Source organism: Podarcis raffonei, chromosome 12 (genome assembly GCF_027172205.1).
Source record: "Podarcis raffonei isolate rPodRaf1 chromosome 12, rPodRaf1.pri, whole genome shotgun sequence".
Lineage (NCBI taxonomy): Eukaryota > Metazoa > Chordata > Lepidosauria > Squamata > Lacertidae > Podarcis > Podarcis raffonei.
This window is the reverse complement of record NC_070613.1, coordinates 54,631,143-54,703,231: the sequence shown is the minus strand read 5'-3', so window position 1 is coordinate 54,703,231 and position 72,089 is coordinate 54,631,143. Positions and strand designations below refer to the sequence as shown.

Genomic DNA, 72,089 nt, shown 5'->3' with positions numbered 1-72,089 from the left:
ACATGACCCGGAAAGCTGTCTGTGGACAAACACTGGCTCCTTCGGCCTGAAAGCGAGTCGAGTGCTGCAACCCCATAGTCGCCTTTGACTGGACTTAACTGTCCATGGGTCCTTTACCTTTACAGTCTCCTTCTCTGCCAGCTGGATGGCTGACTCCAGAAGGCAGCATGGGGGTGACCTCTGTTCCACTTCATGGCCTTTAGCTTGTGAGGTGCCATGGGGCTCCATCTTGTCCCTCGGGCTCTTAACATCTGGATTATATATGAAGCCACTGGTGGAAAAAGAAATCAGAAGGTTTGGGTGTCAGTGTCATTACATAGCTCTGCCTCTCTTTTCCACAGAGACCGTGGAACTTTTGACCTCACCGGTGGCAAGCACGGGACACGGGTGGTGCTGTGGGTTAAACCACAGAGCCTAGGGCTTGCTGATCAGAAGGTCGGTGGTTCGAATCCCCACTACGAAGTGAGCTTCCATTGCTCGGTCCCTGCTCCTGCCCACCTAGCAGTTCGAAAGCATGTCAAAGTGCAAGTAGATAAATAGGAACCACTCCAGTGGGAAGGTAAACAGCGTTTCTGTGCGCTGCTCTGGTTCGCCAGAGGCAGCTTAGTCATGCTGGCCACATGACCCGGAAGCTGGCCACATGACCCGGCCAATAAAGTGAGATGAGCACCACAACCCCAGAGTCATCCATGACTGGACCTAATGGTCAGGGGTCCCTTTACCTTTACCTAGTGGCAAGCACAGCACGTGTCAGGGACACGCCCAGCAGAGAGGACTCTCCAGAGAAAGAGGAATTGGCTGCACGTGAGTCGCCAAGAAGTTGGAGGTGGAGCAAGCGATTACAGCAGAGGTGGCCAGCAGGAGGCAGAGAAGGACATGCCGTATATCTGGTCTTGCGGGGGAGGGGGGCCAGAAGCCATTCTGTTTCTTGTGCAGGAGAAGCGCTAAACCTGACAGCCCGTTTCAAAAGCATTTGATATTGCCCCTTGTCAATAAAGTTAGTCCTCCATTCTGCATTTCGGTTCCTGGATTTATTCTGAACTCCGTGCAAGGCATGAAGAGCTACTCATGCAGAGCTCGTGAGAGGATCTTCAACTGTAAGTGCTGCTTGGGGTGCTCAGTCCTCGAGGCATGGCTTGTATTTGCACTGATGTGAAGAACAGCGTAAGCCAAGTGTTGCCCTAAGGATACTGCTGTAGTGGAAGCAGCAAAGCAGCAACATGCTAAAGCTTTCAGTAGACTTGTAAAAAGAAAAGTCTATCTTCCCCCTCACATCGAAAGCATGTTTCTGGAATAAGTCCAAAATAATCCAAAACCCAGTCTCAAAATCAATTTACAGTGGTACCTCGGGTTAAGGACTTAATTTGTTCCGGAGGTCCGTTCTTAACCTGAAACTGTTCTTAACCTGAGGTACCACTTTAGCTAATGAGGCCTCCTGCTGCACCACCGCTACACAATTTCTGTTCTCATCCTGAAGCAAAGTTCTTAACCCGAGGTTACTATTTCTGGGTTAGCGGCGTCTGTAACCTGAAGCGTCTGTTAACCGAGGTACCACTGTACTGACAAAATGCTACAGCTTTGTCCCCTTTAATCATCTGAACCAGCAGTCTTCAGTCTTTTCAGAATTGGTACCCACCTGTAACCCAAACATGCATTTGAAGACACATTTCTTAATTATTTTTCACTATGTATTGTAGGGTGGTAGTGTTGCTGTTGCAATCCACCTTAGATCAGGCTGCAGCCCAACTGTGGATCCACCAGTTGAAGACTAATGATTTAAATCATAAAAAGCATAACACTTTGATTCACATCTTCATCCTTCTTAAATTGTGGCGTCCGGAACTGAACACAGTATTCCAAATGTGTTCTGACTAAGGCAGTGTTATATCCTCTAGTTCTGTATTGTTATGATTTATTATATGGCGTGACCCACCCTGGGACTGGCAGCAATAAATAGTAGGATATAAATATTTGAAACAAATTTAAAAGAAATAAAGATGCAAATATAAAATCCGCAGCTTCCTCAAGTACGTAGAAATGCAATCATATTTCTGAAGGATGCATATTCACCTGGCATATTGGTTTTTTTAAAATTTATTGTTTAGCAGCTCATTTAGACAGAGTTTAGATCTGTAAGATTAAGTACAATGTTTAAGAAGGATACCACATTATTTGTACATTTTCACCAGTCTGGCAAATATAATGGAAAATCAGCAGTAGAGTTTCTCTTTGTGGTAATTAGATCGTTATGAAATATGGGTGGGGGGTGGGGAGCTTGGATGATGCAATGAGTCATTCAATATTTCTTCTACATAAACTGTGTAACCAAACAAAATGGAATGCTGAAAATGTCCACATTGACTTCATTATAAGTAATTTATGGGAAATAGTCAAGTTCAAGTAAATATTGGGTGCTTCCTTCATCCTTACCAGAAATATTGAATCACCTAATTCTTACTTGTCAAAGGTACACACACTTTTAAAAACAGAATTACAGTGGTACCTCGAGTTACAGACGCTTCAGGTTACATACGCTTCAGGTTACAGACTCCGCTAACCCAGAAATAGTAACCTCGGGTTAAGAACTTTACTTCAGGATGAGAACAGAAATTGTGCTCTGGCGGCGCGGCAGCAGCAAGAGGCCCCATTAGCTAAAGTGGTGCTCCAGGTTAAGAACAGTTTCAGGTTAAGAACGGACCTCCGGAACGAATTTAGTACTTAACCTGAGGTACAACTGTACATGGTTAGGCAGGTTTTTAGAAAATAAACACAATAACTTAAATGTGGTCCACATGCCAATCAAGTCAGCTGTGTGAATGCTGTAGGATTTAGTCTCTTGGTTTTGTTCCCAACGCTTATTCATTTTAATCACAGAGGAAACAGGATGGTGAAATCAGTAGCATGAGGCCATCAGATGATGTCCTGGCTGTATACATTCTTACAAACCTAGCCTAGCAAGCAGCTAGCTGGGTTAAGGTTTCAGACTCCTTATTTTCTTTGTATACATTTGATTTGGACAAGGGATCAAATTTCACACTGGTACATTTTTCTCATATGAGCTACTCCAAGAGCCTGGTTTAAAATTAGCCCCGCCACACTTTACTGATGTGGCGTAGCTAGCAGAAACAATTATTTATTTAGGAATTTCTTTCCTTGATTTAGCAATTCCAAATTCACAAGAAGCTCCAGGGTCTGCAACAGTGGTGTGACAGCCAACAATTTTTGCAGTGCTTACATGATACAGGGTGTCTTTCTGTTATTAAAAACACTGGTTGACCTTTATAAACTGGTCATGAGCAAACCCACAAAAGAGAACAGGCCCAATCGAAAACACAATCTTGCAGAAGGGAAAAAAGCTGGAATTATCTACTGCTAGAATTACTCTGGAGTGAATATGTCAAATATTCTGAACAGCTGTTTTATATATAATTGACAGAGAAGCGGAAGTCCATCGTTTCTCTTTTATTTCGCTCTTTTTCTTCTTTCTCAAATTTCTTTTCTCTTTTTTGGATTGGTTTTTCTTTACGATTGCCAGTTTTCATCTTTGATTAGTCTGGATTTTATTGTACAATATGTTGAAAACTGTTAATAAAATTGATTTTCTTTTAAGAAGAAGGCTGACCGGGGAGGGCCCTGGGTGAGAGACAGGCAAACGTCAATCTCCCAGGGTGAGAGGATGGAAGGAGAAAGGAAAGTTCTCAGGAGGGCAACCAAAATGGTCAAAGGCCTGGAAACGATGCCTTATGAGGAACGGCTAAGGGAGCTGGGCATGTTTAGCCTGGAGAAGAGGAGGTTAAGGGGTGATATGATAGCCATGTTCAAATATATAAAAGGATGTCACATAGAGGAGGGAGAAAGGTTGTTTTCTGCTGCTCCAGAGAAGCAGACACGGAGCAATGGATCCAAACTACAAGAAAGAAGATTCCACCTAAACATTAGGAAGAACTTCCTGACAGTAAGAGCTGTTCGACAGTGGAATTTGCTGCCAAGGAGTGTGGTGGAGTCTCCTTCTTTGGAGGTCTTTAAGCAGAGGCTTGACAACCATATGTCAGGAGTGCTCTGATGGTGTTTCCTGCTTGGCAGGGGGTTGGACTCGATGGCCCTTGTGGTCTCTTCCAACTCTATCATTCTATGATTCTATGATTCTAGGTGAGAGCTGGGAGGAGCTAATGTCCTTTCTGGTTGCTAAGGTCTAAGGATTACTTTTAACTTCATACTTGAAATATACTCAGAGTTTAGTGTTGATTTCATGCTCTATCTCAGCTCATGGTAAACAGTGAGTACCGTAAATGCTTTCCCCCCAAACCTCTGGCTATATATACATCATTTACACAATGGGTCCCGTGTGATTGGCTGATTCAACTCCCCTCCTGGAGCCTGATTGGCCTGTTCCTGCAGGCCAATCAGGTTGCTGATTCACTTCCTCCTGGAGCCGGATTGGGTGGCTCCTGCAGGCCAATCAGGTTGCTGATTCACTTCCTCCTCAAGCCGGATTGGGCGGCTCCTGCAGACCAAACAGGTTGTTGCCTTCTAGGATCCTGCCTGACTATTGTTCTAGGATCCAAGCTCAGTACATAACAATACTTTGCTTATTCAATTTGGATTTTATGCAGTATGAAAAAAAATCTTTATAGATATATATAAGAGAATAAACCAAGTCCATCTAAATTAAGGCAATAATCTTACATGCACTTACTTAAAAATACAGTGGTACCTCGGGTTAAGAACTTAATTTGTTCTTGAGGTCCGTTCTTAACCTGAAACTGTTCTTAACCTGAGGTACCACTTTAGCTAATGGGACCTCTTGCCGTCGCACAATTTCTGTTCTCATCCTGAAGCAAAGTTCTTAACTCGAGGTACTATTTCTGGGTTAGCAGAGTCTGTAACCTGAAGCATCTGTAACCTGAAGCGTCTGTAAGCCGAGGTACAACAGCATTTACCATTAAGTTCAGTGGGGCTTCTGAATCTATAGAATCAGTTGCAGCATGCCATCTTTAAAGCCATGCAGGCTTCCCACATGATGCTTTGCATACTTTGGTTCAAACTACACATAATGTTTGTCAAACGTTTCCACACACACAGGGGCTTAACCTGCCTGCTTTATTTTGGATGGAAAACTGTTGTGCACTCCTGATCTCTAACATGCTCCTTGTCCAGATAGGGGCCATACACAGATTTTCTGCTGAAAATGGCTTTTTCCTGACTTTTAATATTATTATTACCCCAAAAGTACAGCAGATTTTGGATCAAGGCCCTCTGACTGCTTTTTCTCCTAAGGCACCCAGATGTATAATGTGTGTTTAAATATATGATGTCTGATGTAGTTTCGCCCTTAAAGGCTAATTGGATTCCCATAGGGTTACCGCCTTCGGTGGGTTGGAGCCAGTGATGCTACAGCTGTATCAACAATTTAACCACTGTGCTTAAAACCAAACTTGACGGAAATCAAACAGAAAGAAAGAGTCACAAAATGGCAAGAATGTGGCTAAAATGTAGGTTCTGGCATTTGTTGATGCTTGTCACTTGAAAATTAAAAACCGGATGAGCACATTGGGGAAGTATGCAAAGACCCAAAAGCTTTACCAAATGAATTTTTTGAAAAAAGATAAATAACGTGTAGACTCAGAAACGCTTTCCCTCATTGTGGCATTTCCACACTTAACTGCCCCTGCTCACCATACACGATCCATCGTGGTGAGAAAGTGGACTGGCCTTTAGCAAAGACACCCATTGCCCTGATTTCTGCGCACAGGAAAAGCATGATTCGTGCACTCGACGAGTAGCAAATTCAAGGGGGGGGGGAGATTCTGTGTGCTTTGGTGCCAGATCTGGCAATGTGAAATGCTGCTCCTCTCTGGACATGCCATGGGGATACCACAAGCAACAGTGATGATGATGATGATGATAATAACAATTTTTATTTATATCCTGCCCTCCCCAGCCAAAGACGGGCTCAGAGCGGATAACATCGAATGTATAATACATTAACATAAAATCAGACAACCAATTAAAATACATCCTCAAATCAGATCAGGATCAGAATAAAATCCAATCGGATGGCAACCCGCAGATTAGGGTTGGGGACCTTCAGTGCTCACCAGGCCCAACTGTTTGTGCTGAACTTATATGGGCCTGAGAGAAAAATTGGGAGGCCACTTTCATGCAAGTTCTTATGAAAGGGGAGAGGGAGTCAGACCGAACCCCGACCAAAGGCCTGGCAGAACAGCTCCGTCTTGCAGGCCCTGCAGAAAGATGTCAAGTCCCGCAGGGCCCTAGTCTCTTGTGACAGAGCCTTCCACCAGATGACTTGTGGCATTTGCTTTGTGTTTGTACGTTGACTAAATAATGAGATTCTTCTTCGCTCTAATGAGGATATTTATGGCTTCCTTTAAATTCCTCTTGTCTTTTTTCCCCAGAGACTGAAGAGATAAGCTTCTCTGGAATGACCCTTGGAAAATGGCCGACTCTTCCCCAAAAAGACATAGGACTGAGGGCTACGCAGGGTTTGAATTTCTTCCCCAAAGCTTCCTAGAAATGCTGTGTGTGTCACAAATTATATTCATCTCTCTGTCCTGAGCACGAGGCAGACCTTCATCAAGATTGAACTATCTTTTGCCTAATTTTTTTTTATAAAAAGCATGATTATCTTTAAAAAGAACACTTTTAGTATCTCTAGATAATCTCTAGATAACACTTTAGAGTATAATCCTATACGTCTACTCAGAAGTAAGTCCCAGTGAGTTAAATGTGACCTACTCCCAAGTTAGTGCATTCAGTACAGACACACACACACCTATTTACACAGGGTTACATAACATACATGCCTGTGAAAACATGTATACAGTGGTACCTCGGTTTAAGGACAGTCGGGTTTAAGAACGATTCGGTTTACAAACTCCGCAAAACCGGAAATAGTGTCCCAGTTTGCAAACTTTACCTCAGTCTAAGAACGGAATCTGAACGGTGGAAGGGCACCAGTGGCAGGAGGCCTCATTAGGAAAAGCGCGCCTCGGTTTAAGAACAGTTTCGGTTTAAGAACGGACTTATGGAATGGATTAAGTTAGTAAACCGAGGTACCACTGTATTTTGTAAACCATTGAAAAAACCTGCAAACACCCAGTTTGGCCCCCATTCCACCCTTTTTGTGATGCTTTTGTGATGTTTTCAGGTTTTTTCCAGATTCCGCGCGATGCACGTATGCATGATAACACACATATTGAATATATGGAATATGCATAAATTGGGGGTGTTGCCTGTACTGTATTAGGATTCCTTTATTTATTTAAATTTATAAGCTGTCTTTTGGGACAACGATCCCATCCATTTTGGGACATGGAGGCAAATATGCATCTTCACCTGCTCTCTTGGTCTACTAACTACCTGGTAGCAGCACAACAGCTCCCCTCTACTATCTTGGGAATGGGCACAGTACATCATTCCTGTCCACTTGTTGCTCCTGTTGTCCAGCAGTATTAGGACTTCATATTTGGACCCAGGCCTTAAATGAAAGTTCTATATTAACAGAGTTCACCTTTCCGGCACTGGCAGGTCCTCAAACGATCAGGTCCTTGTGCAAATGCTTCCTTGCTCATCCATTTTGGTGGCTCCTCTCGTCAAGCTTTGCTAAGTGAAAGATGGAGCACAAAACATCTCACGTTGCACAAGGAAAATAGCGGGTGGGATCATAATCAAAACAGAATGTTTAAATCAAGTACGCATAAGAACCAAGAGCAAGTCCCTTTTTATTTATTTAGAGAATTAGCTTCTTGGGTGCAGAATTTGCTGTCTTAGAGCATCGGAATCCAGATCCACATACCACAGGGTGTGTAGCACATTTGAAGTTGGGTCATAAAAGTCAGGTCTTATCTCAAACCAGCAAATATGCCGTTAATCTTTATCCCCGTAGATTCTCTCTCTCCCAGAGTGCATCTTTGTGGGGTGTGATTTGCCACCAGTACCCTTAAAAGGTCATTTATTTGGAGCAGAGAGGTAAAGTTGACATTATTTCCTTGTAGGATAAGGTGTGATGTCAAGAATCCCCGGCTATTGTTGATTCTTTTCATGGGGGAAAAATGCCTTGGGGAACACAATTGGGTTGGGTTGATTCCCAGCTATCTATTTCTATGTCTACTCTAGAGATGGTCATGTAACAGTTGCATCTGAATGGCAAGGCTTCCATAGCCCTGTGCCCAGAAACCACAAAGATCAGCAGATTGCCAACTCATGCAAAGTACTGAGCACGAAACTTTGCAGGGACCATCAGTTAGCTTATTGGCAATGTTTACAAAATCCCTGTTAACTCAGCTACATCTTTATCTGCCCCTTGCTATGGTAACACATACATAAGTAATCCAAATCTGCGTTCTCACTTGTCCTTTATTTTTGGTGATATGAAAGAAGCTCCCCTACCTGCTACAGTGAAAGAAAAGTGCTCAAATGAGCATTCAGGCCCTTATCCTCTCAGGTTCATAAGAAGATCTTGTGTGTTTCCAGAATGTAGAGAAAGACCCATACAGGGAAGAATATGCTGTTTCTCTTCTGTTGGCTGGACTTCAGTTGCAAGACCCGTGTAAAATGCATCCTTAATTATATTGATTTCAGTCTACTGGTTAAAAACCTAGAGTTTAAACTTCCCACTGCTCTGGGTGACAGTATGAGAAAATAGAGAAATCAGACAGGTAAGTGCGATGCTTTTTCACACTCCATGCTTTTAAATCAAGGTTTTTTGTTTCATGTTCCAGTGCTGGACATTTCTTGGATAACTGAAACTATTCTCTTATCACTGACATTGTCAAGCCAGTGTTTAATTTGGCCAAGAAGAAAACATCCCCTTGGAATGTCCCCCCCACACTTTTTTTTTATTTTGTACTGTTAACGAAAGCTGTTTTTCAGCTTCTGTAGTATCCCTTTTGCAATCAGCATGCTGCACAGTGACAACAAAATACTGTTATAAAAGCCCAGCGCCTGCCCCTCTCTCTGCCAAGCGGTGGCAAGAGCCCGTGGGGTCCCAGGCACAAACACCTGGTCTGTGTCCCTTTGGAGAATGGAAGACACGGCGGAGACTGTCGTGCTTTAAGAAATATGGTTTATTCACCTATTTACACCTTCAGTTTGCATGGAGGGGGTCCAGAACTTATCGTGTGGTCATTCCAAGAGGAAGCAGCATACGCTGCCTGCAGGCAGCACACTCCAAAGATGGATCTCTCCCCTTCCTTCTCCTTCCTCCCAGAAACCCCTTGCCTTTCCCCAGAGCAGTTACTCTAGCAGCTTTCCAAATCTCCAGCCCCAGGTCACACCTGGGGCAAGAAGTTCTCTTGTCAGTGGCTCCTTATTGTTCCCTTAATGGCCCTAGCTTGGCCAGGCAACCCAAGAATTCCTTTGCAGCTTCTATTTCTCCCTTCATGCCACAAATAGCCAAAATCTTAGCATTTATTAATTTTAAGGTAAAGGACCCCTGACCGCTAAGTCCAGTCGCAAATGGCTCTGGGGCTGTGGCGCTCATCTCGCTTTACTGGCCGAGGGAGCCGATATTTGTCCACAGACAGTTTTTCCAGGTCATGTGGCCAGCATGACTAAGCCGCTTCTGGCGAAACCAGAGCAGCGCACGGATACGCCGTTTACTTTCCCGCCGGAGCGGTACCTATTTATCTACTTGAACTTTGACGTGCTTTCGAACTGCTAGGTTGGCAGGAGCAGGGACCGAGCAACGGGAGCGCACCCCATTGCAGGGATTTGAACCGCCAACCTTTTGATCGGCAAGCCCAAAGCTCAGTGATTTACACCACAGCACCACCCACATCCCTTTACATCCCTCGTTGTATTCCTGCAATAGGGCCAAACAGAAGTATATGGCTTTATAGCCACAATGATCTTTACTTACAAATTGTTGGAGAAATTCCATGCTAGTCATACCTTAGATGTTTGAGGTTACTGAGATGCTGATCCATAGTACAAGGGATGCGGGTGGCAATGTGGTCTAAACCACTGAGCCTCTTGGGCTTGCCAATCAGAAGGTTGGCAGTTTGAATCCCTGTGATGGTGGTGAGTTCCTGTTACCCTGTCCCAGCTCCTGCCAACCTAGCAGTTCGAAAGCATGCCAGTGCAAGTAGATAAACAGGTACCACTGTGACAGGAAGGTACAATAAATGGCGTTTCCATGTGCTCTGGTTTTGGTCACGTTGTGCCAGAAGCAGTTCAGTTATGCTGGTCACATGACCCAGAAAGCTGTCTGTGGACAAACGCCGGCTCCCTTGGACTGAAAAGCGAGATGAGCACTGCAACTCCATAGTCGCCTTTGACTGGACTTAACAGTCCAGGGTTCCTTTACCTTTTTATCTTGATCCATAGTCTCTAACTGCCCCCCAAATGCCAGGCCATCACGAAAACCTGCAGGCCATCAGTTTCTCACTTTGTCACATAAAGTACACTTTACCCTATGCACACTTTACCCTACTACGTGCATTCTTGTACTACGTGCATCAGTGTGGTGTAGTGGTCAAGAGCGGTAGTCTCGTAATCTGGGGAACCGGGTTCGCGTCTCCGCGTCTCCGCTCCTCCACATGCAGCTGCTGGGTGACCTTGGGCCAGTCACACTTCTTTGAAGTCTCTCAGCCCCACTCACCTCACAGAGTGTTTGTTGTGGGGGAGAAAGGGAAAGGAGAATGTTAGCCGCTTTGAGACTCCTTAAAGGGAGTGAAAGGCGGGATATCAAATCCAAACTCTTCTTCTTCTTCATATTACTTGGACGGAAAACTTCATTGCAAAATTCAGAGAAGAGAGAATTTCAACGGACGACTGTGTTTTGGTGTATTCATTGTTTTGGAAAGTGCGTTCTCCAGGCTCAACCCCATGGACCTGGGAGCAAGCCTCATTCATTTCAATAGGATTTCCTTCTGAATATACATTGTTAGGCTTGTACAGCACCTCTATTTTTTTTCCTCCTTGCTTCTCATTAATGGGAACAGTATCTGTTGAGCTGCAAGGATGCAAACTGCTAACATGCCAGCCATCTCTCCACACCCTTATTAATTTATTTACAGTGCTTAGATTTCAACATACATAATACACAGGCATGCCTATCCCAGGCTTCAGGCATCTGACAAATAGTTAAAAATCCAGTCCAACAAAACCACTAATAGCCTCTATAAATCACCTTGTCAAGTTCAGTTCTTCTGTCCCCTCCCAGTTGCTAAATATTACCTGCCTTTGATAGTTAGACAGGGCTCCTTTTCAGGTGGGAATGTTGGAAACTGTTCTCTGCAACTCCTAGATGTTTGGTTCTAATGTTTGGAACTGTAGTTCAATAGCAAAACAGTGTAAAATATAGAACACACAGATAATGCTTCATTCTCTCCCTGCTCTTAGTAACTCGAACCACTCTCTGTATATTCTTGACTCCACGCACTACAACAAATAATGTTATTAAGGAATAATTAACAGCTGATCAGATGTCAGTTTGTGCTCCTTGAGTTGGTGGCTGTGGAATGCCCTACATGATTTTATACACATATAATGATTTTAACCAGTTGCCATTGTCTGATTTATTGAATCCACGCTTATCTGATTCTTACGTTGCTTTTATTGTGTTGTTTCTTATGTTATTGTTATATTTATCGCCCACTTTTTATTACGTATTTTATTTTACTTTTTTGGCTATCTTGGCTATGGGGGTATAAACTGGAGTATAATTTTAATAACTAAAATGAATGATACATAGTATTTTGCTGGTGGATGTTAATACAGTCATACTTCATGTTACATACGGTTCAGGTTACGTGTTTTTGTGTTATGGACTGCGGGAAACCCAGAAATACCGGAACGGGTTACTTCCGGGATTTGCCACTCGCGCATGCGCAGAAGCGCTAAATCATGCTTTGTGCCTGTGCAGAAACACCGAATTGCGCATGTGCCTGTGCAGATGCGACACCTCATGATGCAAACGCTGCGGGTTGTGGGCGTGCCTCCATGACAGATTACATCCGCAACCTGAGGTTCCACTGTATATCACTTCCCCAATCTTTGGATACACTTTCTTTGATACAGTGTGGCTCTGTTAGAATAGCAATAGGTATGCAATTGTTATGGGTAAGGTAAAGGTAAAGGGACCCCTGACCATTAGGTCCAGTTGTGGCCGACTCTGGGATTGCGGCACTCATCTCGCTTTACTGGCCGAGGGAGCCGGCGTACAGCTTCCGGGTCATGTGGCCAGCATGACTAAGCCGCTTCTGGCGAACCAGAGCAGCTCACGGAAACGCCGTTTACCTTCCTGCCAGAGCGGTACCTATTTTATCTACTTGCACTTTTGACGTGCTTTCGAACTGCTAGGTTGGCAGGAGCAGGGACCGAGCAACAGGAGCTCACCCTGTCGCGGGGATTCGAACTGCCGACCTTCTGATCGGCAAGTCCTAGGCTCTGTGGTTTAACCTTATTGTTGTGGGTGGTTTAGGTCAAATCCAAACTAGACTGTAATCCTAAGTCCACATGTCTCCTGGGAATAAGGTCCACTGAATTTGACAGGGCTTACTTTTGAGTATAAATAATTAGGATTCCAGCCTAAATTAGTTGCACCTAGATCCCACTGAAAGCAATATGACATAATAATAATAATAATAATAATAATAATAATAATAATAATAATAATAATAATAATTTATTATTTATACCCCGCCCATCTGGCTGGGCCTCCCCAGCCACTCTGGGTGGCTTCCATAAAAACCAAAAATACAGTAAAATATCACACGTTAAAAACAGTGGTTTAAGCAGTGGTTAAGAAAGAAAAAAGGGGGGGAGGTGTCTGTGCTCACCATAAAGTTGTTAAGCTCCCCACATGACCTAGAACCAAAGCTGTCAACTTACAGATTTGAAAATAGGGGACCAGCAGCCTTGAAAATAAGGGACCAGCAGCCAAAATAAGGGACCTGCAGCCTCACCTGTTCCAGGCACTCCAGTCTTCCTGTCCTCCTGCAGTCTGGTCAAACTCATGCTGGTAGCTTCGAGAACACTGTCCAACCAACTTTGTAACCAGAGGTTCAACTGAATAGAATCTGAAGTTCATGCACCCACAAGGCCTATGCAGCCTCAACTTAAGATGGCTCCCTGGCCTGGCTTTGCACTGCAAAGTTTGCAGCAGCACGTGCAACAAAATGGTGTCCAGCATTCAAAACCCCCCTCGGCTTGCATTAACTAGCCACACACAAGGCATGCAAGCTCCACCACCCAGTCGTTCTTAGACTCCTTATTGGGTGAGCAACACAGCCAAGCAACACAGTTGGAGCCTCCTTCCTCCCTGGCCGGCAGGCAGGGAGGGAGAGGAGCTGCTTCCTTTGAAATTTAAGGGACATCATTTAAGGGACATTTAAGGGACAGCAGCGGGATATGGCCCTGGAATAAGGGACTGTCCCTTCAAATAAGGGACACTTGACAGCTATGCCTAGAACTCTGATCAAGGGGAAGGTGGGGATGGACAGAGGGGCCTGAAGTAGGGAAACTAACCCCTGAATAGGGCTGTAGCAACTGAGCCAAGGTCAAGACTCAAGAGCAAGCTTTGCATCAGAGAGAGGACTTGAGCACAGATTCCTCCAGTCTTATACTGATGCTCTAACCACTACACTGCACTGGCTTAGAAGTCTCCTTCTGCCAACCAACTTCTATGCCATCACTGTTATCTATATTTGCCAGCAAGACTGCAGCCTTATAGGAGCGATCATGACTTGAGTTTTTCCCCTGGTCTGTCATCTACTTACTGTATTAATTACAGCGTGGCTGATTTTGTCTGAATTGCTGTTTTGCCCTTAGGAGGTGAAAGCACAGGCGTACTTCTGCTTTTAATTTTAGGGTGTAATAAATTCTTAAAAAGCTGGTTACAAGACACTTTCATGGTTTACAATATTCCATCCAATTAGTCATGTTGAGAGTAGCAATTTCCTTTAAAAAGAATGATAAAACCAATGCCGAAAACAAGAATGTTTTCTTGAAGCTGCCATATATATTTTTACTTCTTTAAAAGGCAACCACTTTGAAGAGAAAATAAATTCAGCTCAGAAAGATGCCCAGCAATGGATTCTCTAACATGTGCTTATGCATATATTACAGAGAAAATTATGATAGTTCTCTCAACACAAGATTGGCTTTTTAAAAAAATGCTGGCCTAGCTTTGTTTGTTTGCAAGTGTAGATGTTCTAAATCAGTTTTCTGATTATATTAAGGGCATATTTGCTTTCCTGAATCTGATGTTTTTATTTTTCTCTTCTCCCTTCTTGTGTAACACTAAACTCCTTTTGTTCTCTTCCTTCTCAGCTTAATGCATATTTCATTCTCCTTTTTTGAATTCTCTCTGCCTTTGTTCAGCTGGATTGAAAATGCTGATGGTGGTTAGCCTTTTTTTTTATGTGTATAGTTTGAGCTGTTTGGGGGGGGGGGGAAAGAGAGACCAAAGAGAGACCAAAGTAGAGGAAACCCACAAGTAAAGTTGGACAGAATATGGTTATAAAATAAAACAGGAACAGAAAAATAGCCAAAGTAATTAACACATAGTAAGATACAATAGGGACGCAGGTGGCGCTGTGGGTTAAATCACAGAGCCTAGGACTTGCCGATCAGAAGGTCGGCGGTTCGAATCCCTGCAACGGGGTGAGCTCCCGTTGCTCGGTCCCTGCTCCTGCCAACCTAGCAGTTCAAAAGCACGTCAAAGTGCAAGTAGATAAATAGGTACTGCTCCGGCGGGAAGGTAAACGGCTTTTTCTGTGCGCTGCTCTGGTTCGCCAGAAGCGGCTTAGTCATGCTGGCCACATGACTGTACACTGGCTCCCTCGGCCAATAAAGTGAGATGAGCGCCGCAACCCCAGAGTCGGTCACGACTGGACCTAATGGTCAGGGGTCCCTTTACCTTTACCTTTAAGATACAATAGTAGGAGTTATTGAAAAGGAGCACAGCTGAAGACAAGACACGGAAGACCCATGCTTTGATTAAAGATGGCAAATTCCAAAATCCTCATAAAAAGCAAAGCAATGCATTTGTAGATTTTAGCCAGTAGATGTTGTGACTGTATAGTCTGTTATATTCAATACCCTGAAACCGACTTCTCTCACACATTCTAGCTGAGGGGTTGTTGTTTTTTTAAATGCTATTTATAATACCTGTTTTCCACTATCAGGAAAAGTAAGGTTGCTTGTATGTTGTGTCTACAGCCTAGAAATTTAGACAAAAGTTTGTGTCCATGATATTGAGTGTCATGGTGTCTGAGAAACTGGAAGGTCCCATCACTCATCACCTGTAGGCCAAATTGAGACGCATGCTAAGTCAAATTTGGTTTGTGGGTTAGAAGTTCATCAGCCCTGCTCTAGCCTCAGAAGCCCAGGGTTGGCAGGCTTAGGTGTGGGCAGATGCCCTCTGTACCTTCGTATCTGTTCCTTCCACACAGGAATTACTGTTACTCTCCCTTTTAGCTTTCTGTTGTTTCCCTGAGCAATTAATCTGTCTGCCTTCCTTCAGCCACCGATGCCTGTGCAGGATTCAGAAAACCATATATCCTGCAGATGGTCTGCTTTGCCCAAGTTTATGTACCACAATTCTTAAAGCAGCTGGGTACCAGGTGAGAACGAGACATCCCATTTAAGCAGATTTGCTTAAAGTCGCTTGGAGATTCATGCACACACTGGACAAAACAGCTTCATTGTGAATTTTTCCTTTTTATGAACGCATTAAATCCAGATGATCACTCATGGAGAAACTTCCTAGCAGCGAAAGCAATGGAAAATAGTTGTATGGAAGCGTTGACCATTCTTGTCACAATAATAAATGAACAACAACCCCAGTTTGTGAACTGTATCATCCTGTTTGTCTCCATTCCTCACTTACAGGCTTCTTTAATTTTATTGTTTTGGCTACTTGCCATTCAAAAAAAGTTGAGTGCAGCACAATCCTATGCATGTTTACTCTGAAGTATAGCCCGCTGTGTGCAATGAGGCTAATTCACTAGCAAGCATGTCTAGAATTGCAGCCTTTTTCTTCTGTTTGGTTGCTACATACAGATGTCTGCAACACACGCCACCGGAAGAGTTCCTTTGTGAACTAAGCGCATTTTCTGGCAGCTGGCAATTTATCTTCGCTTGTGTTGTGTCAGTGGTGAGTTTTCAGTCAACCAGACTCCGAGATCTTATCCTTCCAGCCTCGTCTATTTAGTGCATGCAACCTCATCAGACAGAGGCAAGTTTGAATTGTAAATCTCCTGCAGTAAAGATGGAGGCTGCTTGCCCACTGTCAATAAAATAAAATAAGTCAGCGATCAGGTTGGTGGCACATTTTGTCTGCTTGTAGGACTGCACCACAACACGGACCCTCTGTCACAGTTTGGGGTTGAGCTTGGGCTTATCTTCAGCTTCTCCTAAGCCTTGAAAGGAGCTAAAGATAAACCCTCTCCACATCTGCCACTTCGTTGCAGTTTGAGATAAAGGGCTTGAAGGTCATCAACTGGTCTGTTGTTCAGCAACGACCATGGAGGATTTCTGTAAAGGAATGAAACATAAATACTAGGCATGTTGTGGTTAGACATCCAATCGCAACGCTGTTAGACCTATCTCAGAGCTGCTTCCTGCGGAGCAAATGGAACATAATGCCATATTTCAAACGGTGAAAATCCAGACAGAAAAATTGTTGGGCTTTTTCGGGCAAAGAAGTTTTAAGGAAAATTGCCAAAACCGACACGGGTTGCCATATGTCCGGATTTCCCAGGACATTTAAAAAAGCTATTTCCACCTGGTCATTGCTTCTGACTGCAGTATTCTGGATATGGCTGAGAAATTTGGACCCATAGCAACCCTAACATAGCTGAGGGGGGACGGGACTATCTGGTTTTTTTGCCCCGGGTGAAGCCTCCAGAAGGACGCATTGAGGCTCCCAGCATATTCTGATGAAGGGGTGAGCTTTGTTCCACATGTTAAATTTCTGAAATAAATTTCTGAAATATTAGGCAGGGTAGGGGGCAAGCCTTGCGGGGAGCTGCTTCCCCACCCTCCTCAAATATCATGCAGTTAACTATGTTCAGAACTGGGGCTTCTGGGCTACACTGACACAAAACCTCTTGTTTCTAGGGACTCAGAACTAGTAATTCTCTGGGGGACAGGGCCCAGCGCTCCCAGGCTGCAGCTCTGCAGATGGCCACCTTCACCCAGCCAAGGCTTCAGGGAACTGGAAGCAATAACCTGAAAAGCTTGCCCTGGTTTGCTCCTTCTTAGGGTTGGGATGAGGAGAGGGAGCAAGGAGGAAAAAAGGAAGGAAGGAAGAAAGAAAGAGGTTTCTCCAGCCAAGCCAGCAATATCTTCCCTGTAGAAGCCGCAGTGGGCATTTGGTGTTTGTGTGAGTGAGAGATGTTGTGCGGATGCCTGGTGATCGTCTTCCAAAGCAACTGCTCTATTCCGAACTTAAAAATGGAAAGCGTAATGCTGGTGGTCAACAAAAGAGGCTTACAGACTGTAATGTAGTATAAACACTGACAATTGGGAAACACTGGCCTGCGAGCACTCCAGTTGGAGAACAGCCTTTACCAAAGGTGTGATGGGCTTTGAAGACACTCGAACTCAGGACGCAAGGGAGAAACATGCTAAGAGGAAGGTACGCTTGAGAAATCTATACTGTGATCAGCTCCCGCCCAGGAACCAATGTCCCCACTGTGGAAGGAAGTGTGGATCCAGAACTGGCCTCCACAGTCACTTACGGACTCACTGTTAAAATCGTGTTCATGGAAGACAATCTTACTCGGCTACGAGGGATCGCCGAAGAAGAAGAAGAAGAAGAAGAAGAAGAAGAAAAGGGGAGAGAGAGAGAGAGAGAGAGAGAGAGAGAGAGGAGCAGTTTACATTGAAATATGGGACCATCCTGTATTGTACAGAGTGGGTGGCAACCCTATGGGGCAGGCAGGAAGAATATCTTCATGTGTTGAAGGACTGGATGAGATCAGGTCTCATACTTGTACAGTGGTACCTCGGGTTAAGAACTTAATTCATTCCGGAGGTCCATTCTTAACCTGAAACTGTTCTTAACCTGAAGCGCCACTTTAGCTAACGGGGCCTCCTGCTGCCGCCGCACCGCCGGAGCATGATTTCTGTTCTCATCCTGAAGCAAAGTTCTTAACCTGAGGTACTATTTCTGGGTTAGCAGAGTCTGTAACCTGAAGCATATGTAACCTGAAATGTATGTAACCCAAGGTACCACTGTATTCTATGCATTTTTTTCCAGAAAAAAAGAGGTGCCAGACCTCACCATGAACTTCTTTCCACTTGTTCTCTTAGAATGACAATGGCATCCACCTGAGAGGTGCCAGAGCTGTGCTCCTGTGAGCTCCAGCTGAAGAAAAAAAAAAGCCTTGCATGTAATCCATACAAATTATTTAGTCAAGGAGCACCCAAGGCTGTCATCTATGTTGGCATATCATTTGCTAAATGGAGGCAGCCAAAGGATATTAACTCAAGGGTAATAGGCAGAAATGTGCTTGTGATCATTAAAGTGGGGCACACTGTGTAAACAAATGTCACAGCCAGACTTGTTACAGTGCAGGAACAATTTGGTCTCGAGTGAACGAAATGGGAGAAAAATGATGATAGGAAGCCCTTACAGGGCTCTGGGGAAGGATGAGAAAGCAGAGCAGGAAATGTTTATGCAGATAAAGGAAGCCTGCGAAAGCAGCCAGGGCAGGGATTGCAGGAATTTCAGTCTGCTTGTCATCAAGTGGAATGGCAATTAAGAAACCTTAATAAGCAAGACGTACTACTTTCTTTACTGCACGGTCCAAAAGTAGGCATAGTTTGAAACGCTAAACTTACGAGGGTCCACGTTTGCCTCCCAAACACTTCAAAATAGCTCAGCTCTGAAATAGACGGTTTGTTGACCTCTTGGGGTCATACTCCATGGCTGATCTGTTTTCTCAGGCTTTGTGGAAATAGCTGAGGGGGTTGGTTTGCTCTAAGAGGATGAGAGATTTCAGGGCTAACTTGGTTGTTTCTCAGCTAGGGGGAAAGGGATGGGGACAAGAAAGATTAGTTGTGGGACTGGAGTACTGTTTTATTTATGGCAAGCTGTACTTTATATTATGGGGTGGCAGAAATGTCATAAATACATTGTATTTATTTTTCAGCAACAAATTAGGGAACATTTGTTTCTCTTTTTGTCCATCACTGACAATGAGCATCCCAGTGGCTGGCCCTTTTTTCAATTTGGTCTCAGAAACTGTATTCTGTAGATACTTAGCCATTTTCTCTTTGCCGCTTGTCTCCTGACAACACGTGCAAAAGCGAATCATTTCCCAAGATAAAAAAATGGAGCGATCTTTGTTTGTCGTGTAAGAACAGTGCTAATTTCTGTCCTTGGGAGTCTTGAACTGAATTAAGCAAGCGTTGATTGTGTCAAGACGGCAATGATGCAGATACTTTTCATAAGTGCCATGGCAGAAGCAAAATGTACGCATTTAATTGCTGTTCTGTCTAGTTCTGCAGGGACTTCTCTAACCCAAAACCTGTGCTTTTGTACCTACAGCTGCATGTAGAAATAGTGACAACACAGGGTGTGGTTTTTTTCTTCCCTTTTTCTCTTTTGGCAATCATAGAATTCTCTTTCAAATATACAGGGCTCATCCTTAAACTGGAGGATTTGAAGATGCCCGTGTCTCTATTTTTTATCCTTCCATGGGACATCCACATGACATCCTGTCATGGACTGGCAGGGCCTTCTTAAGCATGGCACCCCCACTTCCCCAGAGTTTTTTAGGGAGGACAGCGCTGCCGATGGGGCTGGAGGAGGCCGGCAGTGGCTGGAGGGTGGCTCCTCCGGCGGGAAAGAAGAGGAGGCTGGACGTGGCTCCCGGCTCAGCTGGCCGCTTCATGCCGCGGTGGCCACGGCAGACGGAGGCTCTGGGCATGGCGCTGCTTTGGCATGGCATGGTGAAGGTGGGCAAGGGCAGCAAGCTGATGCTGGGAGGCACCGCGTCTAGCCTCTGCCTCTTCCCTGGCACCCTCCAGAACTTGGGTCCCCGGCGCCCCATGCCACTAGCCTCTATGGGTAAGATGCCCCTGTGGACTGGTTGGACCCAGAGGAATGGTGGGAGGAACCAGCTGGGAGAACCACCCAGGGAGTATTAGTGGGACAGCAGTGAGCAGTCAGAGGGAGACGGCAGAGCAGACTGGGGAGAGGAGGTGTCGGAAGCTGAGGAGGTAACAGGGTTTAGTGAGCTGGGAGAGTCTGTGGCAGAGAGCAGTGCAGAATCAGAGGCAGCAGCTGAAGCAGGAGAATGGGATGAGGGAGGCCAAGATATGAGTCACAGGTGATGAGTTCCTCTCTCCCCTTGTCTCCCAGATACAGAAGAGGCATGAAAAGCCCTGGAGAGGACGGAACTTAGACAGCTGTGAGGAGGTGAGGACCTTTAGTTTCTGCAACTAATTTTCATGTAGGTAGACAACCAGGAATGAGCTCCTCTGCTCATTAGACCTGACACTCAAGCAAGAAGGTGATCATGTTTTTGCTAATAAAGAGTTAACTCCATCTGACTGGCAGGCTCTTGTGACACATCCCTTACATCCTGAACTTTCCTGATTCACAGATAATCCAATGAGGGAAGAAAGGCCAATATGTGTGGGTGGCCTTTTTAACGTGTGTGGTGATATTTCATGCTTTCTTTTTTAGTCCCATTTGTTGTTTTCCGGCACTAAGTTGCTTGCTAAATATGTACCAGGAGGAAAGTCCCCATTTTCCTGCTTGACCACTGTTTACACTTCTCTTAAATATTTGACAACAAATTCTTCTTGTCCTAGCCAAGGCCTGTTGCACGGAAATTGCTATTACATGGATCCCAGCTCTGGAGCAGACCAAAAAACCACTCACCTACATTCTTCTACAGCTTGGTAGCTATTTCTTTAAGCAAGGGGTGCAGAGCCCCTTGCAGTTGATGAGCTGGAGCCAAAAGGTTTGAGGATACACAAAAGGATTTTGACAGGAAGGAATTGCAACATAGCTTCTGAATATTGAAGGGAAAACCAAACAATATAAACTAGGGTTGCCACATTTCAAAATGTAAAAACCAGGACACCCCGAAAATTGTTCCTGTGCTTTTTAAAGACAAAAATACCAAAAAAGTGATTTTTCAATTGACTTGCCTAAGATTCAGGATAAAGCGCCAGAAATCAATTCCACCTTTGAAATCCTGAGAATGTCTAGATGTATGGCAGCCCTATGATATGTAATTGTGCCCAAGTTTTATGGGGCCGCTTTCAATGTCCCCTGCCTGTTTGGTTTTTAGTGGTCCAGGTTTGGCCAGCCAACTCAGTTGAAAGCAATAAACCAATTTCTGAACTGAAAGGAACCTTAAAAACTGAACCTTATACATATGCATTAGGCCCATACATTGAAAAGTGGGTTATACTTACAACCAACTATACCAGAGATGGCGAACTTGTTGCCCTCCAGCTGGTGTAGGAAAACTGTCCCATCAGCTCAAGCCAGCATGGTCAAAGGTCAGGAATAATGGAAATTGTGGTCTTTTAGACGTTGCTGGATTCCAGGTCACCCAATATTTCCCTAGGGAATTGTAGTGCAACATCTGGAGAAAAATAGGCATATGACACTGGATCGCTCTGGATCTCGGAGACGTCTCAATAACAAAATGTCTTTAGTCTAATATCCTCTTAACTCAGCCTTGTTGCTTCTTCTGGATGCAAATTCCACTGTCCACTTGATGAGAAAGTGGTAGTGTTTTCCCTCCCTCAAACCATGTAATCTCACTGCATATTCTTTAAAAGGAATTGTTGTTGTTGTTTAGTCGTTTAGTCGTGTCCGACTCTTTGTGACCCTATGGACCAGAGCACGCCAGGCACTTCTGTCTTCCACTGCCTCCCGCAGTTTGGTCAGACTCATGTTTGTAGCTTCGAGAACACTGTCCAACCATCTCGTCCTCTGTCGTCCCCTTCTCCTTGTGCTCTCAATCTTTCCCAACATCAGGGTCTTTTCCAGGGAGTCTTCTCTTCTCATGAGGTGGCCAAAGTATTGGAGCCTCGGCTTCAGGATCTGTCCTTCCAGTGAGCACTCTATCCAAGAGCTCTGATTGCACTAAATAATGATCTTAGGGCCAGTTGCAAGAAATAGCAAGCAGGGAGTAGGAAGGAATGAGATAGGTTTTAGGTTATGTTATGCCTTTAAATAGGTTATGTTATATTCTGGATTATGTTATGTTTTATAGATTATGTCTGAATAGGATGAGAATGTTGGAGATACGTGCAAATGTGTATGTGAACCCGGTCTTTGGGTGGGTGTTTGATTTTCGTTGTTGTGTATACTGTGTATATATGGACAATGACAATAAATTTATCTCATCTCATCTCAGGGCTGATTTCCTTCAGAATGGATTGGTTTGATCTTCTTGCAGTCCATGGGACTCTCAAGAGTCTCCTCCAGCACCATAATTCAAAAGCATCAATTCTTCAGCGACCAGCTTCTTTATGGTCCAGCTCTCACTTCCATACATTACTACTGGGAAAACCATAGCTTTAACTATACGGACCTTTGTTGGCAAGGTGATGTTTTTGCTTTTTAAGATGGAATAAAGGAATAATAGCAATGAATGCTGACTGTAGAGTTCTCTCTTTCTCTCTTTGCTTCCTACGTCTAATCCTTTACTGTACAGGTTGCAAATCAGAGAGTCAACCTGTCTCCCATCCAAAGACATTTTATCATCACGCCAAGTTATCTTTAAAAAAAGAAGAAGGGAGGCATGTCTGTTTGTATTTAATACATATGAATGCTGCCCTCGTGGCCTGCCCTTCTAACCACAGCTCTTTATTTATCTACAGACTAGATGGAAAATAAGACAAATTCACATTTTTCTCCGGTATAACCCTGACAGTCTGCCTCATTCCCAATCTCCGGTGGGACTTCATGTTGAAAGAAGAGAGTCATTTTGGCAGCAAAGCCTATTCAGTGTTAAGTCTATGTACCAAATATAACACACTTTTTGTTCGTCCATTGCTTGTGCGTTGCTTAGTTTTTTTTAACTGACTGAGAAGATGCTCTCAGTTGGGATTTTAAAAGGTGTGTGGATGCCTTTGGGGCAAGTTGTCTTTTGGCACAACCCTCCAGTCCTCATTGCCAACTGCAACAAAGCCTAAAAATGAACGACAAGGCCCTGTGGTTCCTTCAAAGATGAATCCACCATTATGGCATAGTATCAGCTTTCATAGACAAGAGGCCAGGGTGGGGGTAAAGCAGGAAGCACTACAATCAGGTGTCACACAACACCACAAGTCCATTTTCCCTTGTCATTCAAATGACTTTATGGGACTGTGCCTCCTCCTACCTCATTGGGGCAAGACTTACTGCAAAGGGTTGCTGTTAAGTTGTGGGTGAACATATCAGATGACACAGTGATTCTTCAAACAGCTCGTTTATTCACAGGCCAGAACAGAACTGAACTGAAGGGTTCAGCCAGCCTGCTTATATAGAGCTCCACTACAACGTAACAGCAACCACTTTCTGTGACTATCCACTCACTGAACGTCACTTTCAATCCCTTATTTGCATATGTGGACCTGAGAGAAAACTATCTACAGTATCCCCCTGCTGGCCCAGGGTGAGAACTTCAGTACATAACAGTTGCTATGATCTGAGCTGTTTGGCTTTCGCTGACATCGGGTGACTTATTGTTTTATTGCTGACCTGCGCCTCAATCCAGCTCCTGACACCCAGTGAGCTTCATGGCTGAGTGGGGATTCGAACCCTGCTCTCCCAGGTCCTAGTTCAGCACTCAAACCATTGCACCACACTGGCTTCCCCTTGCTAGCTGTCCCTTGCCCTGAAGTTCTCCTCCATCAAATTGGCTTTGGCCCGACCAGTGCTTCAGAGATAGAATCACAGAGGTGTAGAATTGGAAGGGACCCCAAGGTTCATCCAGTCCAACCCCCCGTTCTCCCGTTCCAGCTTTGGTTCCTGTGTTCCTGCATCCTGCAGTCCCTGACCTCCATTGGACTTGCTCCTGGCTGTGGACTCGCCAGTTGGGCTGCCACCAGCGCCACCGCCCATGCCCCGGTCCCGGTCCCGGCGTGTCAGTCCTGGACTCTTGCCACCCACTCCCTGGATCGTGACACCCGACAACGTAGGAATCTCAGCTGAAGCATCCATGACAGATGACCTCCATATTTTCTTTTAATTGTCAAATAATTCTGTGTACATTGTGGCAGCCTTTGGCTATGTGCAATAAAACTGACTGAGACAGATAACCTCCAAAGACCTCCAAAGAAGGAGAGTCCATAACCTCCTGTGGGAGACAAATAGCTCTTACTGTCAGAAAAGTTTTCCATAATCTCCTTTCTTGTAACTTGAAGCCATTGGTTCAAGTCCTACCCTCCAGAGCAGGAGAAAACAAGCTTCCTCTATCTCCCCTGTGACAGTTCTTTAGATATTTGAAGATGGCTAACACATCTCCTCTCAGTCTCCTCTAAACACACCCAGCTCCTTCAAGCGTTCCTCACAAGGCTTGGTTTCCAGACATCTATAGAACCACACTGTTAGCTTCCTTACATATTATGTTTATCTTCTAGGTTTTTTATTGTGTAGTGCTGAATTCTTTTATTCAGCCTAGGACCCTCATACCTACAGGACCTTAAGGCCCATAAATAGCAACACCCTAAAAATCCCGGGCCCTAAGGAAGTCAGATTAGCCTCAACCAGAGCCTTTTCAACACTGGCTCCGCTCTGTCTCATGAGACCAGGGCCCTGCGGGATCTGATTTCTTTCCGCAGAGCCTGTAAGACAGAGTTGTTCCGCCTGGCCTTTGGCTTGGAATCAACTTGATCCCCTCCCTCTCTTTCTTTTTTCCTTTCTCCTTCTGTGATGGAACTCCTATTTGGGGACTTCCCTGGCTTTTTTCTGGCCCACGTAGGACCAGTCTGGATAGTTGGCCTTGGTGAAGATTTGACGTTTTCATCCCCCCAAAGTTTTTGATTTGAGTTTCTACTGAAATGAGGCTGCATTTTAATGTTGTATTTTAATCTTGTTTTTAAGTTGTATTTTAATCAATTGTTTTTATACCTGGTGTTAGCTGCCCTGAGCCCGGCCGGTCTTGGCTGGGGAGGGCGGGGTATAAATAAAATTAATATTATTATTTATTCCTATTAACATTTCAATCCCACTTCATCTTTCAAGTAGTTTGAAGTGCATGGCTTTTCCTTAAAATTACCCTGAGAGGTGGGAGAGGCTGAGAGAATGAATTAGCCAATGGCACCAAGTCTACTCTTTAAGTTGTAGTCCAGCACTCTATAAAATCTAAGGTCCAGAAATTACTACTTATAATGCTGTGGTCCAGTGAGTAAAGACACAACTGAGAGTGGTGGAACAGGGTTCAGGAAGTCAGAGAAATCAAATCAAATCAAATCAAAATGTTTATTCGGCTTTACGCCCATCATGAAACACATCACAACAAAACAAATCAAATAAAACAGCGGACTCGTACAAACCACAAGTAGTATAACACAGTTCACAACTCACAAGGACAGATATTAGCCGTTCATAAAAAAAAAAGTTTAAGATTAAGATTAAAAATTTTAGGCACTACACTAAAATCAATATCTGATGTCATTATAGAAAATTCTTATAACTATCAATAATCAGCTAACATTCCATTCCGTCTCTTGTACGAGAGGACGGCTGTTAGGAATTTAGCAACCTGTAGGGTAATATAAGGATCCACATCTTGAAGAACCCAGGCAAGCTGTAGGTCTACTGGTTTGTCAGCCATAGGCTGGATTATGGAGTTTAGTATACTAGCACGGGCTGAACTGTACAAAGGGCAGATAAACATAACATGATGTAGAGATTCAGATGTTTTCATTTCACAAGCACACATTGAAGGGACTTGGCCCTTAGTGAATCTATGTCTCAGCACGTTTGTTGGAAAGACATTGAACCTAGCTCTAATGAAGGCATATCGGTGAGACGCGGCCATAAGCAAAGTTAAGTAGGACGGAGCGCGGTAGATAGGGGTTATGCCGAAATTTAACGGCGAGCAGGCTCCACCACCAGCTACGAAATTTTGGTATAGCTCCACATCATCCAGCCTTTGATTTATACACCTTTTTGCCACATTTAGATCCAGTTTGAGCAATTCAGTGGGCGAGATCTCATAGGACAGCAATTTGGCATGGATTTTTCCTGACCACAAATTTGTGAAGTCATCTCGCCACATGCATTGAATGAGATAGTGGTTCAGGAGTTTATGCCATAGGGATATCCATAGGGAAGTCAGAGAAACATACTGACATAAAGTCGTAAAACCCACCGCCAGCCCCCCACCCTGATTTCAACCCAGGCACGGGGAGCATCTGGTGAACTCAGAGTCCCTAGGGCTTGCATATATCCACCATCCTGTTCTATATGCAAGCCCTGGTCAGCTCAGTCTGTGCATGTAGACAACATGCAGGGTGGCAAAGAACACACAGGCACAGCAAATACAAGGTCCTGTTTTCCAGAAACTACTGTATTATATTTGGTAACAGAGCAGGGAGAGAGATTGGGTGGGATACAGATCAGTTCTTCTCCATTGCCAGACCTCTAGTTTGGGTGGCTACACATGGATGGATAAAACATTGGCTGCTATTTTTAAGTCACTGGAAATTCTTTCTTCCCCACATCCTGGCAGCACATATTTGAAGGGTGTTTATTCTTCAACAACGCACAGCAACAGCACCATCTAGTGACCTTGCCTCTGGTGTGCATTTAAAGATCGCACATGCAATTCTCCTTGCCTGGTGTCATCAGACTAAGGCTCAAGTTATTTACTAGGTCACCTGAATGCTGCTTCTTGTGTGTCATCATTGAAGGCATCACACAGGTCACAATTAACTGGACTGTCTTGGGAACAAAACAGGCTCATGAAAACAGCAATCCATGTGCATTTAGACTAGGCAGGTTGCAATATAGCTTTATTGCCTCCCCTTCTCGCAGCAGGAGACAGGCAGGGCCAAGAGAGAGACTTGCGCAGGGCTTCTTCCTTGAGCAAGAAATTGAACCCGGGTGCCTCTGGCCCTAAGCCAGCACACCAGCCTGGGGAATACATTGGCTCAATAGCTGGTCTTAAACTGAGGTAAGCTTGGACTACTGCAATGCAATCTATGTGGGGCTACCTTTGAAGGTGACTCGGAAACTACAACTAATCCAGAATGCGGCAGCTAGACTGGTGACTGGGAGCGGCTGCCAAGACCACATAACACAGGTCCTGAAAGACCTACATTGGCTCCCAGTACATTTTCAAGCACAATTCCAAGTGTTGGTGCTGACTTTTAAAGCCCTAGACTGCCTCGGCCCAGTATACCTGAAGGAGCGTCTCCACCCCCATCGTTCAGCCCGGACACTGAGGTCCAGCTCCGAGGGCCTTCTGGCGGTTCCCTCACTGCAAGAAGCAAAGCTACAGGGAACCAGGCAGAGGGCCTTCTCGGTGGTGGGGCCTGCCCTGTGGAACACCCTCCCATATGATGCCAAGGAAATAAACAACTATCTGATTTTTAGAAGGAAGCCCTGTATTGGGAAATTTTAAATATGTGATTTTTTATATTTTTTATGTTCTGTAAACCACCCAGAGTAGCTGGGGAAACCCTGCCAGATGGGCAGGGTAGAAATAATAAAATTATTAATTAGTACAACGCGGGTGGCGCCTAGGACTCGCTGATCGTATGGTTGGCGGTTCGAATCCCCGCGGCGGGGTGAGCTCCCGTCGTTCGGTCCCAGCTCCTGCCCACCTAGCAGTTCGAAAGCACGTCAAAGTGCAAGTAGATAAATAGGTACCGCTTTATAGCGGGAAGGTAAACGGCGTTTCCGTGTGCTGCGCTGGTGCCGGCTCGCCAGAGCAGCTTCGTCACGCTGGCCACGTGACCCAGAAGTGTCTCCGGACAGCGCTGGCCCCCGGCCTCTTAAGTGAGATGGGTGCGCAATCCCAGAGTTGGACACGACTGGCCCGTATGGGCAGGGGTACCTTTACCTTTTACCTTTACACACAGCCCATCTGTCATGGATGCTTTAGTTGAGATTCCTGCACTGCAGGGGGTTGGACCAGATGACACTTGGGTCGCTTACAGCTCTATGATTCTATGATAATAATGGTAAACAGAAAATGGAAGCTGCAAATAAGACCACAAACAACATAGGGAGAGCTCTTTTAGGCTTCCATGGTGGTAATAAGGGGGGATAATTTTTTATCCCAGAAGGTGGCATTCAGTGATACTGAACCTCTAAACTCCATAGACTCAGCTCTATAACGGCTCCTTGCCACTGACACCTTCACCCCTCCTATTTCACGACTCTGGCCGATTCTCTTTTGGAGACATGTCACCGGTTGTTCATCACCGCATCTTGTGGCAGTGAGTTCCGTGAACGAATCACGGGTGAGGGAGAGATCAGTAATCCAAGGCATCCTTTCCAAAAGTGTTGGGCACGAGGTGGTGGGGAAACGATTGGGTTGCTTTTGTTTATTATTATGCATTTTGTGTTTTTATGTTGTGACCACCCTGAGACCTGCGGGTATAGGGCGGCATACAAATTTAATAATGATAAAAGTCAAACCATATAACGCGCGCCCACAAGGCCACCGGAACTGTGCACCACCTCAATATGCAGATATTATATTTTATCCATCATTTTAAATCCAGGCGCGTGTGCCAAGAGATCGATGCGTGTCTTTCCTCGGTGCCCGCCCCCCGGCCTAGGCGTTTCCCGAAAGCTCTCCCGGAGACGCAGCTCCTTCCCTTCTTCCCAGCGCCGCGAAGCTTCCCCGGCCGGATTTCTGCCCTGGAAAGGCCACAGCGGAGGGCGCCCCCCAAACAAAGCTTTATTTTTTTGGGGGGGGTTTGTCGGCCTGTCTGCCTCCCTCTTGCTCTCCCCTTCTTCCCCGCCTCCTCGCACACGCTCAGTCTGTTCCGGCCGCCGCCTCGCAGCGCCCCCGCGCAAGGAGGAGCCGCCGCGCCGCGCAAGAGCGCTCTCCCGGCGGCGAGGGGCGGTTGGTGGTTGTTTTCGCGGCCTCCATTTTAGGCGTCGCTGCAAGGCCCCGGGCGGCGGGGAGGGAGGCTCCCCGGGCGACGTGGAGGCCCCGGCGGCGGCGGGCCTTGTTGTGACGCCGCGCTCCCGCGTCTCCCCGGCGAGGCTTGGGCCGGGTCTGGGCGGCGACGGAGATGGGCGCACGGGGCCTCTTGGCCGGCACTCGCGCACCGCTCGGGCGCCGCTCGTCCTCCTGAGCCTCGCTTCTCGCCTGCCCGCCTGCCTGCCTCCCTCGTCGCCGCCCGGGCCGCTCGCCCCGATGGAGACCCCCGCGGCGGGGCCGCCCCCCGTCACGCTCATCATCAAAGCCCCCAACCAGAAGTACACCGACCAGACCATCCGCTGCTTCCTCGACTGGACCGTGGGCAGGCTCAAGGGACACCTCTCCAAGGTGTACCCCAGCAAGCCGGTGAGACCCCCAACCACCAGACCTCCCCAAAAAAACCCCCCCACCCCACCCCACCCCATGAGCACAAACAACACTCTTTCCCCCCAGGCGGCTCCTCCTTTCCGTGTCCAAGTTGCCGGCCTTTCCAAATACTGTTTTCCAGCCCTGCGTGCCCAAGCTGCGTTTTTACGCAGAGGGAAAGGAGAGCTCCGGTCTCGATTAATGACCGACTCCGGGTGAGAGCGGCTTGGACATGGAACCTCTCCCTCCTCGCCTTTGTTTTCTGGAGCTGCTGTTTTTCCCCAAGCAGAAGCTCGAAGCTGTGGAAGGCTTTTGTCTCCCTCCCCACGTCGCCTTGTGTGCGTGGAAAGGCATCCGTGGCTGGGTTTCTCTGTTAGGGGCATAGTAAAGGAGGAGGAGGAAAAGGGGAAAGCCCAGGGGGTGCCCTGCTGGACAGCACAGCCGCTTGTCGTCTGTCCCTAAGTTGTAATTCTGCTTTTCTAGACACAGTGGGAGAGACACTGTCTCCTGGGCGTTGGCACCCTGGCCAGCAAACCGGGCCTTCTCCTCCTCTCTTGCAGTGCTGAAAAACTCCACTACTCCAAAATACGCTTCAGTAAGCTAGCGAGATTGCCTTCCTTGGCCTGGCATCCCGTACACAGCCACTAGTTGCTGGCCCTTCTCTGAATTTTTCTGAGACCAAATGGTCACCCTCCATCAGGTGGCACTCAAGCGTCCTCTGCCCCTGCCTGTCCTTTTTCTTCAGTACCGAAGTTACAGGTTTTTCAGTTATTCCTGAAAGTTCCTGCCTTGATTTGGCATCTTCCGGAGCAGCAATGCTCTCCGCACGCTTCCCTTCCCACCATCTTTCCTATAGAAACATACTTCAGCAAACAATACATACAGCGAAGGTCGCTTTGCCTATTGTTTAGCTGTATTTTAAAGAAGCTTTAAGCTGGACCCCTAAAAATGTAAAGCGGTGAATGCAATAAATCTATCTTTGTGTATGTGTATTGTATAGGCTTTCTCAGCAGGAAGCTGAGATTGGTTGCACCTCTAGCTGAATGTATACAGTGGTGCCTCGCAAGACGAAATTAATCCGTTCTGTGAGTCTCTTCGTCTTGCGAAGCACGGCTATTAGCGGCTATTAGCGGCTATTAACAGCTTAGCGGCTTTAAGAAAAAGGAAACAAACTCGCAAGACGTTTCGTCTTGCGAAGCAAGCCCATAGGGAAATTCGTCTTGCGGAACGACTCAAAAAACGGAAAACCCTTTCGTCTAGCGAGTTTTTCGTCTTGCGAGGCATTCGTCTTGCGGGGCACCACTGTAGTTAGGTTTTTCCTTACATAATGCACAAACTGTACAAAATGGCCCAGAAATGCCTGCATATTCGTGTCCTTACACTTTTGGTTAACTGGGCAAGAGATTAGCCAAGACTGGTGATCTCCCTCTGAGTGTTACGTACTGTGATGCATCCTGCTTCTTGGGGGAAAATGAAGGGCAAACTTTGAAGATTCCAAGGACACCTTGAAAAATAAGACAAAAGCAGGAAAAGTATGCTAAAGGGGAGGGGGAAACGAAAGCTTTTTAGAACCCCAGGGATTCCTATTGGCCAAAGTCCAGGCAAATTATCCATATTCTGGCTTCATTCATTGACTAAAAGCACTGACAGATAGATAGGAGCAGACAGGCCATCTCCTTTCATAGAAATTTCTTCAAAGGCTGTCTGCACATTTTGCTTCATAACTTTCTTTCAAGATGGGCCGGAGTCTGACTTAAAAAATAAAATGAAATGAAAGCTCTGAATCTGTTTGCCAGGTATCTCAGCAGTAGGTCTTCATCTAATGTAAGTGTGCATGGCATGGCAACCTTCATTTTCTTATACAGGATCTACCCACTCTTTGCACCAGGACCTGTTAATCTGTGCAATTGCAGGCAATATTTCCTTCCTGTTTCTTATGACATAGGGCGAGCTTTTCAGGGACCTGCAGTGGAAGGAGCATTTGTGTAACTGGATCCTAACCTTGATGTGCATTATGGAAGAATAAATCCATGTAAAACAACTTATATATCCCTCTTTCAGAAATACTCCGTGATACAAGGTTCACTGCTATGCTGCTCTGTCATCATCTTTTTGGGTGGAAATCGGGATGTTTTCAGTCTAATTGATTTCAGTCTATTGACTTCATTTTATAGCAAAAGTATCAACAGATGCAGTCATAGAAAAGCTCATATTCATAGAAAGCGTTCATAACTGCTACATCTGTTAGAAGTACTGCTGTGGAAGCATACTGTATTTTTCCATGTATAACATGCCCCCATGTATAACACAATTCCTATTTTGGGGGAATCCAAATAAAGAAATCCCCCATATGCGCTATAGGTGTATAAGACGACCCCCAATTTAAAACTTGAAAAAATATAGTCTTATACATGGAAAAATACGTGTATTTTTTTTCAACTGTGTGGGAATACTGTAGGACACAACTTCCCTTTGTAACCTCACTGTGTTAGTGATCTCAATCTTAGCCACAAATTTCGCACTCAAGGGAAGCTGCAGTTATATTTATATTTAAAATGTTGCTCCAGGTACTTACCTTTAAATTTAGCAACAACCAACACTTTAAAATGACAACATTTTAACCAAAGTACATTTGTTATTGTTCCCTGACCTCAGAGGTTTTATTGGTGATGCGTTTGATAAAGGGAAGGAGAAGCTATTTTGAGAAGTATAGGACATTAAGTATTCACATGCATTTGACTTTAAAGATTAGTTTGAGGAAATGTGCTATGACTAAAGGTGAAAGTGTGCTTAGTTCTGTATAACATGTGGAAACTGGAATTCTAAAAACAAGTTATGTGCATCTCAAATGTTAACCATCAGCATCAAGAATTTAAGACAAGTCTTCTTCATATATGATTGTTTCCATCTCTAAATCAGTACGGTTGGGGGGGAAAATAAGAATTCTTCATTTGTCCCATCTCTTAGTCTACGAAGGATCAGAGACTGGTGTATTCTGGCAGGTTGCTTCCTGATCACCTTCAGCTGAAAGATATTCTCAGAAAAGTAAGCGTTCCTTTCACAACTTGCATACAATCGCTACTTGTAAAAATAAATGCTGTACAAAATCCTGTTAAACTGCGTAGTGACTACTGCTGTGGGCGAGAGATGCAATTCAAATATTGCACAATTGCATGTAGGAAAGCGGATGCAACATGATTTGATTAGCTAACCACATAAGCAAAATAATTACTGCAGTATATATTTTAGTTTATTACACTGATATTAGTCGCTGGCTACTGAGATTGCAGGTAAAGGACGCAATGTCCTAACTGGTATACAGGTATTCATGCTGAGGATTTAAAGGTAAGATCTTGCTGTCCCACTGTCTTTGCAATATTTCTGGATACGTGTCTTGAAGTTCAACGTGCACATGACACATCATTCTTACTAATAAGATTTATATCTTCCAAAGCAGTCCCAATTTAAATGCTGTCATTCTGCAGATGTGAAATGAATATGCTAAAGCTACTTTTCCAGCTTCTATCTGATACAATATGAAAATACTGAAAGGTGTCAGCATAGAGATGCTCAGATTTGTGCAGGTAGCAATTAGTACACACTCTCTAGATGAAAAAGTCAAAATATTGTGGATAAATAAGTGAAAATCTCCAAGGTGACTCATTGCTCAAAAAGGAAGTGTGAGCGTGTGTTGAGGCCCATAATAATGACTAGGTAGGAAAAACTAGCTTGATACTTAAGTGGATTTACTTTTACTTAAAATTCCAAGAGGATGCAAGAAAATCTTGACCTCCCCTTTTTGCATTAAATCCCTTCTGATTTAACTCTTAATTGAAAAAAAACCGGAACATATTGCAAGACGCAGGTGTGACTTCCTAGAATAAAATTCAAGCTCTTTTTATTTGCTTTCTTATGAATCCGAGTAATTTGCTGTAGTATCTGATGACTGTGATTCAGGTGCTTGCACACCCGCAGGCTCTCTGTTGGCACCTTGGGCACAGCTATGAGCACATGAGGCAATTTTCATTTCCATAGCTGATCCACAGTGGAGTCCTTGTTTATGAACCAGGAGTTACTTAACGATACGAATAATATTTCACATTTATGCAGGACGCTTTGAGTTTTCAAAGCATTTCACATACATTAGTCGTCCATACAATATCTGCGTAAGAAAGGTACGCCAGTAACTTTCTCCAGGTATAACCTCTGGTTCACATGTGGTGGACATGCAAGAAAATTAAGGAATTTTGGAATGTAATTATGATGAGCTTAAAAAAAACCCGATTAAGGTATCTTTTACAAAAAAGCCGGAGGCTTTTATCCTAGGGATACTTGGCCCAGACATGCCAAAAATTGCGAGAGAAATAGTCTTGTACGCCATTGTAGCAGCAAGAATACTAATCACAATGAATTGGAAAGGAGAGAAAATCCCAAGAAAGCTGGAGTGGCAAAGTAAATGGATGGAGTTTGCCAGATGGGCAAAAATGACAGAAAAACTGAGAGGCAACACTGAACAAATATTTATTTGGAAATGGGATGTGTATAAAAATTATCTTAAAGATTACTGTAATAATATGAAGTCAGTGACAGGACCTGAATGACTATGATGGGCAATTACAAGAGAATATATTATTGATGATTAAAAGGAAAATGGAGATTAAATAAAATAAGCCATAAATACATGATGGGGTGGTGGGAAATTGTTGGGAAGGCAAGAAGAATGTACAGTGAGCAAATATTGTTATTTTCTTTTTGTAATTTTGTTTTGACCACATATACATTTGTTTGTTATGACCTTTTAACCTTAATAAAGCATTAAAAAATGGGGGGGACCCCAAAACCCTCTGGTTCATTATAATAGTTTGTAATAAATCAGTATGGGACACGGGTGGCACTGTGGTCTAAACCACAGATCCTACGGCTTGCTGATCAGAAGGTCGGCAGTTCAAATCCCCACAATGGGGTGAGCTCCCGTTGCTCAGTCCCTGCTCCTGCCCACCTAGCAGTTTGAAAGCACGTCAAAGTGCAAGTAGATAAATAGGTACCGCTCTGGCGGGAAGGTAAAGCGGCGTTTCTGTGCGCCGCTCTGGTTCGCCAGAAGCAGCTTAGTCATGCTGGCCACATGACCCGGAAGCTGTACGCCGGCTCCCTCGGCCAATAAAGCGAGATGAGTGCTGCAACCCCAGAGTTGTCCGCAACTGGACCTAACGGTCAGGGGCCCCTTTACCTTTAATAAATCAGTGCCTATAGGAGAAAAATACATTTGTCTCTTATAGACAGTGTGTTCAAACTGTTGTTTCTGAATCACTAGCCTTCCTTGGAAACTAGCAGTTTTCTCGATGAGAAGATTGGTAATAGGATCTTCTGCTAAAATTCAGGGGAGCGTTGACCATGTTCTATGCGCACTCTCAATTTGTGGTTAATAAGTTTTCACAATTTTCGTGCGCTGTTGTACTCTGGAGCACATTTCTCCTGAAATGTACCAGGAGTCTGTTGCACACGTTCAGAAGTTTGATCACAGACTAATCAATATTGATTGAGGTCGGGGATTCCCTGTGGATAGAAGGTTTGATTTCCACTGCAGGATGAGTTGCCATAAGCTTTGTGACTTGCAACGGTTTGCTCTCTGGGAGCTTTTTAGCTGGAATTCCTGTGGGATAGACACACGTGCCATTCTCTAAATGCAGGTTTTGATTCTGACAGAACAGCTCGGATGAGTAATTGCTTTGGCCGTTGATTTTGAAAATGTAACTTATCTATAGTTTGATAAATAAGCTTTTCTTTGGTGAAATGATTCACCCGTCTGTCACCAGAGGAAGGGCTGATTTGGGGTGGGGGGAAAGTTCATCAATCTTAATTAGAAAATTGGATTTTGAAGGGAAAGACTAGCTATGCTAAAAAGTGCAACTCTGGTTCTCCTCTTTTGTGTACATTTTTAAGAACAAAAATCTTAGTATAAGACGGGTCGGCAACCTAAGGCCCATGGGCCACAAGCAGCCCATGGGAGTCATTTAACAGGCCCATGGACCCCCACTGCCCACTCGGTTGGCTCCCATGCGCCGTGCTAAACTGCCACAGAGCAAAGCAGGGACCGCCTTCTGTGACGCTGGCCGGCTTCCCATTGGCTGCAGGAAGCTCCTGCAGCCAAAGGGAAGCTACGACGCCTCCTCCATGCCGGAAAGAGCGCCAGAAATAGCGTTTGCGCATGCATGCATGCGCACGCACACACACTCTGGCCCACTGCGGTGTCTGCGGGACCATGAACCAGCCCAAGCCACAAAAACTTTGCTGATCCCTGGTATGAGACTTCTCTAATATATATTTTTCCAATAAATATTCTGAAATATATTTTATTCTTCAAGTAACAGTGTAACGTATTTACTTGCCTCTGAACCTTTCAGCTGTAATGTGTATATACCAATTTTGTATTTAAAAATCGCCTAATTTTTCTGCTAAAACTGCTCACTTTTTTATTTTAGCAAGATGAGTATCATATGGTTCATCTAGTATGTTCTTCACGGACACCCCCAAATTCTCCAAAGCCTGATACCCTTAGGGAAAACAATGGATCGTCAGCACCTAGCAACAGCTCGGTAAGTTGGCTTTGTGTAAGGTGCAATCATTAAAGCTCCGTCAACAATGCTCTTTTACTGTAATAAATCCTGACAGGAATATGATGACAGCATGGCCATGTTTCAGCTTGCAGCTGTTTCAATTTTTTTTTTAAGTATCAAAGTGCTTGACTTTGTTCCCAAGAGGAAACAGGTCCTTGGGTGTATAATGGAACTGCAAAATCCCTAGATTAATCAAATTGTTGAAAAACTTGCTGTTTTTCATGCTGCTGTGTTTGGGGATCCTAGGTGTACTGACATTGTTGTGTCTACTCCCCTCCCCCCAAATAATTAGTGTGTAATTGTGATATTTTCACTCAGAGTAGGAGTACAGACCCACTTTGCAGAATGCTGTTTCTTTTCCCCCTGCAAGTCATCGTGCTCTTTCCCCCTTAATAGCAAGAACTGCTTTACACATGATGTTTTTCCCACGTGAGGAAAATTTTCATTTTTAAAAAAATATGTTACCCCTTACTAAGGAAGCAGGCTAGGATTTTTATTTACTCAAAAGTCTTAAAGGAAAACAGCAACAAGAATTCACAGAGAATAATTGCGAACCTAACGGTTCAGGGAAAGTGTAAGTAAAGTGTTTTGACTTCAGGTGTGAGAGGTATGCAATGTGAAATACTCGTTTTTGCAAAGTTTGGGGGACCAAACTATTCAGCATGAAACAGAATCCTTTCTACATCTGATGGAAATTATCGTTTGCATTTTTTTTACAAAAAGAGTTCAGAACATTCAGGATCGACGACTCCTTCGCCATCTCAAGAATCTTCACATACAGCTGGCTCGGATGGTGTAAGACATCGCAACCTGGCACAGAGCAATCCTGTTCAGAGCCACCCGTTCCCTTATATAATGCAAGGGTAAGTAAAATGCTGAAGGGCTTTTTGCAAGAGCTTTGTTCAAGCATTCTGACTCCAGCTACAGAAGCCGAGGCTGTTGAACAGATTCTTGGGCTGCAGTATTGTATACGGGGGTTTGAGAGAGCCGTTGCTGTTACTGATATTATTGTTGTATCTTTAGTTTTAGATCTTATGATTTAGATGGAAATTGTTTCCATTATGTTGTGTGCTTTTTGATGTGTTTTATGTATTCTTTATGACTTCCGTTATGTTTGTAATTATGTAAGTTTTGTCATGTTGTCATGTGAGCATAGTTTCAAGTACGGAAAAGCGGCATACAGATAAAATGATGATGTGATGATTCATTTCTTGCAAGGTACTGTAATAACAGGGACGCGGGTGGTGCTGTGGGTTAAACTACAGAGCCTAGGACTTGCCGGCCAGAAGGTCAGCGGTTCGAATCCCCGCGACGGGGTGAGCTCCCGTTGCTCGGTCCCTGCTCCTGCCAACCTAGCAGTTCGAAAGCATGTCAAAGTGCAAGTAGATAAATAGGTACTGCTCCGGCGGGAAGGTAAACAGCGTTCCGTGCCCTGCTCTGGTTCGCCAGAAGCGGCTTAGTCATGCTGACCACATGACCTGGAAGCTGTACGCTGGCTCCCTCAGCCAATAAAGCGAGATGAGCGCTGCAACCCCCGAGTCGGCCACAACTGGACCTAATGGTCAGGGGCCCCTTTACATTTACCTTTACTGTAATAACAATACTGTATTGCAATATTACGTTTGGCTGAAATGTTAAAAGTCCTGTGGACTCTAACCAGGTTGGAGAAAAAGGCAGCGGATTTCTCCTTGCAAATCAAACAAGCTTCCATTTATTGTATTTGTTTAGTGGATTTATTTCATAAAATTTATACGCCGCTCGATGGTAGAAAGAAATCCCAGAGCAGTTTACAAAACAGGTAATCAGTATATCTAAGGGCTCTTAAAAAATTTCTGTGCATGAATAACTTGCACGTTCCCACCACCAAGTGTAGAATGATTAACTTTTAAGTTTGCTAATCATGCTCTTCGTCATTGCTGTGTTGAGCAATTTTCTAAGCATCTGGTGCTTTCATCAGCATCTGATAGGCCTTTCCTTCAAGAATTATCTCTTGCATAGCAGTTTATGGAATACATCTGCAAGTGCCGTACATCAAAAGAAGATGCCTTCAGTGATTGTTTCTCACTTGTTCTGTTCTAGACTAACTAAAGTGAAGGACAAAAAAATGTGCTCACTTCTCAGAGAGGGAAACTGGTCAGGGTCACAACTGAGGTTATTCACTTTACCCAGCTTCCATCGTTCATTAAAATAATAACTCGATGCAACTCTTTTCGTTCCTGGATCATTTTTACTTCCAAAGAGTTAAAAATCAATTTGGGGGAGGGATTAGTGGGTGACACATTGTTTTTTGAGAAAAAAAATAGTGTTGAAGATAGTTGGCAGCTGTATCTGCAGATGCAGTTATATTTACTGTGGCCTCCTAGCTCATGCTAACATTTCTCCATGTGATTATGAAACTTATTTGTGAACGCTTGGAGAAACTAAATAGGTTTCGCTTTCATGTGTGAACTGCAGGATTGATAAAAAAAGCAGACTGTCTCAAAAATAAGCTGGCTTGAAATGAAATCTGAATTTGATACAGGTGTGTTAAAATATAGAGACATACTTTAAACCAGATCCTTTCTATCAGTTGTGTTTAGGCTGTTGTCCTGTTCCCAGTTACCTGGAAGTAAGCCATATTAAACTCCATGGAAATCACTTCTGAGTCGCTATATAAGATTGCACTGTTATCCTGCTTTTTTGTTTAAACGAAAGTTCAGAAATACCCAAACACTCTAAATATGGAAAAATGGGTTCATTTACTTCTGTACAAATTATGACTATTTAGACCACCAGTCAGATGAACCTACTTTTGATCTCATTGGAGGGACTTTTCTATCTAGTAACGGCCAGTTGCTTCTGGAAAATTCTAGGCATATAGGCCTCATATAGGTGATTGTGCCCTTGCAGAGGGAACCAAATAAAAACCTTTCATTTCATAATGACTTTCCTGTCTTTCAAAAGGCTACAAACCTCTGCAGCCTAGAGGTTTGAGCTTATGCAACTCTGGTTGCAAACCAGTATGTTTTATCTTGTTCTGAAACAAGATGCAAAACTGATTGCTTGATTAAAATCTATCTACTCTGGTGAACTCTACCTGTAGTGTATTAAATTCCAAAATTCACACATAAATGTGTAATGAAACCCACAAAATCTACTCTTTTGCACTCTTGTTGCCTAATACTGATAGCTTGTTTCACTTCCTTAAATGGTTTTGTTAGGAAACAGTCAAAGTATTCTTCGCAAGGAAAAATATTTTAAGTAGAGGCACATGTGGCATAATGGAGACCAATCAGATTATTCTCCCAACAATTTTATATTGTATTGTACATCAGAACTTCTAGTATTCTCCCTATTTCTCCCATCTCCTTAGTCTTAGTCTTGAAAGTATATTGTGAATTAGCAAGGTCTCCTGTGGCATCTTGCAGCCAATTTTCTTTCTAAGATAGGAATTGTTGTCTGATGCAATACAGTTGCATCAACTGCTAACACTGTAAATACTTGTTGCCCTTAAAGATAAGATGGGGCATTTCTGTTCTTTAAGATTCTCTTTAATGCACGTGAGCGGGTGACGGTTTTATATCATGCCAGTTTCTTCTAAAATCACTTTAGTACTTGACCCTGCTAACTGAACACTCTGCTTTGCAAATGCTGTAGTTGTAACATATTATCACACATTTGGTGTGAAGTAGCACACAGCGCTTGTTCCTAAATATTATATGAGTATATTTCTTCTACTGTAAAGTGTTATGTCCTGATAAATGATACCAAAGTGCGATCTTCTGCTTTAATGGAAGATGACAGTGAAAATCACTCTGTCTGTCTGTCTGTCTGTCTGTCTGTCTGTCTCTCTCTCTCTCTCTCTCTCTCTCTCTCTCTCTCTCTCTCACACACACACACACACACACACACACACACACACACAACACCTGCCAGGGTCTAAATCAGGCTTCCTCAACCTCGGCCCTCCAGATGTTTTGAGACTACAATCCCCATCATCCCTGACCACTGGTCCTGCTAGCTAGGGATCATGGGAGTTGTAGGCCAAAAACATCTGGAGGGCCGAGATTGAGGAAGCCTGGTCTGAATTAACAAGGAGGATAACTCTTTTGGTTGTTGCTGATTATACCTCTAGGAGGCCTGCAGTGGGGGCGGGGGCTGTGTTGAAATGCTCTTGAATTTCCTGTAGTACTAGATTTCTGCATGCTTGCAAAATGCTAAATTAAATTTAGTAAGGAAATTAAATTCTAAGGAAAATGTGCACAGTAAAGTATGGCAGGTGAAACTACCCTGTTAACACAGAATACCTGATTTCTGATTTAGTGACTTAAAAGCAGACTGTCATCTCCTCTTGTCTTTGTGGGGAAACGTGTTCTATGTAACTTTGGATATTCCGTTGATATTCTAACTATGTACGTACAACCTTGCATGTAATTTGCTTTGATTGTCTGCAGCAATGTAGGAAACCAGTTCCCTGGGCAAGGAGTGCCAGCTGCTTTTCCTGTGTACCCTGCTTTCAGCCCACTGCAGATGATTTGGTGGCAGCAGATGTATGCCCGCCAGTATTACATGCAATAGTAAGTGTGTTCTTTAAATTAGTACTGAGACAGCAGAGTGGCAGTTAAGACATAGAGACAAGCCTGCAGCTTTGTTACTCTTGAGTAGGCACTAGGACACCCCCAGGCGAGTGTTGTTATCCTCCACTTGCTTGAAGCTGCCCTAGTGCGCCCTCAGAAACACCTTTCAGATGAGTGCCAACGCTACCTTCCCTGGGCTTTGGTAAACTAAATCTAATATGAAAACATATTTTCCCCAAAACATTCACCATAATAATTTCTCCTTTGCGAGAAATGCTTACAAATGCAGCCTTACTTTTGTTTTGAGGCTGGCTTTGGGTCATGCTTTATATTGGAGAAAAACAAATATAGGTTTGTGGGATGTGATACATAAGTAGCAGTCAAATACAACATTCCTTGTTTTCCTAGAGTGAACATGCAAAGGGATGTTTGGTCCAGCCAGTTGGAACTTCCTGTTTCCTCCTGGGCTGGGGCATACTTCACTTGCATGTGACTAGAGGTGGGTGTGACCTTACCTGTGCAGGTAACAAAAGCACAAGGCACGCAGCACTCTCTTTGACATCCTCCGTCGTTGGAGCAACAGCTCTTTTTAGCTAGAGATGCCCTGTTGGCTTTCAGCCAACAGAGGACACTGGGACTATCTCCATATGGCAGGCATGTCCAGAGTCTGTTTCGGGGGCCTAATCCTGCCCGGTGGTCAGTTAATCCTTTGGTCGGCCCTCATGGCCCTTCATTTCATCAAATCTGGCCCTCTTAGAAAAAAGTTTGGACACCACTGCCATATGGGATAGCTCCACATGTATATATTTTGTAACTAAGCCTGCCTTTAGGGGTCCAACTGTGAACTGATGATGTTGTAAGTAAACTTATTTTACTCACTTTAAATAAGATTGCCATGTGTTCATTCTTTTGAGAGGAATAAAAGGGGACTTAACAGGAGCATACAATTCCATACTGAATTGTATGATTGTGAGAGGCTTAAATAAGCCTGCAACCAGCTACCCACTATGTGTTAAAAGGGGAATGCACTCTGCTAAGTAAAGGGACTTGCAAGTCAGGAAGGATATTACCATATTTTTCGCACCATAGGACGCACTTTTCCCCTCCTAAAAAGCAAGGGAAAATGTGTGTGCGTCCTATGGAGCGAATGCAGGGGGGGGCAGGCGGGAAAAGCCCCCAAGAGCTGCACACAAGCTCCGTGCACTCTTGCGGGCTTTTCCACAGGAGGGAGAAGGGACTGACTGGCCGCATCAGTCCCTTCTCCCACCTCCCAGAAAAGCCAGGAGAAGCCACGATCTCTTTAAAGGAGTTGCGCAGCTTCTGCCGGTTTTGCGGGAGGTGGGTGAATCCCCCCACCTCCCAGTAAAGCCAGGAAAGCCCTGCGCAGCGTCTCCCGGGAGGGAGAGGCTGCACGGGGCTAAAGGGGAAGCCAAAACAGCGAGCGGGATCCATCCCGCCCCCTGCCTTGGCTTGCTCCATAGCTTGTGCGCAACCCCTCCGGCAAGGAGAGGCTGCACGGGGCTATGGATTCTTTAGCCCTGCGCAGCGTCTCCTGGCAAGGAGAGGCTGCACGGGGCTAAAGGGGAAGCCAAAACAGCGAGCGGGATGGATCCCGCTTGCTGCTTTGGCTTGCTCCATAGCTGCGCGCAACCCCTCCGGCAAGGAGAGGCTGCACGGGGCTAAAGGGGAAGCCAAAACAGCGAGCGGGATCCATCCCGCTTGCTGCTTTGGCTTGCTCCATAGCTGCACGCAACCCCTCCGGCAGGGAGAGGTTGTGCGCAGCCTGTACACTGCTCTTTGGGGCTGGGGGGGGGAATTTTTTTTCTTGATTTCCCCCCCCCTAAAAACTGGGTGCGCCCTATGGTGCGAAAAATACGGTAATAAACAATATATCCTCTCCTGCCTCCCTGAACATTCCCACAAAGTTGACTTGTATTATTGTTTCATGTATTATTGTTTCATGGTGAAGAGCATTCTTAGGACCTTGCCTTCCCATCCGTTGGCTTTCAGGATGGGTTCTGCCGGAAAGTGACAGGCCACCATGCCACGCCACAGCTCAGTGTTGGCCTAGACTGTGCCTTTGCCAAAGGCCTGGTGGAACAGCTCTGTCCTGCAGGCCCTGCGGAAAGATATCAAGTCCTGCAGGGCCCTAGTCTCTTGTGACAGAGTGTTCCACCAGATCGGGGCCACGGCCAAAAAAGCCCTGGCTCTGGTTGAGGCCAGCCTAACCTCCCTGTGGCCAGGGATTTCCCAACATGTTTTTATTTGAAGACCGTAAGGTCCTCCATGGGACGTAGCGGGAGAGGCGGTCCCATAGGTACGAGGGTCCTAGGCCGTATAGGGCTTTAAAGGTTAAAACCAGCGCCTTAAACCTGATCCTGTACTCCACCAGGAGCCAGTGCAGCTGGTATAGTACGGGTGAATGTGATCCCTGTAAGGAGTCTGGCTGGGGCAATCTGCACCCGCTGGAGTTTCTGGTCAGTCTCAAGGGCAGCCCCACGTAGAGTGAGCTACAATGATCCAGTCTGGAGGTGACCGTTGCGTGGATCACAGTGGCTAGGTCAGGCCTCTCCTTGTCATTGCATGTCAAAGTGCAAGTAGATAAATAGGTACCGCTCCGGTGGGAAGGTAAGTGGCGTTTCCGTGCGCTGCTCTGTTTCACCAGAAGTGGCTTAGTCATGCTGGCCACATGACCCGGAAGCTGTACACCGGCTCCCTTAGCCAGTAAAGCGAGATGAGCGCCGCAACCCCAGAGTCGGCCACGACTGGACCTAATCGTCAGGGGTCCCTTTACCTTTATATTGCTTTATGAATTCACCGCAGTAGGCAGTATTGAAGGGGAAGTGTAACCTGTGCCAGGCTATCAACGCATTTGCCCCGGGTAGTTCAGCTGACGATTGTGAAGAATGTTCATGCATAGATACCTAACGAAGCTTGTTGTTCCTTTTACACCCCTCAACAGTCAAGCTGCAGTTTCAGCCCAGGCAACGCCCAGCACGGAATCAGACAGCCCCCCCGTTCCGCAGCCCCCCAACTCTGAGCGTGCTCCTGCCAATGAGCCCCCAGCAGCACCCAATGTAGCCCCCCAGGAGAACAGGCCTGTCAATCAGAATGTGCAGATGAATGCTCAAGGCGGCCCAGTGATGAACGAGGAGGACTTCAACCGAGACTGGCTGGACTGGATGTATACCTTTTCCAGAGCAGCTATCCTGCTTAGCATTGTCTACTTCTATTCGTCCTTCAGTCGGTTTGTGATGGTGATGGGAGCCATGCTGCTTGTTTACCTGTGAGTAAATGCTGCTGATTGATAACATCTCTTTGGTCTGAATACAGAGCACTTCCCCAAGTACAGCATTTCGACAGTCAGTGCAGATCAGTACAGTGGTACCTCGGTTTTCGAACTTAATCCGTTCCGGAAGTCCGTTCTGAAACAAAAACCGTTCTTAAAACGAGGCACGCTTTTCCTACTGAGGCCTCCTGCAGCTGGTGCCCTTCCACCGTTCGGCTTCCGTTCTTAGACCGAGGTAAAGCTCACAAACTGGGACACTACTTCCAGTTTTGCGCAGTTCGTAAACCGAATTGTTCGTAAACAGGACTGTTCGTAAACCGAGGTACCACTATATTGGTTTCCCTGTATTGTGTATGGGAGTTTGCCCAAGGGAGATGGTGACTTGCCCAGGCCATTCATGGCCAAAGTGAGAATTGAACCAGGGGCTTCCCAATCCCTATTGCTTTCCTCTGCCCCACCCCAAGTTTGACCACCAGCATAATCCATGTAAATAATGGTTAAGGGTTTTCTTGTCAGCTACGTGATCAGAATCCGAACTTTCAAGTTTGACTGATGCAAAACTAATCATTTCTATTAGTACAGTAGACACTCGGGTTGTGAACGTGATCCGTGCGGGAAGCATGTTTGCAACCCGCAGCGTCCGCAACCTGCAGCGCCGCATCTGTGCATGCACGGGTCGTGATTTGACGCTTCTGCGCAAGCACAAAGCGCAATTTAGTGCTTCTGTGCATGTGCAAGCGCCGAAACCTGGAAGTAACCCATTCTGGCACTTCCGGGTTTGGCGTGGTGCGCAACCCGAAATCACCCAACCCGAAGCGTCTGTAACCTGAGGTATGACTGTATTTAAAATGTGTTAAAAACAAAATTAATTTAAAAATTGTACTTTTAAATACTTAGCATGTGATATCTGTATGTTGTATGAGCTTGCCATTCTAATTTCCAAAATTAATACTCTAACACCTCAAACAACGTGGAATCTTTCTGGTTTCCTTCAAGAAGCTGAGGCATGTAATAGGAGCTGAATTTTCTTATATTGTTTTCAAAAACCTATTTGAAACCGATGGAACAGCACATATAGTATCAGTGACTGAGCATCTTAAAGACAAAGCTTTTATTAATGCAAACTGAAGGGGAAATGAATCTGAGTATTTCGAGCATTGCTTTCTGTGAACAGGGGGGATCCCACAGGGGGAGCGTTGTAGAGCAACACAAATCAGTTAGGGTAGGCACCCTGTTCACATTGAGTTCTAACAATGCTGTCCATTAAGCTCACACACAGTTTGTGGGCATGTGGTGGGTTATTTATACTCGGAGAAAATGGGTGTGTGATCTCCATGTGTACCCTCTGCATTGGATCAAGAATATATGAGCAGCACTATTAATGTTTGGTTACGTTTGCCATGGTTGTTGTGTGCTCATCTGAATGAAAGTAGACACTACCAGTGTATCTACATTCTGTCCTGTGAATTAACTTGAACCGTATTTTAAAGAGGCAACATCTGCTGCTATGTTTCATATTCATTAATAAGCTTAAACCATTTTTAAGGACAGAGATGGAGCCTTAATTGCTCTACTATCTATCATGATGTGCAGAGCTTTTCTGTAAAACCAGCTTTTCTGTAAATAATTTACTTTGCCAATAACAAGAATATCCAAATGATTTAAACCGAGCCTTTCGTAACTTTCCTAAAATTTCTGCAAGCTTGCCTGGGTCATGCAGCTAGTTCCACGTGTGGTTAAATAGGGACCTCTCTTCCCATTTTAGTGACTATTGGCATTTGATTTGGTCTATTCCTTCTCTACAAATCAGGTTGAATAATGAGCCTTCCAGTGGAGAGCTATTTCACTGTTCCATTGCCAACATTCTATTTGTTTTCTCAGGTCAGGCAGGTATGATTTCTAGTAACTTTGCACATGTGTATTGTAAAACAGACACCAAGCCGGATGGTTTCCATTCAGGCAAGAGGGACTCCAACAGCCTCCAGGGAACAATGAAGACATGAACCACGATGGGCAAAACGTAAATAATGCTGGACTTGAGGAGATGGTAGGTGGATGCACATTCATGTTTCCTTTCCAAAAAATATATATACCTGGAGAGCGGTACTGTTGGCAGTTTTAAGACGTGCTGACAGCTCTTCCTTTAAAAGTGAGCTCTTACATTAAGGTAATAAAATTAAATTAAGACTACCATCCCATGTTCAGTTAACCTGGGAGTAAGCTTCTGGGACGCGGGTGGCACTGTGGGTTAAACCACAGAGCCTAGGACTTGCTGATGAGAAGGTCGCGGTTCGAATCCCCACAATGGGGTGAGCTCCTGTTGCTCTGTCCCAGCTCCTGCCAACCTAGCAGTTCGAAAGCACATCAAAGTGCAAGTAGATAAATAGGTACCACTCCGTCAGGAAGGTAAATGGCATTTCTGTGCACTGCTCTGGTCCACCAGAAGCGGCTTAGTCATGCTGGCCACATGACCCGGAAGCTGTACGCCGGCTCCCTCGGCCAGTAAAGCAAGATGAGCGCCGCAACCCCAGAGTCGGCCACGACTGGACCTAATGGCCAGGGGTCCCTTTACCTTTAAGCTTCTTTGAATGGTGGAACTTTCTTAAGGTCTACAGGGCTGTAGGGACAAATGGTTAAATTGCACTTTTCAGATACATCATGTTGCATTCTCTCATTTTGTCAAATTTTACCGAATTATTATATCCAACTACATCGTAGGTTTCTTTTTTAAATAAATTTTATTTTTGCATTTTCTATTTTACATAACAAATGAATTAACTACATAAACATACAATCCCTTTAGACTCCCCCCATTGTGGATCTTAATGTAATGATTCCCCCCTCTGCATCTCTTTCATAACACTATTTTTATAAATCCTTTGTCAATCCACAGTTCAAATTTTTACTACAAGTTTTCTGTCAATCCTACCAATATATGTAATTGTTTACAGTAGCTTTTCAAATGAATTATAAACTTTTCCCCTTCTTCATTAAAGAAAGGTCGCCTCTTCCTGGTTTCTAATTCTTCCTGTCAGCCTTGCCACCTTGCCATGGTTCATCAATTTTGTCTTTTCTCTGGTCAGATTTTCATTTCTGGGCTAACAAGAGCCCTACATCCTAGAATTCTGTATCTATAACATGATTCCATCACTGCAATTTATATCCCTCTGATTTGAAATGGTTAATGCCCCACGGAGGACCTTAAGGTCCATAAATAGCGACACCCTAGAGGTCCCGGGCCCTAAGAAAGTCAGATTAGCCTCAACCAGAGCCAGGGCCTTTTCAGCACTGGCTCCGGCCTGGTGGAACACGCTATCTCATGAGACCAGGGCCCTGTGGGATCTGATTTCTTTCTGCAGGGCCTTTAAGACAGAGTTGTTCTGCCTGGCCTTTGGCTTGGAGCCAATTTGATTCCCTCCCTCCCTCTCTTTCTTTTTCCTTTTCTCCTCTTGTGATGAGGCTGCATTTTAATATTTTAATGTTTCAATATTTTAATGTTGCATTTTAATCTTGTTTTTAAGTTGTATTCATTCAACTTGTTTTTACTACTGCTTGTTAGCCGCCCTGGGCTTGGCCTTGGCTGGGGAGGGCGGGGTATAAATTATTATTATTATTATTATTATTATTATTATTATTAAACCACTTGGGGAATTTGTTTTGCAAAGGAGCACCTTATGGACGACGGGATTGACGAAGACAGCGGCGAAGATGTCGTTGACGTCAACGCAGAGCATCCGCATCCCGGCTTCATGGCTTCTGCCTGGTCCTTCATCACCACTTTCTTCACGTCCCTCATCCCCGAAGGGCCTCCCCAAGTTGGCAACTAAGCCAAGCAGGAGCCGTCAGTAGCAGAGGAGAGTTATGCTCAAAAGTGGAAGTTGACTCTGGGCAGGGGGTATTTTAAATACAGTGCAATTTCAAGATTTATAATGTAAACTTTCTGATCATGGTGTACAAAAATGTGTATTTTTTTCTCTCTCTCCGCTTTCTCATGCTTACGGATATTTTAAGCAGAAATGGACTACTAAATGCTTTTTAAAAGATTCTTTATGTAAAGAAGAACAAATGTAAAAAAAAATAATTAGTCTTCCATGTTTTTTTTGTTTCAATTGTGATAACACTGAGGCGAGAAGCTTGTAGTCGGTGTGCGGTGTCATCCCTTTAAAGAGTTGTTAAAACACAAATCTCAGGAGGAACTCTTTGGAAATAAGACCCTTCGCAGTAAAAAAACAGTACCTGTATAGGAATCATTGTGTATGTGGTTTTTAAAATTGCTTAAAGTAAATCTGCACCATAGTTTTGAGTTGGAGGCAACACCGTTTTGCCAGGGGCATGTATTCCCTCCCTTCACTTCATGCCACAAATGACATAGCAGCTCTTCAAAGGGAACAGACAGTGATCGAGTGCACTACAAACTGTTTAATACATGCTGTACTTTTTTTTTTAAATACATGTACTGGGAAGCACAGAAACATGTAATTAGTTTTTTAATTAAACAAAAAAGAAAAGCTACGGTGAAAAGAAACACATTCTTTTGAATTCTTCTGTATTCATCTCCAGCAGGAGTGGCCAACTCCCAAGAGACTGCGATTTACTTACAGAATTAAAATCTGGAAGGTCAAATATGTGGAGCTTTTTTTAGGGATGAGGAAAGCCCCATTTTGGGGTGATTCAAGTGATAGTTGTTTAGCTTTTTTTTAGGGAGGAGGGAAGTCCCCTTTGTATTTTTTTTTTAATCGTTTTTATCAAGTTTGACAATCCAGTCAAATCACATTGAATGTTCCAAATTATACAAATACATATCAAATAGTCCAAATATTCTGCCTAAATTATAAATCTTTTTGTTGGGACTTCCCATGCTTCAAGTTTGGTTGGGGATCTGATCATCATATCTCTGCTGCCTTGGATAGTCTTTCCAATAGTTTCTTTAAATCTTCCTGTTGTTAACCTTCCTTCTTTCATGGCCTATGAGTTGTTTCCACATTCAAGTTGAAGTAAGCAATGATGTGTTTCTCTGTGGATTTTATGTGTATGATTCCCCTCTGTTGTTGCAGTATCTCCTCACACGCTGGTGTTTGTGACAAATCAATCCAAAAGTCATTTCGCTGCCGGCAGACGCCATCTTCTCCCAGTTCCGATGAAATCAAATCTAGGCGTTTGCTCATTAATTTTCCCAGACCGGTTGCATCAAACATTAGCCTTTCCAGGGGAGATTTACCAAATCAGACTCGAAATACAGATAATGACCTATTAAGAGCACACCTCCCCCTATGACTATTTATAACTCTGCAGCTCGGTCTTATTCCATCATGGCGGATTTCCAGATTAAAAAGTGCATCACATCTCAACATTCTAGGAACAGGAAGTCCCGTTTTTAAGGGTTTGGGGAGATAAAGAGGAACAGGCGCTCACCAACAGATCGCTAGGGAAACGAAACAGCCTCACTGAGTAATCTCTCGTCTTTTGTTCTGCAGATCGTGCAAGAATGGAGGGCGGGACAAGGGGGGTGGGCCCAGATTCTATTGTACCAATGCCATCGACTGCGATCTACCCAAACCTCCTGGGGATCTACTAGTAGATCGCGATCAACCTCTTGGACACCCCTGATCTATAGGAACACACCGGGCTCCATACAACTCAAGAGCGTGGCTGTGCAAAGGGAAGAGGCACATAGGTTTTTTCGGGTCACCTCCCTCTGGTAAAAAACTTAACAGAGGATTTTGAACTTGCCTTTGTAGAAGATAGGGATTGTTGGTTTTCTTCAGGAAAAAAGCGGGAGTCAAGTAACTCCGAAGGATTTATAATCGGGGGTTTGTTGGCACCTTGTACTATGCGTAGCATGTAGAGAACCCCTTTTTTTGAATCTGACATAACCCGAATCATTCTTTTGGCGCACTCTGAACACAACATGTTTTAAAGGTGGAGCGATAAACGTAGGAAAAAGATTTGTATTTTGCAGGCCCTAAAAATGCTGAAGTCAACTGTTTATATCTGGAAAATCCTGAGGTTGCTGGACACATCTATCAAAATGTTCACTGCTGAACCCAGCGGAAAGGGAAAACCCAGTTTCAAAAGGAAAATTGCAGAAAGAGGAGAAAGAGAAAGAACGGAAGACCTATTATTTGCAATAATAATTAAGTTTGAGAAGCAGAACTAAGGAAGAAACACTTAACTCCATCATAAATGTAAAAAAATAATAATGTTTTGGAATGTCAACACTGCTGCCACTTTAAAAAATGTTAACTCTAAAGGATGTGTTCTTATGTTGGGACCTCTGCCTGCAAATATCAAGCCACAGTATGTTAAATTTCAGGTGGTCTTGGTACTTCAGAGGGTGCCATAGAATCCCCCCCCCCCGCTCCCTGGGCCTATAAAAGTTCAGTTTGTTTGGGTTTTCCATTTAAACATATATAATCACATCATTATTATCCAGTTTATGTCTTTGGCTCTTTAGAGCCTATTGACTTCCTTCCTTCCCTCCCACCTCTTGGCTTTCAAAATGAACCTTTATATCACAGCATTTTATATATTTTCCAAAACTTAATAAAACTCATCACAAAATACCTCCAAGTTTGAATAAATGTAGAAAGGTAAAAAAATTCTCATTACAAGTCTTCAGATAACCCTAATAGTGTTGTTAATTGCTTACAATGATCTTTCAGATATTGTATAAATTTACTCCAGTCTTTTTGGAATACTTGATTGTGCTGGTTTTGGATTTTTCCCGTCAGCTTTTCCAGTTCTGCAAAGTCCCATCATTTTCATCTGCCACTCTTCTTTCATTGGTACTTTTGTTGTTTCCATTCTTGGGCTAAAAGGGTTCTTGCCGCTGTTGTTGCGTACATGAACAGTCTGATATCTTTTCTTGATATTTCTTCACCCAGTAAAAAAGGCTTTTGGTTTTTTAACAAAAGTGTTTTTAAACATCTTCTTGAACCCATTATATATCATTTCCCAGAAAGCCTTTTTACTACATATGGTAAAAGATACCTTCCTTTTATGGAAGTTCAGTTTGAACGCCTAGTTTTGGTGGGTAGGAAGCAAACAAACAGTTCAGCTGTGCAAAAGGTTTTTTCGCTGGCCAAGGGATAACTGGCCACTTGGCATACAGTCTTGTAATACTGGGGGAGGGAATAATTTGGTGCCAACTTCAGAATTATTTTGGGCACCCTCCAGTAAAGGAATTCGCTCTGATCTTGTCCACATTTGCAGCCTCTTGTCACTGAGCTTAACTGATGGTAGTGACCAACCACAGGTTGCTTTCTTGCATGGTAGCAGCCCATCAGCCTTGTTTATCAGTCTAAGAGGTTCTGAACCCTTATTTTTTCTGGCACTGGGGCCGGATTTAGATTTGATGAGGCCCTAAGCTACTGAAGGCAATGGGGCCCTTTATATGTCCAGCTGTCCTTTGTCAACAACAAATTGTCACTGTTTTTTATGTTGAATATATGCCAGATGGTAATTGATGGACCCCTTGGGTATCTAAAGCCATTTGTACACAACAAATAGGAGGCTACACAACACAAAACACTGTTGCTGTATGTAGTTTTTATTTTATTTTATTTTTATCTTTTATTTTGGAAATGTACATCCAGGGTTTTTTTCTCTTTAAATTTTTTGGGGCCTCCCAAGAGAGTGGGGCCCTAAGCTATAGCTTGTTTAGCTTATACGTAAATCCGGCACTGGTAACGATACTGGTTTTTGCTTTTCACAAGTCTGAGATGTTTTTTATTTTATTTTTAAAAAGTACGTAGTTTAAAACTTTCACATACCCAAGTTATAGTTTGGCAATTGAAAAGGAGAAAATATTTCCAAAATTCGAATGAGCCAGTCTTCGAGTGCATCTTGGCCCGATTGTGCTATCCTTCTGTTTTGTGGCTTAGAGGAAATGGTCTTACCAGATTTCAGCTTGAGCCACGTGAAAAGATTTTCAGCAACTTGGAAGTGTGTTTGTCTCTGATACCAGCAACTTACCGTATTTCTCGCTCTATAACACGCACCAGACCATAAGACGCACCTAGTTTTTGGAGGAGGAAAACAAGGGGAAAAAAATATTCTGAATCCCAGAAGCCAGAACAGCAAGAGGGATCGCTGTGCAACGATCCCTCTTGCTGTTCTGGCTTATGGGATAACTGCACAGCCTCCATAACACACACACACATCTCCCCTTTTTAGGAGGGGGGAAAGTGCGTCTTATAGAGCGAAAAATACAGTACTTGAAGGTCCAATCCAATCCGAAGGAAAGAAACAAATTTAGGACAGAAGCCACAGTCTATCCACAGTTTATTCTAATACTGCTTGCTGATCTCATGGTTACTAATAGCACTGGTGGTTGTGCACTGCAATTTGATTGTGTAATCTGACCCTGTTCTTTTGTTCAGCACCCATGTGACCATCACAGGAACATTTCTATTGGTTCTGCTACTTTGGGGGCAATGTGTCAATCCAGCACATGTGAGGAAATGCCTGATTTTTGTGTTTCTGTTTCTATGTGGCATGTCCTGGGCTGGCCCATTGGGGTTTAGTTCTCCAAGTAGCTGCCATGTACAGTTCTGAGTCCTGCATGTGTTCAGAGTTCTCCAGGATCCACTGCAATAAGAAATCCTGGAATGTACCTTTGGAACAGATGCCAGAAATAGTCTGAGATCTGAGAAGTATCACCTTGTGTAATCTATCTCCTAAGTTTCTTACCTTGTTTTGAGTCCAGGATCCGTTCCGGAGCCCCGGACACTCGGCGAAAGGGACGCTCGACAAAGTGCCAATGTGCACATGCACATGAGCGGTTTTGCGCTTCTGCGCGTGCGCAAGTGGCAAACACAGATGGTTTGCCCCAGACATTCCATGAAGTGGACGCTAAATGGGGCGAACTCACAATGAGTTACTACTGTATATACGCTGCTAGCACTTCTAGAGAGCAATTGCAATATTGTTGGCACCCGTCTGTCTCGGGAGACAATGGACCAGTGCCTTTGCAAGTGAAGTCAGACTGTTGGAAGGTTATAGCACCTGCTGTGATAGTAGACTGATATGGGAGAGACATGGTGGTTGTAGCCGGGGCAGATGAAGGTGTCTGGTTGTGCTCCTGCAGATGCACCATGGTGTTTCTGTGCTCCTCCCAGCAGTCATTCCTCCTCTGGTCAATGCTATGGATGCATAACCTGTCTCCAGACATTGTGGCCGTGTACACAGGGGTGGAAGAAGGGGGGGTGCGGTGGGTGCAGTTCGCAGCGAGTGTCACCGCTGGGGGGGGTTGACAAAACACGTCTCCTGAGCTCTGCGCTGCCCAAACTATCTGCCCACTGCCTCCCCCCAGCTGTAGGATGGCTGAGTAGGAGGTGGCAGGCAGACTCCGGAGGGCCCACGGTGCGTCCCACCCTCACCCCGCCCCTATGGGCAGATCGCCCCGCCCCTGGATGCACCACCCCAGGCGCCTGAGCGGCTTCCTCCGCCGCTGCGTGTTCAAGGGATTCCTACACGGTGGAGTTGAAGTGTCCAGCCTTCGTGTCATGTTTGCAAACGTCTTTGTAGCGCAGAGTTGGTCTGCCAACATAGTGCCTGAAGCCAGCTCTCTGTAGAGCATGGGTAGGCAAACTAAGGTCCAAGGGCCGGATCCGGCCCAATCACCTTCTAAATCCAGCCCGTGGATGGTCCGGGAATCAACGTCTTTTTACATGAGTCAAATAGGTCCTTTTATTTAAAATGCATCTCTGGGTTATTTGTGGGGCATAGGAATTTGTTCATTTTTTTTATCTTTTCAAAATATAGTCTGGCCCCCCACAATGTCTGAGGGACAGTGGACCGGCCCTCTGCTGAAAAAGTTTGCTGACCCCTGCCCTTGGGGATCCTGTCAATGGATTGTTGTGGTTAAGTATTAAAGCATATTGGCAAACTGGAAAGGGTCTGGAGGACAGCCTAAAAAATGATAAAAGTTTAGATACAAATGGAGTGAGAAGCTGCAGCTGCTACTGACAAGTTTCCAGATTCTTAGCATGATCTTGGATGAGCAGGTATAATTTATGAGCAGGTGTAATAACAAACTCATTATCCAATTGTGGCTTCTTATGCAATCAAAACAGCAAACGCCGTCCGTGCACAAGAAGGAAGAATCAGGCTTAAGGAAAACCCAAGGTTTGCAGACGTTTACATAACCTTTGGGGAGGAGGAATGTTTTGGGGGGCAGAGCCCCAAAACAGCAGAAGTGGAATGGAGCATACAGTCATCAGGGAATGCTGAAGACAGTTGATTTTTTTGCAAATGAGTGGGGAGACAAATGGAAGAGAACATGGTTGCCTGGTTGGCTAGCATGCTGAACAGGAACACGCCACACTGCAAAATTTTGCTGTAGGTCCTACTTGTTGCCCCTACAATCTAAAACAGAGGTCAGCAAACTTTTTCAGCAGGGGGCCAGTCCACTGTCCCTCAGACCTTGTGGGGGGCCGGACTATATTTTGGAAAAAGAAAAAAGAACGAATTCCTATGCCCCACAAATAACCCAGAGATGCATTTTAAATAAAAGGACACATTCTACTCATGTAAAAACATGCTGATTCCCGGACTGTCCGTGGGCCAGATTGAGAAGGAGAATGGGCCGCATCCGGTCCCTGGGTCTTAGTTTGCCTACCCATTATCTAAAACAGTGGTTTTCAACCAGTGTGGCATGGCACCCTGGGGTGCCTTGAATGATGGTCAGGGGGGCTACGGGCAACACTGGTCCTTTTCCCTTCCCTCTCTCCTCTGATGTCCTCTCACATCTCTGCCTCCCAAAGGATTGCACAGCTGTTTGTTGCAGCAGCCCTGGCTGCAAGCTCCCCGGGCGAATGGTGCCTCTGGGGCTTGCCAGGGGGTGCTGGTTGCCAGGAGCTGAGGTGGCCTCAGAGCAAGCAAGCAAGTGGGTGAGGGAGCCCAGCCAGACAGTCCACCAGTCCTTGCTGTTGGGAATGGACAGACAAGCCCCAGGCCCCTGTGGGGCAGTGTGAGGAGGCACCTCTCTTTGGGGCAGTGGGGGCAGCTCAGAGACCAGGGGTGGCAGCAGTAGCTGCCCAGAGGACTCTCAATGAGAGGATGAGGGAACCCTCCACAAGAGAGGGTGTTCGGAAAAGGTTGAGAGGCTGCCAGCTCTGCAGGCAAGAGGTGACATAACTGGACTCCTGAGCTCCATGAGGGTGCCTCAGAAAAATGTAGTTGGTCAAGGGAACAGTGGACTCCAGAAGGTTGAAAATTTGGATGTAAAAGACAACAGCCAGGAGCCTAAACTATTACCAACCATAGACCTTTGTTGTTGTTTAGTTGTTTAGTTGTGTCCGACTCTTTGTGACCCCATGGACCAGAGCACGCCAGGCACTTCTGTCCTCCACTGCCTCCCACAGTTTGGTCAAACTCATGTTGGTAGCTTTGAGGACACTGTCCAACCATCTCATCCTCTGTCGTCCCCTTCTCCTTGTGCCCTCCATCTTTCCCAACATCAGGGTCTTTTCCAGGGAGTCTTCTCTTCTCATGAGGTGGCCAAAGTCTTGGAGCCTCAGCTTCAGGATCTGTCCTTCCAGTGAGCACTCAGGGCTGATTTCCTTAAGAATGGAGAGGTTTGATCAAACCATAGACCTATCCTTGATCAAGTTACAAGTAAGTATATAAGTGTCACCAACAGAGGTGTGATTTTCAAGATCATGGGCATATAGAGTTGTGTGTTGTGGGGACATTTTCTTGCAGTACAGTTACAAGGAGGAAATTGCCAGAGATCCCAGAGTAACCATTTGGTCGAAAATAGACTAGTTTTTTGTGTGTTGCTGCTGTTGTTGTTTTGCAAAAAAACCAACAACCCCAAAACAGTAAAGTGTAATGTACATGCAAAGAGTTCAAAAACACCACCCTGTCAGCTTAAACTGAGACAGGAGATGTGCACCAGGGGCAAATGGGAAAAGTTCGGGCCACCTGAGAGAAAGAAGGACATAGATCTTGGAAACAAGAGCTGAAGGAGTGGAAAGGACTAGATTCACAGTGCCTTGAAAGTTAAACTACTTAAAATCAACTACTATATCTCAGATTTTTATTAAAATTGCTGTTCTGGATTATCTCACAAATCAGAGTCATTGGTGTGCATAAATATTCCCTATGACTTATAGTTTCAAGTTATGCGGTGCTGAAAATTAGGGAAATATATACATACATGCATAAATTAAGTCGCTTCTGGGGCCTCTCCAGCATTAGGGGCCTGAAGTTGCAGCTTCGTTCGCTTCATAGTAGATCTGCCCCTGGGAGCACAACTTCAGACTGTTCTTGGCCACAAATTCCTGGATCAGAAGGTGTTCTGGGTGCAAACTCAGGGTGCTGGATTCTAACCTTAAGACAAATGACTGTTGATTAATTTATTGGTAGGGACAGTGCTCATTGCAGAGTTCCTTTTTGTTCTCTCCAGGGCAAATAAAATAACCAATCAGGCAGGTGCTTGTGTCGGCTCTGCACAAAGTGGATTAGATGTGGTGTAAGGTATTGTTAAGTTGTGGGTGAACATATCAGATGACACAGTGATTCTTCAAACAGCTCTTTTTTATTCACAGGCCAGAAAAGAACTGAACTGAAGGGTTCAGCCAACCTGCTTATCGAGCTCAACTACAAAGCAACCAGTAGCAACTTTCTGTAACTATCCAATCACGGAACGTCACTTTCAATTCCTTATTTGCATATGTGGACCTGAGTGAAAACTATCTACAGTATCCCCCTGCTGGCCCAGGGTGAGAACTTCAGTACATAACAGGTATTTGCATCTGTCTGGCCTTGCTTCAAATGGTAATGATACAAGCCTAATTCCTTTTAGACAGGGTAGCTAATATCTGTTATGGTGTTCTTTCCTTGAGTCTTTGCTTTGCATGGTCACCTGCAAAGGGAAACTCAAGGAGTAAAGGGACAAGCTCAGCACAACAGCAAGGCAGAATAAAGCTATGCAAAACGAGTGTAGCATTAGCATAAAGCAAATAGTAGGTTCTGTTCCTTTTGGAGGCTCTTGCAAAACATTTAAGCACTTAAAAAGAAATTTATTAGTATTTTCCACACAACAACAACACGAAAAATATCAAAACATAACAATACACAAAACACAAAAACCAACATACAAAAAACCCAAAAACAAATCCATATCTTACAAGTTAATAATATAAACACTAAAAAGAAAAACAATCATTGACTTCCACCAATCCCACAGCACCTCCTTTACCTCTCATTGTGTCTTCCTGTTTTCCTGTTTTCCTGATCATCTCTATCCTAGCATCTAGATATAAATCCCTCTTTCTTATCCTTTCGCTTCACAAGGTTATTCCAGACTCAGCCAGATTTCTGTCCTCGAACCTTGGCTTTTAAAGTACTGTATATTTTGCTCTATAAGACTCGCTTTTTCCCTCTTAAAAAGTAAGGGGAAATGTGTGTGCGTCTTATGGAGCGAATGCAGGCTGCGCAGCTATCACAGAAGCCAGAACAGAAAGAGGGATTGCTGCTTTCACTGCACAGCGATCCCTCCTGCTGTTCTGGCTTCTGGGATTTGGAATATCTTTTTCCTTGTTTTCCTTCTCCAAAAACTAGGTGCGTCTTGTGGTCTGGTGCGTCTTATAGAGCGAAAATACGGTATTCATTTAGACACTCCCATTCCTTTTTCACTTCACTTTTGGGTTTTTGTCTTATTATATCTGTCAGTTTGGGTAATTGCAAGTTTAGGAAAGTTATCCTGAACCCCCTCCTGTGTAAGGGAGGTCCAGGTGAACACTTAATATTATGTGCAGATGTGAAGAGCATGTCTGAAAGCACATGTATCGTATGGTTATCCTTAGAGAGCAGTAGTTGGCACAGTCAATAGCAAAACTCTTTTTGCTGTCATTTAACATGTAAAAAGACCCTAATACTCCACTGGGATCTTTTCCAACACTAATTTTAAACTATGAACTGAACAAGATGCGAGCTGGGAGCATCTTTTGTCGTTACAACAGTCATAGTGAGCATAGTGAGAGCCAGTGTGGTGTAGTGGTTAAGAGCAATAGACCCGTAATCTGGGGAACCGGGTTCGCGTCCCCGCTGCTCCACCTGCAGCTGCTGGGTGGCCTTGGGCCAGTCACACTTCTCTGAAGTCTCTCAGCCCCACTCACCTCACAGAGTGTTTGTTGTGGGGGAGGAAGGGAAAGGAGAATGTTAGCCGCTTTGAGACACCTTCGGGTAGTGATAAAGCGGGATATCAAATCCAAACTCCTCTTCTTCTTGTTGTTTTCATTGAGGAACGGTGCTGGGTGGGAGAGAGGCAGTTAAGTCATTTCCCTAAATCCTCCTTGATAAAAATCAAGCAGGAATAAGCAGGCAGACAACAGAGACTGACATCATTTCTGTTTCTGCTCTGGGTCTAGTAACAACTTGGTGGTGTGATTTTGCTGAGAGAAGCAGTGTGGGAGGAAAGGGTTAACCCCTCCCCCCCAGTGCTACTTCCCCAGTGAGATTAGCAGCCCCACGGCAGCTGCTTTGACCGCCTATGTCCTATTGTCAGAACAGGCAGGTGTCACGTATGAACCAAATGACCCACTAGGTGGTGCCATGGGCACATACATCACCAGATTAAGAAGCGTGCTTTTAACTCTTCTGTTTGGAAGACAGCTTCTTTTGTGGGTAAGTTTTCTAATGGGTCAAGAGAGAGGTGAATACTGGTAGCTCTGAGGATGGAGGAAGTGGGAAGAAAATGTGATTAGCGTTGCCATATTTCAAAAAGTAAAAACCAGGACACCCCAAAAGTTGTTGAGGTTTTTTCAATTGACTTGACTAAGATCCAGGACAAAGCACCACCTTTCGGAAATTCCCCCCGGACATCAATTCTGCCTTTGAAATCCTAGGAATATCCAATAAAATTGAGACGTATGGCAGCCCTATGATTCAGTTCCCAAGTTTTATGGGGTCACTTTAAATGGTCCTTGTCTCTCTTGTTTTTAATGGTCTAGGTTTGTCTAGCCAACTCAGTTGAAATCAATAAACCATTTTAAAATTTTGTTTCTGAACTGAAAAGATCCTTACAAATCCAGAATTATTTATTTAGTTGTTTAGTCGTGTCCGACTCTTCGTGACCCCTTGGACCAGAGCACACCAGGCACTCCTGTTTTCCACTGCCTCCCGCAGTTTGGTCAGACTCATGTTTGTAGCTTCGAGAACACTGTCTCACCATCTCGTCCTCTGCCGTCCCCTTCTCCTTTCCCAAGATCAGGGTCTTTTCCAGGGAGTCTTTTCTTCTCATGAGGAGGCCAAAGTCTTGGAGCCTCAGTTTCAGGACCTGTCCTTCCAGTGAACACTCCTTAAGAATGGATAGGTTTGATCTTCTTGCAGTCCATGGGACTCAAAAGAGTCTCCTCGAGCCCAAAGTATCAAGGTAAAACAGACCTGAGGCCTGCGTGAAAATTGCAAACTATTGGATTCCGCAGGATGCTCGAAAGAATCGGAGCATTTGGAAGCAAACTGTTGTTTCATCCTCTTGGGTGCTAGTACCAGTTGCTGGGTGGAATGCATGTTTGAAAACACAGACAAAGCAGAAGGGGACAGCAGCAGTCCACTGTCAGAGTGCACTGCTGATGCCTGGAAAAGTAAATCTGAACGTTCTGAGATTTGCAAAGATGTTCACCTGATTGACAGAACTGTTGGTGCATAGAAATATGCAGAGCTGATGACTCACACACACCCCGGTAGCATTTTATCTGACCCAAGCCAATCTATGCTCAGCATATAGTGAGGACTCCTTTTCTATTTTAAGTGTTCATCTGGCGTACTCCACTAATTTTCATTAGGAGAGGTCAGGCTTACATTAGGAAGAATAATGGATACGTCCATCATCTCTTGCTTGCTTGCATTCCCTCTACCTTTTAGTTATTTTAATTTAATAACCTCTGATGTGTTAAACTTGAAGAATCAGTTGGAGAACTTGACTAATGGCTGCCATTGATTACACTTAGTGTCTGCGCTTGATAATAGTGTCTCACCTTTGAACTCTGGTCTATTGTCTGATATACGGAGGAAGACAGGTTCCTGCAATACCAAGTTCAGGTTCGCAAGGCGGCGGTGATCTTTTGGCATCACCACCTGCTTTTTGCGTTGAATCTGCAACATCAACCCATCATTGTGTTTAGGACAGACTTTTTAACTGATGACCCCTTTTTTTGCTTCAGTTGGTTTCTAGCGCCTCTTAGCGCCTTTGTCAGGTTAGCAGCCCAAACATTTAATTTTGTTCTTAGGACTGCAAGAAAGTACAAGTCAGATGTAGATTGTGTTGTGCATGGGTATGAATCCCTAGTTTTTCATCCACAAAGGATTCCAGGGAAAGGGGTTGTTGTGGTTGTTGTGGTTACACTTGTATCCTGATAAGGAGCCCGGCTGACAGTTTTGTCCTCATTCGGAGCCTACCTTTATTCAGACTCACATATAAAACTGAAACCACCTGTCCCACAAGCAGAGTTTGTGAGCATTTGGCATGAGTACGGCTGGATTTCCAAATTCTGAGAAGGGTTATTGATCCCGAGAGGTTTGCAAAGAAAAATAAAGTTAATTAATCAAAGAAATAAGACCCATGCCATATATTCATCCACTTAGGCTGATTGGCAGTTGTAGAATTCTTCCCTTAAAAAAACCACACACACACACACACACACACAAACCAGCCATTTTTTTGGCAAAGCCAGAGAGCTTTTCAATTAAACGGCAATTTCTTAAAGGATGTCAAAGGCAGGCAATGCAAATGGTCTTAAGAGGACTGCAGAAGTGATGGAATCCTTGATCACAGACGTAGATAAGAAGAGACAAAGAAAGGTAAGAGACAAGAAGGATGTAAAAATGCCATCATGAACTCTTGTGTCTTGAGAGAACCTCTAATCTAATGAGAATGGATTTTGTTGGAGAGATTGGGCAAGTACAATTAATTATTCATGGCAGCGACATCATTAGGATTTCATTTTGTTTAAGGGCCTCTAAATGACTTAGGAAATTGGGTTAAGTTGGAGAAGAGTTTCAAGGAAAAGGATGGGGAAAGCTTTTCATTGTATTGACTTGGTCTAATATTTTCCGATATGGGAAATCTACACATTATTCTTCAACTCTTAAAATTCCTGCTTTCAATTGGGATGTAAATTTGATCATCAGGTCTAGGCAAAGTTCAGTTTATGATACAGACATTTGCTAAGCCAGATGGGAATAATTTAAATACAGCCATTGCTATATTACAGATGGGTGTTTCTTTAGTTTCATAAATGTGGTTGGCTGCAGTTTGGGATACCTCTGTCAGATCATATGAGAGGCTAAACTGCCAAATGTAATTTTCAAATAATAAATCTTAAAAAGAAGCCTTCACAGACAACGGAAGCACATGGGTTCTTTTGCCCATTTGAAAACCAGCCGCACTGGGATAATGAGCCCAGCTGCATGTGTTCCTGGGGATATTTATTCATACCTGGTGCATACATTCCTGAAGAGCCATCCAGAGAAAACTACAATTCAACTTGAGTTTTCATTTGGTATGTGAAAAGGTCTGCATTCTGACCACATCGACTCCAGCTTTCTTCAACTTATGATGGCCCATTGACAAAAAACATTCCCTCTCCCATATTTATAGGCATAACCAAGTGATCACATGACAGTGATTCATTTGCATGGCATTTCTGCCTTTTATGCAGACTATAGGACGTCTTGCTTAAGATCCCCAGGTCTCCTATCCAAGCAGCTTGAGAGGACAGGCTGGTTTATTGCAATAGGCACATTACAAAATACTACATTTTATGTGAGCCAAGTACAGTTGTACCTTGGGAGTCAAATGGAATCTGTTCCAGAAGTCTGTTTGACTTCCAAAACGTTTGGAAACCAAACTGTGCCTTGGCCAAAGGCCTGGTGGAACAGCTCCATCTTGCAGGCCCTGCGGAAATATGTCAAGTCCCGCAGGGCTCTAGTCTCTTGTGACAGAGTGTTCCACCAGATCGGGGCCATGGCCGAAAAAGCCCTGGCTCTGGTTGAGGCTAGCCTAACCTCCCTGTGGCCTGGGATCTCCAAGATGTTTTTATTTGAAGACCATAAGGTCCTCCATGGGACATACCAGGAGAGGTGATCCCGTAGGTCCTAGGCTGTATAGGGCTTTAAAGGGTAAAACCAGCACCTTAAACCTGATCCTGTACTCCACCAGGAGCCAGTGCAGCTGGTATAGCACCGGGTGAATGTGATCTTGCAGCGAGGACCCCGTAAGGAGGGCATTCTGCACCCGCTGGAGTTTCTGGGTCAGTCTCAAGGGCAGCCCCACGTAGAGCAAGCAGCTGAAGACTGTGTCTGCATGCAACCTGCTCCTCCCACTTCAGTCCTCTTCTGGTCCTGGGAGACCCCTGCAAGAAGCTCCTGCAGCCAGTCAGAAGCCACGGAAGCCCTGTTGGATGTTCGGCTTCCAAAAATAGTTCCCAAACCGGAACCGTCACTTCTGGGTTTGTGGCGTTTGGGAGCCAAAACATTTGACTTGTAAGGCATTCGGGATCCAAGGGTATGACTGTACTCAAAGCATCCGGAATGAGGGCAAGAAATAAGGGCAAAAACATTCGCACACCTTTGTGCTGCAGTCTGAGAATGAGGGAAAGCTTCTCCCATGTTTGATCTCAACATGACGGTGGCGTCGTGTCGCCACACACAAATACGTCGTACACTCCATAGTCTGATAGGTGATTTTTGTACACATGCACACTGTACACCCTAGGTACGCCTCTGGTGTTATGCTAGTTTGAGTGTGTTCCAAAAGAGGCATTTATTAAAGCATTGACGTTGGCCTGGGAACCGTTCTGGAGCCAGATTGTTTAAAATGTCTGTCTACTGTTCTCCGTCTCTCCCATGCCCTTCCCAAATGTTTATTCATTTCTTTGTGCTTCTCTTTGCTAATTCATGAACATTGTTCAGGGACAGATTTAAGCTGAAACAGACCCTTCTTGAGTCCTGTCCTGTCCTTTGGACAGTTGGGTTTGTTTAAAATGGGCTGTTTGCAGAATGCGTGGAATGACCAGAATGTGGGCGTCTTTATTTTGTTCATTTCGTAGCATGTGTGCAGAGCGCTCCTCTGAAGGTTCAGAGCTCATGGGACAGTGATGGTGAAACCTCTCGATTGGCCAGGTAGATACGAGGCAAGTGTGTCGTCGTACGTGGGCCTAGATAAATCCATGCTGAGCTCCTTCTGAAGGAGAACACAACTAGCTGTTGGTGGGGATAATACAGGATTCTGGAGTGCCAAGGGGGTGGGGGTGGCGAAGGACGTTTACAGAGAAGAAGTGGCAGGTGGTATGTGTATTTAATCTTGCTTCCAGTTGCTTTTCATCTACAGCCCTCCAGATCCTTCCTCCAGGCTGTCTGGCTTGGAGATCTGGTTTCTCAATCAAGCGGTGAAATCTGTTTTAGGGAGAAGTAGCAGATAAAACGGGCTGTCAGGGAAAGACTGAAACATCCTTCTTCTCTGTGAGACTTCTTCCCTGCATATACCCATGCTTACTCCTACAGTAGAAAATCTAGTTCCTGCTGTAAAAAGGTAAATGTAAAGGACCCCTGACCATTAAGTCCAGTCACGAATGATTCTGGGGTTGCGGCGCTCATCTCTCTTTACTGGCTGAGGGAGTAGACATTTGTCCACACACAGTTTTTCCAGGTCATGTGGCCAGCATGACTAAGCCACTTCTGGCGAAACCAGAGCAGTGCACGGAAATGCTGTTTACCTTCCCGCCGGAGCGGCACCTATTTATCTACTTGCACTGGTGTGCTTTCGAACTGCTAGGTTGGCAGGAGCTGGGACCGAGCAACGGGAGCTCACCGCTGTTCTCGGATTCTTCCCATCATTTTGGCCAGTTCCGCATATTCCATTAGCTTCATTTGCCAGTCTTCCTTTGTCGGTAATTCCTCTTATTTCCACATCTGTGCTAATAAAATTCTTGCTGCCGTTGTTTTGTATAGGAAAAGCTTAATATCTTGTCTGTTAATTTCTCTACCTACAATTCCCAGTAGAAATGCTTCTGGTTTTTTAACATATGCATATTTCAACATTTTCTTAATCTCGTTATATATCACATCCCAGAAGCCTTTCACTTTCTTACATTCCCACCAGGAAGTAAAATCCTTAGGTTGGGTATTGGATTTATTTCTCTCCTGATTCTGTTATTATTATTTATTTAATATGCACAGTGGTAGAAATGCCACCACATTCTTCTTGACCTCTAGTTTTCTGCATCAGGAATCCCTCATTATTACACAAATTCCCATGGTTTCCACAGAAGACGTTGACGTGTGCATTTGGACATACATCTACAAATACAGTGAAAATTTGTGTGTTGTTGTTCTCGCTTAACGCATTCCATTGACGGCATTCCTTTACACAGTTTATACGTTTTTACAGCTACATGTTTGGTGCTCAGATATAATCCTTGCCCTTGAAGACAAATGCTTGGCTTTCAACGCCACTTCCTCAGTACCAACGGGAGGGTGAGATTCCCAGCCTTGGGCAGATTTCACCGCTCCGAGCTGAAACGAAATACAATGTCCGTCCTCCATGGACACTAGTAGGAAATGTTTCTTGTGTTAGCTCAGCTTGTGGCCACACTGGGAGAATTTGTTTTTACACCGAAGAGATGACGGATTTCTCTGTTTGGGGGAGGAAAACCTATGACTGATGGTCAAGCTGCAAAAATCCCGCCTTGGCAGAGGCTCCAGTCGAGGATTCAGAGGAGAGTGAAAAGCAAAGCAGTGGATGTCAAACGGATGCTATTTGCAAAGTTCATCTTGCCCTTTGCTATCCGTTATCATGCGGTTTTGTTTAAAGATATTAGTCACAGTCCTGCTTTAGTCATACACAGCTACTCTTGCACAACAAGTAGCGGCCCTGGTTGGGACTGTGTATTGCACACACACACAGAAATATTTATGCAGCTGCTTCAGAGGACTGGACAGAATGAGCTTTGCAGTGCAGATGCAAATGCGTACCCAAATGAGTACACGCAAGAAGGCTGCTTATAGTGCACAGCTCCTCTTGGCTGAATTGGCAAGTTTAATTAGGGATTCCATCTGCTCCCTAGTTTTTAGGGATCATCCATATTTTGAGAGTTCATGATCAGTAGGGGGGAATTTTGTTGCAAGAAAGGGTAGCCTCCTGAATTTTATTATATCTATACTATTATATGTATAATATTTTCCAGCATACATTCAAGTTGATTTACTGAGCTCAATTTATTTTAAAAAAAACCAACAGCCATTTGGTTGGGCTCTAGTGACTATGGATTGAAGGAGTTCACACTAGTTTAGGACTTTTGTAAATCACAGCAGGGGGTGGGGTGGACTTTGGTAACATGGTGCTCTGAGCAAGGACAAAATTCGGCTTCCCCCTAAATATGTCTTATTTTCACAATAATTCCCTTTCTTACAGTTGCTTTTTATGGATCTTCTCAGTAGGCACCCATATAAATATAGGTATGATGATGATGATGCACCCCCACACTGAGCACACTTTGTCCTAAAAAAATTCAAGTTCTGCAGAAAGAAACACTGAGTTCTGTGTCCCAGATGAATTATTATGCTGATTGAACAAGTTCACATAATTCTTTGTTTTGATAATTGTTGCATCCCCAGGGCTGGAGGAATCCTCCGTAGAGGGTGACTCAGAGCTCCCCAAGCCAAATGTCACAGAGGAGCAGCTTGTGTTGAGGGACCTTAAGGCTGATCAGAGGGGAGATGGCAGCTGGTCCTTCCTCCCAAGACATGGGTACTTCTCTGAATTAAAGGAGGCTACTGAATGGCAATTAATCCAGAACGCGGCAGCTAGACTGGTGACTGAGAGCAGCTGCCGAGACCACATTACACCGGTCTTGAAAGACCTACATTGGCTCCCAGTACATTTCCGAGCACAATTCAAAGTGTTGATGCTGACCTTTAAAGCCCTAAACGGCCTCGGCCCAGTATACCTGAAGGAGCGCCTCCACCCCCATCCTTCTGCCTGGGCACTGAGGTCCAGCTCCGAGGGCCTTCTGGCAGTTCCCTCGCTGCGAGAAGTGAGGTTACAGGGAACCAGGCAGAGGGCCTTCTCAGTAGTGGCACCCGCCCTGTGGAACGCCCTCCCATCAGATGTCAAAGAGAACAAAAACTACCAGACTTTCAGAAGACATCTGAAGGCAGCTCTGTTTAGGGAAGCTTTTCATGTTTGATGTATTACAGTATTTTAATATTTTTTTGGAAGCCGCCCAGAGTGGCTGGGGAAGCCCAGCCAGATGGGCGGGGTATAAATAATAAATTGTTGTTGTTGTTATGATGATGATGATGATGATGATGATGAGTTGAGGCACCACAATGTGCAGATTTGGTCAACCACCAGATAGGGGCTCCACATGAATAAAGGGACACTCTTGAGACAAGGTGCTTTTTGCTAGTAGAACATTTCCTTATGTAAGACCGATCTCCTGAAACTGTGCTGAGTGGGACTCTGAGGCTCAGGATTAAAAGCCTTCGGTTCTAGAAACAGGGTCCTGGAACAACAGCTATATACCAGCTTCAGTCATGTGTATCGCCTGAGTTATTCTAATCGACTTCCCCAATACCATTTCAACGCATGCTGAAAGGACTCTTTTGGACACTGTGCATCTTTCCCAGTTGAAAATCTGTGCAGAAAAGCCATGTTTTACTTCTCTCTCTCCCTGCCCCCTGAAAAATATGCAAGATCATCAGTTGCAGACGGTTTTGGCAGGTATGCATAAATCATTCCAGGCTTGCTTCGTATCTGGCTGCGATTCACACACACACACACACAAAAAAAAACCCTGCAAAAGCTTGCTTTAATGATTGAAGATGTTCAGTGAACCAGGGGTCATTTATGAGGGTGTCAGAAAAAGAAGAAGTCTCAAACTGGAGCGAATATGTGGTGTGGTTTTTCATTTTAGCAAAAGCATTTTGCATAAGGAATGGAAGGGCCCAAGAAGTACCTCATAAGTGGAATGAAGAAAAATTGCATGGGGGAGAAAACAGCAAATCTAATTGTTCCTCACCTTCTAGTGATTGACCAGCTCACACAGAGCTCTTCGCTCCTTGAAGGTTTTCCCATTCAGCTTAGTGGGCTATGGGGCAGAAGCAGACAGTTCCTTGCATATATTGCTTTGGTTGCACGTGGAACTTGCTTGTCTCTTGAAGGAAATGGGAGCAGCGAGCTTATGTAATAGCTAGCCCCTCCCAAACCAACATGCCTGTCCCTTAAGATATATAGAAGAGCACCTTCATAGAATAATTGAATAGTAGAGTTCGAAGGGACCCAAGGACCATTTAGTCTGTATATAAATTTATAATACTTAAGCTGGAGGTATAGGAAAGACTGTGCAATATATCTAGTCTCAGGTATCATGGATTTGCGTAATGCTGGTGGTCAACAAAAGAGGTTTAAAGACTGTCTCAAGACAAATCTAAAAAAATGTAGTATAAACACTGACAACTGGGAAACACGGGCCTGTGAGCGCTCCAGTTGGAGAACAGCCTTTACCAAAGGTGTCATGGACTTTGAAGATGCTCAAACTCAGGAGAAACCTTCACCGGGATCAACTCCCGCCCGGAAACCTATGTCCCCACTGTGGAAGGATGTGTGGATCCAGAATTGGCCTCCGCAGTCACTTAAGGACTCACTGTTAAGACTGTGTTCATGGAAGACAATCTTACTCAGCTATGAGTGATCACCAAAGAAGAAGAAAGAAGACTCAAGAACAAGTTCTTAAGCATACCCTCCACAACAGGCTTCCTTAACCTTGGCCCTCCAGATGTTTTGAGACTACAATTCCCAGCATCCCTGACCACTGGTCCTGCTAGCTAGGGATCATGGGAGTTGTAGTCCAAAAACATCTGGAGGGCCGAGGTTGAGGAAGCCTGCTCTACAATGCGGGAACACAAAATACTGACCTACTTAGGAGGGTTGTTGTAAAGATTAATTAGATAATATATGTACCCTGAGGTACTCTATAAATGCTTATTATTACTGCTACTATTGTTTGTGAATGACAAGCTGCAACTTATTTACAGCACAGGTCATTGGCATGGAAATCAATACATCTTCTAAAAGCGATATCCAGCCTCTAGACTGAATGTGGCCCTCAGATTCTGTCCTACTTGACTGTGGCCCCCTATTCCTCAAGTTACAGGCTGGAGGGAGGCAGAAAGCAGCAAATTGTAGGTGCTGGGAGCCCAGTCTGGATTGGGAATCTGTCATGTGGGGTGTAGGGGCTGACACTTTGTCCTCCTGCCCCTGTTCTGGATTGGGCCCCCCGCAACTGCATTGCCAAAAAGAATCACTTCTTTCCATCTAAATAAATATATTTAAGGTTTCAGTGTTTAAAGAAGATTTGTCGATGGAATGGCTTGAGTGAACCTGGCTATGCCTACAAGATTAGAAGTGACTTGAACTCGAGGTAACAGAAGCAGAAGAGTACTGAAATTCCCATTTTCAGCGTTAACATAACTGAATCAACTTCAGCCCAGATAGATAGTCAGTTCAGTGGCTAATGACCAAATGAAACAAGCTGAATAACTGTGGTCTTTAATATAATCTCACACAATTGTATTACCTCCCAATTACTTTTTTTGACCTCTTAAGGGCTGCACTTCCCCTAAAACACACACTATCTGCAATTCCGAATGTCCTTCCCATGCGTAATGTACTGAGCAAATCAATAGATCAAGAAGAATGAGGATCTGACTCGCAACCTCTCTTTGTAATATACAGTTCAATGAAAGACAGTCTGCCTGCCTCAGAAATATAACAGCTGTTCTTATGCGAAATGCCCATAGCTTGTAGACCCCTCTTTGGGCTCTTAAGAATCTTTGAGTCAGCTGGTTTGTTTCTGTAGACATATTTAATGGACAGAAAAGATTTATATTTCCAAATAAAATATTTGGTTGGGAAGTTCCAAAGAAGGGGCATGACACCCTTTAAAATTATATTTTTAGGCTGGATAGAAAAACTCACTCAGCACTGAGATAGGGTGGAGCATGGAAAATGCTTATTGTAAGTTTTTGTGGGTTCACAGGAGGTTTATAATATTTGCTCTTAATGGGAGCTGGGTTAATGCTCTCAGTCCCTATGAGCAATTCACTCCGATATACTTTCGCAGGTTATACATCCCATTAACCAAAATAGTCATGCTGAGTTCATACAGCAGGTCATGAGGACAAAATTCACGTTAGTAAACATCTAAGAGGACTCCCTCAGAGGAGGGACTTTTTAATCCTTTTTTTAAATAAAAAACCCCCTAACATCCCTCAAAATACATCTGTGCACCGCTGAGTATTCCACGATCGCTTTCAGTTAACTATATACAGTGGTGCCCCGCAAGACAAATGCCTCGCAAGACAAAAAACTCGCTAGACGAAAGGGTTTTCCGTTTTTCGAGCTGCTTCGCAAGACGAATTTCCCTATGGGCTTGCTTCGCAAGACGAAAAAAATTCTGGGTTTGAATTTCTGTGTGCTGGGTGGCTGGGGGAACAGTTGGGGAGGGGTTTGCAAGAATCTGGAAGCTTGTGTGGTTTTTTTTCTGCATTTTTATAATTTTCTGTGACCATTGGGCCACTCTGCTGTTTTTTTAAAAAAATTCTGGATTTGAATTTCTGTGTGCCGGGATGGCTGGGGGAACAGTTGGGGAGGGGTTTGCAAGAATCTGGAAGCTTGTGTGGTTTTTTTCTGCATTTTTATGATCTTCTGTGACCATTGGGCCACTCTGCTGTTTTTAAAAAAATTTCTGGGTTTGAATTTTGAAATGCTCTTTACAGTATGTGTGACTTTAAAGAGCACTTAATCAACTCTTGTTGTACCAAATTCGGCTTTGTTTGGACTTTTTTTGACCATAGGAACGCATTAATTGATTTTCAATGCATTCCTATGGGAAATCGTGCTTCGCAAGACGAAAAATTCGCTAGACGAAAAAACTCACGAAACGAATTAATTTCGTCTTGCGAGGCACCACTGTACCATATTTTTCGCCCTATAGGATGCACCGGCCCATAGGGCGCACCTAGGTGTTTTTTTTGGGGGGGGGATAAAGAATTTTTTTTTCATCCCCCCCCCCCAGGCACGGGGCTGGGGCGGGGGAAGCCCGAGCTTCCCCCGACCCCAGCCCCCAGAACAGGCTGCTATCCGCAGCTCTCCCACGACTTGCGGAGAACTGAAGCCTGGGGCGTGCTGAGCTCAGCGCGCCCCAGGCTTCTGGGTGCAGGCAGCTCTCCCACAGCTTGCGGATAGCTTCCTGAAGCCTGGAGAGCGAGAGGGGTCGGTGCGCACCGACCCCTCTCGCTCTCCAGGCTTCAGCGAAAGCCTGAATTCGCCCCATAGGACGCACACACATTTCCCCTTCATTTTTGGAGGGGAAAAAGTGCGTCCTATAGGGCGAAAAATACGGTAATATAAACTGCCCTGTGATTCTCAAATGAAGGGCGATATTTAAATTTAAAGAATAATAAAATAAAGTAAAATAATAAAATAAAATAAAATAAAATAAATAACAACAACAACAACAACAACAACAACAACAGGGCCCTGGCCTGGTCTCCTGGGGTTATTATTAGTGGCCAGAATGTTAGTGGCATGTACCCCATGTTTAAGATTTGAGCTTTACTTAGGACCGGGGTGTAAAAGTTCTTAACATAGGCAGAGAATTTGTTTTTGAACATGATGCACATAATCCAGCAAAAGTTTGTCTTGATTAAACTCCATTCCATTGTTTTCTACGGGGTTTCAGGGGTGATTTTATGAATGCTTCTCTGGGAGTCGGCCCCAGTGAATACAATGGGGCTTGTCTCCATGTTAAAAATGCATCTGTCAGGGTGGTAGTCCAACTACATTGTGTTGGTTTGTGGCCAGTCACCCCAAGAACGGGAGACAGATCTGCTTAGCATGCCTGTGCAGCAAATAACAAATGTTTGTCACCTTTGTGTTAAATTCTATAATGGGATGCAGGTGGTGGTGTGGTCTAAACCACTGAGCCTCTTGGGCTTGCCGATCGAAAGGTCAGCGGTTCAAATCCCCGTGACGGAGTGAGTTCCTGTTGCTCTGTCCCAGCTCCTGCCACCCTAGCAGTTTGAAAGCACACTAGTGCAAGTAGATAAATAGATACCACTGTGGTGGGGAGGTAAATGGCATTTCCATGTGATCTGGTTTTCGTCACTGTGGCCCGTTGCGGTGGAAATGGTTTAGTCCTGCTGGCCACATGACCCGGAAAGCTGTCTGTGGACAAACACTGGCTCCCTCGGCCTGAAAGCAAGATGAGTTCCACAACCCATAGTCACCTTTGACTGGACTTAACCGTCCAGTAGTCCTTTAACATTTTTTACCTTTTAAATTCTATATTCTGTCCCCCCATTCTTATAGTGTCTGCTGAATATTAATCCTCGGGTGTGTACACACACACACACACACACACACACACATATATATACACACACAGAGAGATTGCTCTCTTTTCCTTTTAATTTTACACCCTTTGGTTCCTTCACCCAGCTTCATTCTGCAGCTCTGTTCTTCTTCATCGTAAGATCAATCCGCTTCAATAGCTAAAACCACAAAGTGGGTCATTTAGCCTGGCAAAGTAAAAGCTCTGATGGCAGCTCAGTTTAATCTTTTAAATACACTCTTATAAAAACCCTCTAGTAAATATCATGGCACTATAATGAGGGTTTTTAGTATTTTATAGACTTTTTCCTCTGCAGTATCACGCCAAGTGACTTGCTTGGGTATCAGCTGAATTTAAACAAGGATGCTTATTACTAGGGCTGCAACACTATACAGCAGGAGTGGAGAACCTCAGGCCCACAGACCCAATTAGGTTTCCCCATTTGGCCTGCCAGGTCACTTTGGCCAGGCCAGGCCTAACCATCCATCAGGTAAGAAGGTGACTGGGCTGGGCCCAAAAGGGCTTCTGCAATGCCACCCATCACCTGATCAGTTGGGTTTAAAAGTCCCAAAGCTCAGGTGATGGGTGGGCTTCAAGAAGCGCTGGACAGCCGGTTTCTGGGATGTTGACGATCAGCTGATTGGTGAGACTTCAAAGCACATTGTGTGAGTCCTGTGCTTCGAAGTGTCAACAATCAGCTGATTGCCAGGGCTTCAATGTGCTGATGTCATTTTGCCAATTGACAGGTAAGTGGCCTGACCCAC

General features: G+C 44.5%; 1 protein-coding gene across 2 annotated transcripts; it reads left to right on the top strand.

Annotated features, from left to right (window-relative positions):
• Positions 1-28,836: 28,836 nt before the first annotated feature.
• Positions 28,837-48,430, top strand: HERPUD2 (HERPUD family member 2). 2 transcript variants are annotated; one of them, XM_053410521.1, is made up of 8 exons: positions 28,840-29,462; positions 32,430-32,507; positions 35,942-36,055; positions 36,800-36,939; positions 40,510-40,632; positions 43,595-43,918; positions 45,854-45,968; positions 47,587-48,430. In XM_053410521.1, exons 1-8 carry the CDS (start codon positions 29,313-29,315, stop codon positions 47,746-47,748), a joined length of 1,206 nt encoding a protein of 401 aa, XP_053266496.1. In that variant the 5' UTR covers positions 28,840-29,312; the 3' UTR covers positions 47,749-48,430. The 2 variants fall into 2 exon arrangements, with proteins under 2 accessions (XP_053266497.1, XP_053266496.1); XM_053410522.1 differs by lacking the exon at positions 35,942-36,055 and having other exon boundaries at positions 28,837-29,462.
• Positions 48,431-72,089: the final 23,659 nt, after the last annotated feature.

Coding starts and splice junctions, on each gene's coding strand:
- HERPUD2 (XM_053410521.1), top strand. CDS start 29,313: ATGGAGACCCCCGCGGCGGGGCCGCCCCCCGTCACGCTCATCATCAAA. Junction 40,633..43,594: donor CGCCAGTATTACATGCAATA/GTAAGTGTGTTC, acceptor ACCCCTCAACAG/TCAAGCTGCAGTTTCAGCCC. Junction 45,969..47,586: donor ATGCTGGACTTGAGGAGATG/GTAGGTGGATGC, acceptor TGTTTTGCAAAG/GAGCACCTTATGGACGACGG.